A 72,089-nucleotide genomic window follows, 5' to 3' on the forward strand; every position below is an offset into this window, starting at 1 on the left:
TGTGACTCAAGTATTGGGAGAAGGTGCAGAGGTGGAGAGACCAGGGGAGATGGTGATAACGGCAGACGGGAGGACTTTTTCCTTTCTGTTGACCTGATACGCTCTTATTCATCCTTCCAATGTCAGCCTAAGCTTTATCTCTGGGAAGCAATCCCTGAGCTCCCCACCTGGGTCCTGGGAACTCCTCTGCCCCATACCCCATACTGTGCGTCCCTTGTTGGTCTCCCCCACTGATCTGTGTACCCCTACCCTGCTCCTTCTTTCTTCCCTTAGTGCCCAGCAGAGTGCTTGGAGAGTGGACTGAGAGCAGGACGCCAGGGTAAGATGATCAGATTTCCAGGGCCAGGGTGGAATGAGAAGTAAGGCTCCTCAGGACATCCAGTGCTGACCTGTCACAGTCATGCTTAGGATTCTCAACTTAGGTTTGGCTGTAAAAACAGGCCATCTTGAGGGGAAACACAAAGAGTTAATAAGCCTTGGACCCATGGCTATGTGCACAAGCCATCAGGCAAAGAATTAGCAAATTAAAAATAAATAAATAACATCCAAGCCTGGCAGTTCTGTAAGTATATGTTCTAAGGGCAATAAATTAGTACAGGCCTTCTGGAGGGAAATTTGGTAATACGTATCAAGAATGGGCAATCTAAAAAATAAAACAAACTAGTGAATATAACAAAAGAAGAAACAGACTAGGACTTCCCTGGCAGTCCAGTGGTTAAGACTTCGCCTTCCCATGCAGGGGGTACGGGTTCGATCCCTGGTCAGGGAGCTAACATCCCACATGCCTGGTGGCCGAAAAACCAAAACATAAAACAGAAGCAATACTGTAACAAACTCAATAAAGACTTTAAAAAATGGTCCACATCAAAAAAAAATCTTAAAAAAAAGAAAAGAAACAGACTCACAGATCTAGAGAACAAACTAGTGGTTACCAGTGGAGAGAGGGAAGCGGGGAGGAGCAAGATGGGGCAGGGAATTAAGAGATATAAACTTCTATGCATAAAATAAATAAGCTGCAAGGATATATTGTACACACAGGGAATATAGCCAACATGTTATAATAACTGTAAATGGAATATAACCTTTAAAAATTGTGAATCACTACGTTGTGCATGTGAAACTTATATAATATTGCACACCAACTATACCTCAATTAAAAAATTAATAAAGAAAAAAAGACCTATGAATCACTCCAAACTAGGTAGGAATTTATCTCCCAAAAATCATTTAAAAGACTAAAATGCATGGATAGAGGATACTACTCTTTGCAGCACTGACCTGAATGAGAAAAAAAAGTGAAACAACCTAACAGTCAAACAAGAGGGGACAGGAATACTATGGAGCAGTCTATGGTGATAGCCATGAAGGCTATGAGAAGATACAAAAGACATGATAAAATTGTAGGTGAAAGAAGCAAACATTTTAAAAGTCCATAATGATCATGCATGACTCATTTTCTTTTTCCAAATCTTATTTAGTATCATTATATTTTTCCTTTTTTTAAAATGTAAGTAACAGGTAATTTGGTACTAGGTCCCCCTGCAGGAGCAAAACGGAATTATTATGAAAAAACAGAAAAGCAGACCTCAATAACATTGGCCTAGAACATGATGTGACCTTCCCCTGTCTGCAACCTGCTGAGACAGATCAGTGTTTTCAAGTGGATGGGTATCATTTGATAGCTGCTCTTTGAGCCTTACTTCAAGAAAAGAATGAGGTCATAAGGCTCAAGGGGCATCGTGGTTTATGAAAAGAAGCTCTTGTTCCCAGTCTCTTAGGGCTAAAGCAAACCATCCTGTCATACACCATCTCCTGAAAGCAAGACCCAGTCCATTTCCTTTGTGGTAGAAGCCTTCTCAAGAGGATCCCCTTAGGAATCCCTTCATGCCATGCCTCCTGGGCTCCTGACTCCCCCTTGTTTCATGGTACCAGGCCTATATGGTCGTATGTTTCTTGAGCTTTCCCTTGGCTTTGACGCCCCCGGTAACAATACGCAACATCACCATAGCTCCCAGTTACTGGATGTTTCTCTATGCCAGACACCATGCTAAGCTTCTTATCCACATTTTCTCATTCCATCCTTATAACAACCCTAAGACTAGGTATTATTATTCCCACTTGAAAGATGAGGAAGCCAAGGCTCAGAGAAGTTTAAAAATCAGCTCAAGTTCAGAAGACGAGGAAAGTGTAAGACCAAGATTCAAACCAGGTTAGAAACTATACAAACTATGTTCTTACCACCACTCCACCAGGCTGTGCCGATTCAGGGAAAAGTTGACATTCTTCACTTCCCAGTGAAGAGCATTTTGGGAAATTCCCTTCTCTTGTTTGCCTGAAAAACTCCATAATTCTTGAGAGACATAGCTACTGCTTTGCAAGGCCTTCATATTAAATATGCATTACACCGCTTAGCTGGTCCTGGAGATGAGCAATTCACCTTTCTTTCCCTTCTCCACTTTGCATCTTTTTATACAAGGAAATCGGTGACCCTGGCATGTGTATGACAGAGGGCAGGGGAGAAGACAAGCTGAGAAAGGAAAGAAATATGAGGGGATGAACTTAGCTCATGTCCAGGGACCCAAAGGGGAAAGCCCTGTGGAAATGAACTGTGAAGGCCGAGCCAACAGGGCTGTCTGTCTAGTCCCTTCTGCCCACCGAATAGCTTCAGAAGATAATTAGTATAGGTTAATCAGGTCAACAAATTTGCTGGGCACTCTGACAAGCTGGGCAGCCTCAGGTGTTCACCTCAGGGTGAAACCAAAAGGGCTCTCTGGCTGCTCAGGAAAGATAATCAACTGGGAAAACTGGTCTGCTGAGAAATCTAACAGCCGCCCCACATAGGAATCCAAGTCACTAGGATCTCTGGGTGAAGGCTGTTGGCCGTTCCAATGGTCTAACCCACTGTGATCAGTCTGCTCTAGTCCCTACATCTCAAGACTGTTATCACAACTCTGGAACTTGTTTCTATTCTAAAGCCCTGGCAATTAAAACATGCTCGATGGGCTTTGTTGTAACAGAAGACACAGTACAGGATGGTTAACAGAGTAAGTGTTATAATTACAAAAATTCCAGTGCTCTTCGGAATGGTTGCATAGGGGTCTTTTCCCAAGGTAAGTTGTGTGTGTGTGTGTCATTTCCATCTACTGCATGTAATGTAGAGGAAAGAGCCCAGGAGTTGAAGTGAGGACAGGAATTTAACCCCCTGGTGGCCACTGAGCAGCTGTGTGACCATGGGCAAGGAACTTAACCCCCGTGAGGCACTTCTGTGCAATGGGAATAATTATCTCCAACTCTGGCGGGGGGTGGGGGGTGGGGGGCGGCAGGTCGTGAGAATAAATTAAAATAAAGCATGTAAAAGCACCCAGCGTTGGTGCACCTGGTCAGTATTCATTCCTCTTTCATTATTATCATGACCATCATTGTCACCCCTCACCTTTTTTCATCATTGTCAGTAACAACAGCATCCGCAGTGCCCCTGACTTTCAAGGCAACCAAGAAAACACCCCAAGTGCTGCTAAATTACTGGCAACAAGGAACTGGTGAGTAAGTTATTTTGGGAAGTCAGGTCTTGTCAGCGTGCGCCGAGCTTCTTGCAGACCTCTCTGTCAGTCATTCTCAAGCTCCTCAGATACCCAGAACCTCTCTGTCTACTGAAAAGAACTGAACTATTAATGTCCCTCATAAGAGAAGAAGAAAGGGGAACCAGCTCCTGTGAATGTGGGTCAGGAATCACCAGGGTGGTAATGACTTGGTCTGTTCTGTGTTCTCTGGCCCTCCTTGGTCCTTCCATAAAAGCTCTCTGTCAGGAGCCCTGCTTGGCCATGGCGTGATCGCCCTTTTGTTCTACAAATTCCTGGATATGACTCACAGAAGCGTTTAAGCACGTCTCTCTTCATGTTCCTAGGAATTTTCCTGACAAGAGCAGCCCCTATCCTGAGGCAATCATATTTCTCCTCAACTTCTTTCCAGTATCAGCTTGTTGCCTGACACCCTTGCGTAGCCAATTTCACAACATCGGCGAGCCCGGCTGCGTTTTCCTCAGATGCAAGCCTGGCTGCCCAGGACTGAGGCAGCATTATGCCCACAGTGAATCGTTTATCCTCCATGCCTTCATCTTCAGCCCTCACTGAGGCAGAGCCCTTGGAAATATCACCTCCATCCAGTGGAAATCAGTGCAAAAATGTGGGGGCTGTTATACGTAGAATGAGAATAAGAGGTACTCTTTCCTGTGTCTCTGTAATTCTATTTCTGAGAATCTGTTCTAAGGAAATAATCTGGAAGAATTTGGTTATAGAGGCTGGTAGTTATCGAGCACTTACTATGTGCCAACACTGTTCTAATTGTTGCATGTATATTGACTTATTAACCACCATCACAACTCCACAAGGATGTATTAATATGACCTTCATTTTGCAGATGAGGAAACCAAGGAACGGAGAGGTAATCGTGTTTACGTTCATGCTCCTTGAGTGTATAAAAGCTGAACTGAGCCCAGGCAGTCTGATTCCACAGGCCCTACTCTTGACTTCTATATTAATGCTACCTCAGTGTGCAAAACTTGCTAATAAAAGGAAGAAGAAGAAGAAAGAAGAGGAGGAAGAGAAACACATGGAAAAGGAAGAAACGGAGATGGAGGAAGCTTTAGAAAAAAACGTTAAATGTATCGTCATCTGTGATAGTGAACATCAGGCCCAGGGTCATTCTGGCAGGGACTCTGGCATCCCAGGTGCCCAGATTTGATCCAGGAGAGGGTTATGGGCTCCATGCCCAGCAGATTCCTCACCCTGTAGGGAAGGGCACAGCACTATAGTAGGACAAAAGTTTACAAAGTTCGTATGGAAATTATTGGCCCCTACATTCCTAGAAGTCAATAAACAGAGAGAGTGAGGGTTATTTGTTTGATTATTAGAATAGGGAAGGAAAAAAATTCCAGTCTTAATAACTTGAATTTTAAATGACTCTAATCCTCTCTTCCTCCTAGACCCTCTTATTTATCTATATTACTATGTGGACTTTCTGGGGCTCTCAAATGAGTTACTTGCCATGTGGATTTTTTAAAACTTGTGTTGTATATTAAAAATTTTTTTTAATAAAAAGATGTCATTTAACACTCTTGTCACCTAGAGTCAACCTTCTAGAAAGCAATCAGGGACTTTTATCCTGTACCAAAAATTCTTCAGAATAGTTGACCAAGGAAGTCTCTTCCTGAAAATTTCCTATACTGAATTTATTGAAGAGAAGCAAACAATTTTACTCAGGAAGATTAATCCAGTGTTACTTATAACAACAAATATTAGAAACAACTCTAATGTCCAACAGAGAAATAGTTAAGTATCTTAAGGTATATCCCCTCCTTGGAATAATAAGTACCAATAAAAGTGATAATTTCAAAGATAAGGTAGCAAGCTGGGAAAATACTTATCTTTTTAATTTTTTTTCGGTACACGGGCCTCTCACTGTTGTGGCCTCTCCCGTTGTGGTGCACAGGCTCCGGACGTGCAGGCTCAGCAGCCATGGCTCACGGGCCCAGCCGCTCCGCAGCATGTGGGATCTTCCCGGACCAGGGCACGAACCCACGTCCCCTGCATTGGCAGGCGGACTCTCAACCATTGCGCCACCAGGGAGGCCCAATATTTATCATTTAATGAAGTGCGGAAAATAAAACACAAAAATTATATATATATATAATCATTACATATATATATATATATAATCATTATATATATATAATCATTACCCTCAAGTGAAATGCACTTTTGCACATGGACAGAGGCTAGAAGGGCATACAAAAATTGTCAGGTTTTATGATGATAGGATAAGGGATAGTTTTATTTTCACTTGCTCCTTTCCACACTAAATATTAAACATTCAGTGATAAAAGGGCAAGGCTTTGTAACAGTTGCAGCACAGAAGGAAGTCTGGAGACAAGCAAGAAGACACAGGCTTTCCCCACTATCCGAAAATATGGCATTCCTATGAAACGATTCGTAAGCTGAAATGGTGTAAAGCAAAGAAACAATTACCATGGAACACATCTTGGTCACGGATGCACAAAATGAATCCAGATAAAGCACAGATGCTCGCGCAGTTCAAAGCTCTGGAGGCTGGATGCTGGGATGCTGAGCGTAGTTCCCGGGGAAGGCGCTTGGCGGCGCCACCCCCCCTGAGCGGGCGTGCACTGCATCTATAAAGGCTCACTGCAAGACAAACGCTGAAGGCAATTTCCAATTTTCACCTTTTTGGTTAGCGAAAACAGGTGCTAGTGTAGGTCTTCAGTAAAAGTGAAGTGGTGTAAAGTGAACTTTTGGAAAGCAATGAATACCTGTAGGTAGAAGGCTTTTGCCAATCAGATGTGAGATCCTAGTAGTGAACTTGGACAGTGGCAGTTGGAGGAATCCTAGAGATAAGATACAGTGAGTGAGGGGCTTCCCTGGTGGCGCAGTGGTTAAGAATCCACCTGCCAATGCAGGGGACACGGGTTTGAGCCCTGGTCCGGACAGATCCCACATGCTGCGGAGCAACTAAACCCGTGCAGCACAACTACTGAGCCTGCGCTCTAGAGCCCACGAGTCACAACTACTGACGCTTTCGTGCCTATAGCCCGTGTTCCACAACAAGAGAAGCCACCGCAATGAGAAGCCCGTGCACCACAACGAAGAGTGCTAGCCCCAACTAGAGGGAGCCCAGCAACGGAGAACCAACACTGCCAAAAAAAAAAAAAAAAAAAAGATACAGTGAGTGAGGGCAAAGGGGGAATCACTGATGATCCTAAAATTTAGGGCTTGAACAGAAAATAGGGAACAGTAGAGGAGAATTTCAGAGATGTTATATAGGAGGTGCCAGTGGTACATCCTTTTGACAATATCCAGTAGGAAGTTGGAATACGAGTTTGGAGCTAGGATAAAGTGTGACCCTGGTCCCCAGGTGCCTATATGTGCAGAGGATGTTTTTGTGGCCATATCGAGATCTGAGCCCATGGTTCTTACTGTATAGAATGTGAAACTTGGACCTGCATGCTACTCATGAAGGCTGACCTTTGTGATTGCCAGACTTAGAATTCTGTATTAGTTATCTATTGCAACATAATATATTGCCCGAAAACTTTGCAGCTTAAAGCAACAGTTATTATCTCACAGTTTCTGTGGGTCAAGAATCCAGGTTCAGCTTATCTAGGTGTCTTTGCCTTAGGATCTCCCAAAATGCTACAATCAAGGTGTCTGCTGAAGCTGCAGTCATCCCAAGACTCATCTCAGAAAAACAAAAAAGACTCATCTCAGGAAGGATCCATTTCCAAGCTCACTGATGGCCCTTGGCAGATTCAGGTCCACCTTGGTTGTTTGCTGGAGACATGAGTTCCCTGCCACAGGGACCTCTTCTTTGAGTGGCTCACAACATGACAGCTGGTTTCTGAGATAGAGAGAGGGGTGGTGGGGGGCAGGGAGAGAACGAGAGAATGAATGACTCAAGGGAGAAGCACAGTCTTTTTATAACTTAATCTCAGAAATGGCATCACACCACTTCTACTCTATTTGTTAGAAGCAACTCAAGTCTAACCCACACTCAAGGGGAGGTAATGACCTACCAGGGGGTGGGGATCACTGGGTGCCATCTTGGAGGCTGAATACCAAAAGTTCCACAGAGATAAACTGAAGCGGTTCCACACCATCACCAGCATCACCAGCATCTTTGCCACTCACTACTTACTGTTAAGAAAAATATGGAGTTGGCTTTTGCCGAACCATAGAAGGCCAGACCTTGAAGTTCTCTTCAAAGTAATCCAGCTCAAAACCTCTCAGTGCAGTGTGGCCAGCTGTTTCCATTCTCCCCTCTCACACCCATGTCCATATAAATAGTCATCTGATTCCCTTCCCATACCTGTGCTAGACAGCACTCATCACTCAGGCACATTCTCACTTGCATTCCCACTCAAGCAGGATCTGCCCTCAGAAGCCTTCTCACCAAAGCCCTCCAGTAACGTATGCTCAATCAGGGAAATGTATTTTCTGTCACTGATCCAGTCCAATCCTCTCATTTTACAGAGGAAAACTGAATCTCAGAGGGGTGAAGTTTTACTTCTGACCTGATGCTATTGTCTATCCTCTTCCCATCACTCACTGTCTACTTTACAGCTCCACTCCCGGCAAGTTATTTTCCCATGAAGTATGGCTCTCCACTTCTCACATTTGAGGGGTTGTGTGTGGGAGAGTGTGCATAGACCCCAGACATATTCCATTGATTAGAAACAGAACAGTAAGTCCAGCCCACACTCACATGTACACACACATATGTCTATTTACAGGTGTATGTGTTTATATTTTTCTTTTTCTTCTTCCACCCAATCTGGTCACCCCACATCAATGTGGATATTAACAAATTGTTCTCAGCATCCAGAAGGGGAATATGCAGTGTCCAGGAAGAGTCTAAAATTTAAAGGACACGGGGACCAAGACCAAAACCACTCACCATCTATATACCCCTTACACAGGACAGGGCCTGGCAAATGATGTGCCATAAACATCTGATGTCTGAATACACAGATGAATGCTTAAATGAATAAAACACATTAGTCATTCAGGCACCACTTCACTATTTTTGCCATATGTCAGTTTATATACGTTTTAATATTTCTCTTTAAATCGATTCACTTTTTAAACCTAAATAATTTTTTAAACAGAAACAGTGTAGTTTGTTTTCATAAATGTAAAAGGAGTTCCTCCTAAATCATATATAAATAAATTCACAGCATCCACAGACAACCTAGAAATCATCTTGCAGACCACTAGCAGTGAGTGCCCTGCAATCAACAAATGAATGTGAAATCCCATAGCATGTGTTCACATTTGGGACCTCATAGATGGCTCAAGAGGCCCTTTAGAGAGCCAGGGGCAGTGCCTGCCAGAAGGAGCCTTGCAAGAGTAATTGGTCTCTCTAACTCTGGGGAGAGATTATCGTAAAGTCTGTGAAACATAAGTGGGATTGAAAGAGGCGTGGTCAAGGAGGCGGCAGATAAGAATCCATTAAAATATTCTTTGGGGAGTCTGTTCTCACTCCTTGCCAGCATGCTAGACACTTTCACTCGTTCACTCGTTCATCCAGCATGCTCTCAGTTACTATCCTATCACCACACACTGATAAATGCTAGGGTCAAGCATACGATACTCAAGATCCTGGAGAAGCAAATGACACTGCCTAAGAAAGGCCTCACAGGATGCTCAGAAGTGGAAACACCTGCTTCCTTTACCAAACAACAGGTATATAAGGTTGTGCAGAGCAGAAACGGCATGGGCAAAGGCTTGGAGAGGTGAAAGATGGTGAGCATGACACATGTGGCTGAAGCATGCAGAGCCGCTGGGCGATAGCAGTGGGTCTATGAAAGGGAGTGAAAGGGGATGCAGTTAATGATGAAAGCATGGGCTGTGAAGGGCTGGGGAGCCTGGTTACAGAGACTGGAATTTACCCTAAGGGCAAAGGGGGCCATGCAAAGATTTTAAGCAGATGAATGAAACAGCCAGTTTTATATTTTAGAAAAGTAACTCTGATGTGAGTAATACGCACAGGAGATAACATACGCACTTTTCTCATCTGTGCACTGGTTTCTGTAAGTTGCTTCAGAAGGCTAGCAGGAGCACTGAATTAACACCTGGGTGAGGCACTTTGATCTCACAGAGAAATGCCAAATATTGGGTTGGCCCAAAAGTTCATTTGGGTTTTTCCATAATATGTTATGGAAAAACCCGAACGAACTTTTGGGCCAACCCAATACTTCTAAGTAATTAAAATATCATCACCCCTGCATTCCCATCCTCTTTTCTCTACCCCAGCTCACCCAGTGGAGCCAACTGCCCCAGGAAAGAATACGTCAAAAGAAGTCAGAAGCATGTTATTCTGGTGGACAAATTGCATTGTGGTTTAAAACTAATCACAGTTGATTTGAAGCCAAAAAAATGAGAATGCCATACACTGAGTAATTAGCTCATCCAACAAAATTTAAAGGAAAGCATTGGTCAAGAGAGGTGGTCTCAGCTTGGTCACTTACTGTGTGGATTTGAGCAGCTCTCAATCTTCCTAGGCTTCACTTTTCTCAGCTGGAAAATTCAGGGATGGGTTTTGAAAATCCCTTAGACTCTCCTAACTCTGATATTCTGTGCTTTTAAGATGCTCTATACTTCACAATGGCAGGAGTTCTGCAAATATCTGGACCGAGAGCATTCTCAGTTCAGGGATTAAGAAGTGCAAAGGCCCTGGGGCAGTAATGAGTTTAGTGTGTTAAAGGAAAGCCAGCATAAATATAGCACAATTGATCAACGGAAACAGTGGTAGAAAATAAGGTCAGAAACATAAGCAGTGGCTAGATCAAGTAATGCCTGATAAGCCATTAAGTAGCCTGAATTTTATTCTCAGTAAAATGAAAAGTAATTGAAGTACTTTTAGGAGTACAAAACACAACTGATTTTAAAAAAAAGAACACTCACTGCTGGGGAGAGAACAGGCAATGAGATTGATTTGTAGGCTTCTGTAGTCTAAGCAAGAGATAATAGTGAGTTAGACTAGGTGGCATTGGAAGGAAGTGATAATATTAAGGTAAAGCCAGCAAAATTTGCTGATGTTTTGGATATAGGAAGCGAGGGGAAAGGAGAAATCAAGAATGATTTCTAAATTTTGATAAAGACTTAGAAGGATCAGATTATTTCGAGGGGGGAAGAGAGAATCAAGAGTTTTGATTTGGTCATGTTAATTATAACATCCATCTTAGACACTCTAAATATTCAATGCGTAGTTTGCTACCTCAGATCTCATGGAAGAGGTTAGGACAAGAGATCGAAATTTGGGAGTTATCAGATTATAAGGGATCATTCAGAAGTAAATGCAGGTGGAGAAGAGAAAACAACAGAGCACCACCCCAAATCTTTGGATTAGAGGTTAGAGCAGGGATGGAGAAGTCAGAAAAATACTAAGAAGGGGTGACCAGTGAAGGAAAAGAAAATCCAGAACACACTACCCTAGAAGCCGAGAGAACAGAGTGTTTGAAGAAGGAAGAAGTAAACCACTTTGTCAGAGCTCCTAAGAGTTTAAAAGTAGTGCTGAGAATTCATCATTGAATTTGACAACATGTTGTTTTTTGGTGACATTGACAAGTGTGGTTTTTCGAAATTGCTTTTGAAGGACTGGGAGCCAAAGCCTGATTAGCACAGGTTAAAAAGGGAATTAGAGGTGAGGAAGTGGAGAGAGCAAGGATGGATGGACAGTCCTTTACAGGAGTTTTGCTTTAAAAGAGACAGGAAAACACATGGCGAGAGTTGGCAGGGAATGTGGGTGGAGGGCGAGTTTTGTTTTTATAAGATAGGCAATGGTGGAGCATGTTTGCCTGCTCATGGCAATGATCAGTAGTGAGGGGAAAAAGTGGTCATGAGAACAGAGGAAAGACCACTGCAGGAACAAGGTAGGAGGGGAGGAAAGGGATGAGGTCCTGTACACAAGTGGAGGTGTTGGTCTTAGTAGGAGCATGAACAATTCTTATGAGTAAATATATAAATAGGAGGAAAGCAGAGTCTCTAAGTTAAGACGCAGATACATTGGTTAAATTTGGTCACAAGAATAGGTATATTCATCTTCAGATTGTGACTACTTCTTCAGTCGAACAAGAAGCAAAGTCTTCATCAGAAGGTAAGGAGAAGGGGACAAGGGTAGGAAATCTGAGAAATGGGAAGACTCGAGACCATGGTTGTCTTGAATAAATGAAAGAGCAATTGACTAAACAACTGTGGCAAGGTTGCCAGACAAGGTCACAGATTGAAGGTAAGAGCAGTCAGCATGGTTGAGTGTTTTTCTCCAGCCCATCATCACTGACTCTGGTATAAGAACAAACTGGGCAGACTGGGATTTCTGGGCTGCGTTTTGCTGGTTGAGGATGATGGGAAGTGTGGCGGGCTAGGAATGTGAGAGTATGCAAGAACCTGATTAGAGCTGCAAATTCTGGAATCGAAGCTGAGTGCAGAGTGAAAGGAAGAGGCATACAGGGGATATGGGGACACTGGGAAAGAATGGGATCACTGGGTCCAGATGTGGTCCAATAACGTTTGGAGTGGGGATTGGGAGGCTTCTGCCACTTCCTACTTTGACAAACTTGGGGAAGTTTCTTAGTTTCTCACTCTCATTTTCCTCATTTCTGAAACAAGGATAAGAATATCTACCTATAGGGTTGATACCATAAGAATATGTTGTTAAATTGTTAATATTTACAATGAGATAAAGTCCTGGCACATGATCTTCTTCTAAGATTTCACCCTTTGTATGGTCAAGGCATTTATATGACTTTCACTGTATCTACCCAATGCCAAATACCTTTATAAAAAGGGGAAATTCAGGCAATAACTAGAGTTTTCCTATACCCAGTTTGGAAGAGATCTGGATTATGCCAATACTTACAAATTTATGGAAGCATCTAGCATTGTATAAACATACCCTAGGTCATTGTGAATTCCTATCTTTGTCTCTGAGACTATGGAGGGGTGGGAGGGCTGGAAATAGGAGATGAGGTCATGCCCCTCAATTTTAGGTATATGTCCAAGCTTTATTAAAAACAATCCTTTATGTGTTTGAAGTACAAATCTCAAATCAGCATGTTCTCCCTTACTTGCCTGGTATGTCAATGAGTTAAATTACACTTCCTGATGCAAGTTCTAAGCTTCATAGAGAAAATAGCAATATGATAATTGCAAAACAAAGAGCAATCAATACCAATACCAATACTAAATGTATTACTCCCCAACCCCCTCCCCACCAAGCTTATACCCTCACTTATATTTCCTCTCTTGGTGAATTAATCTTTCCTCTCTATCACCATCCATCCGATTGATTGTCAATTCCAGTTACCATTCCTAGCTGCTAACCAGCCATTATATCGGCTGGATTCATCCCCATGGCCACTACCTCAGCTCATCCTCATCTCTTGACTATCTTCTTCACCAACTTTCACATATTTTCCTCTAATTTTTCTTCCTCTGAGTCAACTCAAATGGTATTTGATCTTACTGTGTCACTTACTCTTTGAGAATAAAGCTATGGACACTCTCCTCAGGAAAAATCTCATATGCACATAAAACACAACTTTCAGCTGCAAGTTTAGGGTATTCATCTCATCACATCTATGAACATCTTGGCATCACCAAGTGACAAACTTTAGCAACATCACTGGTCCAAACTGAGTTTTAGAAATTGCAGCACTTACAGCATTCCCCTCCTAAATAACTCCATGTGTAAGGGTGTTGCCCAAGTCAAGATTTCTCAGTGTAGATTCAAAGCTCATCCAAATCTTGCCTCAGATCATCTTGCCACATCCAATGTATTGCACCTATAATTCAAACATATCAAATATAAAAATTTTCCCTGAATGTTGAGTGGGGCCAGGTCTCGGTGCCACGTACCCAAAATATCTGTCTCTGCCTCCAGCCAGAGTTGATGTAGGTCCCTGCTTCCGCCACCAGCTTTTATGACCCCAAAAGAGCCACAGTCGCCCCCACCCCCTGGCCTCTCCAGGAGACCCTCCAAGACCAGCAGGCAATGTGAGAAAATTGAAAAAAATTCAATAACTTGGGGTAAACAAGATTTGGTAACTAATCCCCAACTCAGAGGCAGGCCTGCACAGCTTGCAGTTTGCTCGTGAGCCACGTGGCTGACAGGGCCTTGGTGCTCCAGCCTGGTGTCAGGCCTGAGCCTCTGAGGTGGGAGAGCTGAGTTCAGGATGTGGAACCACCAGAGACCTCCCAGCCCAACATAAGATCAATGGGCGAGAGCTCTCCCAGAGATCTCCATCTCAATGCTAACACCCAGCTCCAGTCGACGAACAGCAAGCTACAGTGCTGGACACCCCATGCCAAACAACTAGCAAGACAGGAACACAACCCCACCCATTAGCAGAAGGGATGCCTAAAATCATACTAAGTTCACAGACACCCCAAAATGCACCAATGGATGCAGCCCTGTCCACCAGAAAGTCAAGATCCAGCCCCAACCACCAGAACACAGGTACCAGTTCCCTCCACCAGGAAACTTACACAACACACTGAATCAACCTTAGCCACTGGGGGCAGACACCAAAAACAATGGGAACTACGAACCTGCAGCCTGAGAAAAGGAGACCCCAAACACAGTAAGTTAAACAAAATGAGAAGACAGAGAAATACACAGCAGATGAAGGAGCAAGGTAAAAACCCACCAGACCAAACAAATGAAGAGGAAACAGGAAGTCGACCCAAAAAACAATTCACAGTAATGAGAGTAAAGATGATTCAAAATCTTGGAAATAGAATGGAGGAAATACAAGAAACATTTAACAAGGACCTAGAAGAACTAAAGAGCAAACAAACAATGATGAACAGCACAATAAATGAAATTTAAAATTCCCTAGAAGGAATCAATAGCAGAATAACGGAGGTAGAAGAACAGATAAGTGACATGGAAGATAAAACAGTGGAAATAACTACCGCAGAGCAGAATAAAGAAAAAAGAATGAAAAGATTTGAGGACATTCTCAGAGACTTCTTGGACATTAAATGCACCAACATTTGAATTTTAGAGGTCCCAGAAAAAGAGGTGAAAAACGAAGGGTCTGAGAAAATATTTGAGGAGATTAGAGTTGAAAACTTCCCTAACATGGGAAAGGAACTAGTCAATCAACTCCAGGAAGCACAGAGAATCCCATACAGGATAAATCCAAGGGGAAACATGCCAAGACACATATTAATCAAACTATCAAAAATTAAGTACAAAGAAAAAATATTAAAAGCAGCAAAGGAAAAGTAACAAATAACATACAAGGGAATCCCCATAAGGCTAAGAGCTGATCTCTCAGCAGAAACTCTGCAAGCCAGAAGGGACTGGCAGGACATATTTAAAGTGATGAAAGGGAAAAACCTACAACCAAGATTATTCTAACTGGCAAGGATCTCATTCAGATTCGATGGAGAAATTAAAACCTTTACAGACAAACAAAAGTTAAGAGAATTCAGCACCACCAAACCAGCTTTACGAGAAATGCTAAAGGAACTTCTCTATGCGGGAAACACAAGAGAAGGAAAAGACCTATAAAAACAAACCCAAAACAATTAAGAAAATGGTAATAGGAACATACATATCGATAATTACCTTAAACGTAAATGGATTAAATGATCCAACCAAAAGACATAGACTGGCTGAAAGGTTACAGAAACAAGACCCGTATGTATGCTGTCTACAAGAGACCCACTTCAGACCTAGGGACACATACAGACTGAAAGTGAGGTGATGGAAAAAGATATTCCAAGCAAACGGAAATCAAAAGAAAGCTGGAGTAGCAATTTTTATATCAGACAAAATAGACTTTAAAATAAAGTCTATTACAAGAGACAAAGAAGGACACTACATAATGATCAAGGGATCAATCCAAGAAGAAGATATAAAAACTGTAAATATTTATGCACCCAACATAGGAGCACCTCAATGCATAAGGCAAATGCTAACAGCCATAAAAGGGGAAATCGACAGTAACACAATCATAATAGGGGACTTTAACACCCCACTTTCACCAATGGACAGATCATCCAAAATGAAAATAAATAAGGAAACACAAGCTTTAAATCACACATTAAACAAGAAGGACTTAATTGATATTTATAGGACATTCCATCCAAAACAACAGAATACAATTTCTTTTAAAGTGCTCATGGAACAGTCTCCAGGATAGATCATGTCTTGGGTCACAAATCAAGCCTTGGTAAATTTAAGAAAACTGAAATCATATCAAGTATCTTTTCCAACACACTGCTATGAGGCTAGATATCAATTACAGGAAAAAAACTATAAAAAATACAAACACATGGAGCCTAAACAATATACTACTAAATAACGAAGAGATCACTGAGGAAATCAAAAAATACCTAGAAGCAAATGACAATGAAAACACAATGACCCAAAACCTATGGGATGCAGCAAAAGCAGTTCTAAGAAGGAAGTTTGTAGCAAAACAATCCTACCTCAAGAAACAAGAAAAATCTCAAATACACAACCTACTCTTATACCTAAAGCAATTAGAGAAAGAAGAACAAAAAAAAAACCCCCAAAGTTAGCAGAAGGAATGAAATCATAAAGATCAGATCAGAGGGCTTCCCTGGTGGCGCAGTGGTTGAGAGTCTGCCTGTCGATGGAGGGGACACAGGTTCGTGCCCCAGTCCGGGAAGATCCCACATGCTGCAGAGCGGCTGGGCCCGTGAGCCATGGCCGCTGAGCCTGCGTGTCCGGAGCCTGTACTCCACAACGGGAGAGGCCACTACAGTGAGAGGCCCGCATACTGCAAAAAAAAAAAAAAAAAAGATAAGATCAGAAATAAATGAAAAAGAAATGAAGGAAACAGTAGCAAAGATCAATAAAACTATAAGTTGGTTCTTTGAGAAGATAAACAAAATTGAAAAACCATTAGACTCATCAAGAAAGAAAGGGGGAAGACTCAAATCAACAGAATTAGAAATGAAAAAAGAGAAGTAACAACTGACACTGCAGAAATACAAAGAATCATGAGGGATTACTACAAGCAACGATAGGCCAATGAAATGGACAACCTGGAAGAAATGGGCAAATTCCTAGAAAAGCACAACCTTCTGATACTGAACCAGGAAGAAATAGAAAATATGAACAGACCAATCACAAGCACTGAACTTGAAACTGGGATTAAAAATCTTCCAACAAACAAAAGCCCAGGACCAGAAGGCTGCACAGGCGAATTCTATCAAACATTTAGAAAAGAGCTAACGCCTATCCTTCTCAAACTCTTCCAAAATGTAGCAGAGGGAGGAACACTCCCAAACTCATTCTAGGAGGCCACCATCACCCTGATACCAAACCAGACAAAGATGTCACAAAGAAAGAAAATTACAGGCCAATATCACTGATGAACATAGATGCAAAAATCATCAACAATATACTAGCAAACAGAATCCAACAGCACATTAAAAGGATCACACACCACAATCAAGTGGGGTTTATCCCAGGAATGCAAGGTTTCTTCAGTATACACAAATCAATCAATGTGATAAACCATAGTAACAAACTGAAGTATAAAAACCATATGATAATCTCAATTGATGCAGAGAAAGCTTTTGACAAATTTCAATACCGATTTATGATTAAAACTCTCCAGAAAGTAGGGATAGAGGGAACTTACCTCAACATAATAAAGGCCATATATGACAAACCCACAGCCAACATCGTTCTCAATGGTGAAACACTGAAAACATTTCCTCTAAAATCAGGAACAAGACAAGGATGCCCACTCTCACCATTGTTATTCAACATAGTTTTGGAAGTTTTAGCCACAGCAATCAGAGAAGAAAAAGAAATAAAAGGCATACAAATCAGAGAAGAAATAAAGCTGTCACTGTTTGTAGATGACATGATACTATACATAGAGAATCCTAAAGGTGCTACCAGAAAACTACTAGAGCTAATCAGTGAATCTGGTAAAGTAGCAGGATACAAAATTAATGCACAGAAATCTCTTGCATTCCTATACACTAATGATGAAAAATCTGAAAGAGAAATTAAGGAAACACTTCCAGTTATCATTGCAAAAAAAAGAATAAAATACCTAGGATTAAACCTACCTAAGGAGACAAAAGACCTGTATGCAGAAAATTAAAAGACACTGATGAAAGAAATTAAAGATGATACAAACAGATGGAGAGATATACCATGTTCTTGGATTGGAAAAATCAATATTGTGAAAATGACTCTACTACCGAAAGCAATCTACAGATTCAATGCAATCCCTATCAAACTACCAATGGCATTTTTCACAGAACTAGAACAAAAATTTCCACAATTTGTATGTAAAAACAAAAGACCCTGAATAGCCAAAGCAAACTTGAGAAAGAAAAACGGAGCTGGAGGAATCAGGCTCCCTGACTTCAGACTATAGTACAAAGCTGCAGTAATCAAGACAGTATGGTACTGGCACAAAAACAGAAATATAGATCAATGGAACAGGACAGAAAGCCCAGAGATAAACCCATGCACATATGGTCACCTTACCTTTGATAAAGGAGGCACGAATATACAATGGAGAACACACAGCCTCTTCAATAAGTGGTGCTGGGAAAACAGGTCAGCTACATGTAAAAGAATGAAATTAGAACACTGCTAACATCATACAAACTCAAAATGGATTAAAGACCTAAATGTAAGGCCAGACACTATAAAACTCTTAGAGGTAAACATAGGCAGAACACTCTTTGACATAAATCACAGCTAGATCCTTTATGACACACCTCCTAGAGAAATGGAAATAAAAACAAAAATAAATAATTGGGACCTAATGAAACTTAAAAGCTTTTGCACAGCAAAGGAAACTATACACAAGATAAAAAGACAACCCTCAAAATGGGAGAAAATATTTGCAAACGAAGCTGCTGACAAAGGATTAATCTCCAAAATATACAAGCAGCAGCACATGCAGCTCAATATCAAAAAAGCAAACAATCCAATACAAAAATGGGCAGAAGACCTAAATAGACATTTCTGCAAAGAAGATATACAGATTGCCAACAAACACATGAAAGGATGCTCAACATCACTAATTATTAGAGAAATGCAAACCAAAACTACAGTGAGGTATCACCTCACACCAGTCAGAATGGCCATCATCAAAAAAATCTACAAACAAACAAACAAACAAAAATCTACAAACAATAAATGCTGGAGAGGGTGTGGAGAAAAGGGAACACTCTTACACTGTTGGTGGGAATGTAAATTGATACAGCCACTATGGAGAACAGTATGGAGGTTCCTCCAAAACTAAAAATAGGGCTTCCCTGGTGGCACAGTGGTTCAGAGTCTGAGTGCCAATGCAGGGGACACGGGTTCGAGCCCTGGTCTGGGAAGATCCCACATGCAGCGGAGCAACTAGGCCCGTGAGCCACAACTACTGAGCCTGCATGTCTGGAGCTTGTGCTCCACAACAAGAGAGGCCGTGACAGTGAGTGGCCCACACTCCACGATGAAGAGTGGCCCCCACTTGCCGCAACTACAGAAAGCCCTCGCACAGAAACAAAGACCCAACACAGCCAAAAATAAATAAATAAATTTAAAAAAAACAACAACTAAAAATAGAACTAACATATGACCCAGCAATCCCATTACTGGGCATATACCCTGAGAAAACCATAATTCAAAAAGAGTCATGTACCACAGTGTTCATTGCAGCACTATTTACAATAGCCAGGACATCGAAGCAACCTAAGTGTCCGTCAACAGATGAATGGATAAAGAAGATGTGGCACATATATACAATGGAATATTACTCAGTCATAAAAAGAAACGAAACTGAGTTATTTGTAGTGAGGTGGATGGACCTAGAGTCTGTCATACAGAATGGATAAGTCAGAAAGAGAAAAACAAATACCATATTATAACACATATATATGAAAAAAAAGGTTCTGATCAACCTAGTGGCAGGACAGGAATAAAGAGTCATAAGTAGAGAATGGACTTGAGGACATGGGGAGGGGAAAGGGTAAGCTGGGACGAAGTGAGAGAGTAGCATTGACATATATACACTACCAAATGTAAAACAGATAGCTAGTGTGAGACAGCCACTTAGCACAGGGAGATCAGCTTAGTGCTCTGTGACCACCTAGAGGGGTGGGATAGGGAGGGTGGGAGGGAGATGCAAGAGGGAGGAGATATGGGGATATATGTATATATATAGCTGATTCACTTTATTATACAGCGGAAACTAACACACCACTGTAAAGCAATTTTACTCCAATAAAGATGTTAAAAGAAAAAAATCTTGCCCCATTTTCCATATCTCTGTACTCTCAGTACCTAATATGGCACCCAATGCTGAAAAGATTGAATAAGAAGGAAAGAAGAATGGGTTTTTTTTGCGTGATCTTGTTTTCCAGAAATATATTCAAAAGGCAACATTTCCAAGAAGAACATGGGAGATGGCAAACATCTTTGGCAAATACTAATAACAACTTTACAAATCCTACTAATTTCCTTCTCCTTAGCCCAGCTCACTAGATCGATACTGGAATCTATTATTTTAGTGCTTTTCCACCTCTACTCTCCAGCCTCTATTTCCCCAGGGACTCTACAGTTCACTGGATTTTTTTTTTCTTTTTTAGCTTATTAAAGTCATACCTTTGATTTCTCATTCTAAAATGTCCTTACGGGGCTTCCCTGGTGGCGCAGTGGTTAAGAGTCCGCCTGCTGATGCAGGGGACATGGGTTCGTGTCCCGGTCCGGGAAGATCCCACATGCCGTGGAGCGGCTGGGCCCGTGAGCTATGGCCGCTGAGCCTGCGCGTCCGGAGCCTGTGCTCCGCAACGGGAGAGGCCACAACAGTGAGAGGCCCATGTACCACAAAATAAATAAATAAATAAATAAAATGTCCTTACAACAAAGTGATTGAGAGAATGGGTTCTGGACTGAGAAAGTCTAAGATGTGAATCTTGGTTTTATTAGTGATTAGCTGTATAATGTAAGGAAAGTTATTTAATCCCTCTGAGCCTGACTTTCCTTATTTGAAAAATAAGTATAAAACTTGTATCTAGGTAAATAAAATATTACTTTCAAATTGCTTGTCACATTACCTGGCATATAGTTAGTGGTTGATAAATGTTAGCTATTTTATCCTAAGAGTGAAACTGCATTCCAATGACTAGATTTCTTATGGACCCTTAGGGAAAAAACACATGTTTATTGAGTATTTACTATGTGCTAAGCTATTTACAATCCACTGTCTCATTTAATCTTCAAAGCAACTCCAAATTAATTTTTTAGTAATCCCTTTGAAACATGAGTCTACTGTGGCCCACAAAATTTATGTCTTGTACCTAAGTTACAGAGAGAGTGACTGGCAGAGTTGGGACAAGCAATATCCCTTTGCTAGAATCTGACCTCCACAGAAGCCTTGGGCTGTCCTTACTCAGTCTCCACACTGATTATGAGTAAACTCTAGCATAATGTTTTTTGTTAGAGATACCACTTCTCTGTTGCTTCTCCGGATGCCAAGATGGTATTTCATACGGCTGCTCAAACCAGGATTAGAGACTAAATGTCAATACAGAGCCCACAAAAGCCAAAACAAAAGTACATTCTGAAGGCCCATCTCTCCTTGGTACTCTGTCACTTTTCCATTTCTAGTAATCAATATGGAAATGTTTCTAGAAAAATGTAAATATTCCACCGAGTCTTGGACCAATGATTTGGCTTTAGTTATCTAAACTCATGGGATTAGAAGGGACCTTAGCATCCTATCCAGAATCTCCTGAAATGATTAAAGACCAAACATCTGGAAAGGCTTGATTTTGTAGAAGGTTTCATTTCTTAGAAGATAAAGGACTAACATGGGGAGTTAGACATTTTGGAATAATTTCTCACCAGCAAACAAGAATTGGTTGATAAAATTGAAATAATCAGAACCCTCAAAGGAAGATTTCAACTCTTTTAATCATCAGGGAAGACAAGGCTGGCCCAGACATATGGGAGACAGACCCCAAACATTCAGAACACAGGTCTGGAAAGAAAGAGGGTGCAGAAAGTCTAGGGTGATTTCAATCATGCTGTGAGTTTTTAACGATTAATGATTCCAAGGTGGATCATGGAGGGGAGGAAGCTAGGGAGAAGAGCGAGGATGCATGGGAAGCTGTCTGAAGTGCTCAGCTTTAAAGATCATGAAGGTGGGATGGAAGGACATGTAACCACAGGATCAAGTAGGAGAACACTAGAGAGCTGCTTAGGGACTTAATAGGGCAAAGACCTAAGGGGATCACTCTTGCCTGGTTTATTTCTTCATCCCACTGTTAAGCAACATTGATTGAGTATCTGGCCTTGCCAGTCAATTAACAAAGACTTTCCCTCAAGTTGGAGCTTGAGCATTACATGCTTCAGTTCTTTCTGATTCCTTTGGATCCAGCCCATGCTTATCGTCTTCATTTTTGAGTCATGCATCTATGGTCTCCTTTCCTCTCTGATAGCAAGGCCACTTGAGTTGTTCTTTCCTGAATGAAGTCAATGTCTGTGCCAGTCAATGCACAATTGTCGTTTGTGACCTTCCTGAGGTTTCCTGTTTCCTCCTAATGCATTAGAAGAACAAATCAATAAAGTCTGTGTCCCAGTACCTTGGGTAACTGCCATGCTCGTGGTTACATCACTACCCAGGGAGACTGTGGAACACGGTGGGGTGATTAACCCCAGGAGGAGTGGGAGGACTGGATGGGGCTCATCACAGCCTTACACAGAGACAGTGAAGTTGCTCCAGGCTCCCATGGAGGCACAAAGCCTCCCCACCACGTGGTGATTTGTATTCAGTGGCAGCGCCCTCCCTTGGCACTGGGTGGATGGGGCCCCAGGAGAGAACTAAGGAAGAAGGAAGGGGCTGTTGTCCTTGACAAGGAAACGATTGATGTCTCTGCTTTCTCACCCTCTTTAAATTGAGATGGGGACAAGATTAAAAGTTCAGGCAGGAAGCCAGCTGGTGACTTACAACACTGAACAACCAGCCTAGTGCCTGAAGAAACCTGTGGACCATCTCTCAGTAAATGAGCTGCCGGAATATTTAAAAATTTCTCCATTCTTGCCAGAATTTAGGCATTAGGACCTTATCATGGCTATAATAAAAATAATAATAATAAACCCTACTTATTAAATACCATAGGCAACATTCTGTATTTTATGTACACTACCTCTTTTATTTCTCACAATGACAGTATAAAGTAGGTATTCCCATTTTATAGATGAAAACACTGAGGCTTGGAGAAGTTAAGATGCTGAATTGAGATGACACAGTGAGCAAAGAGTAGAATTGGGATTCAAACCCAAGTCTGCCTGACTCCAAAACACTTGATATTCTATTATATCACTTTGGGTGATGCACAATGACATAGTTGGTTTTTCTCAAGACACAGACACATTGAGGTACAGTCTGAAATGGGTGCAACTACCTCTTTAGTTAAGAGTTCTCTGGATATATGAAACTGCACTACCCCTTTTGTGGCTTGGGTGTCAAGGATGATGGAGTATGTTCCCTCAGGCTTACAACACTTCAGACTTCATCTGTGGGAGCCTTTTCGGTCCCCTGTCCTGCCTTTGGCTTTGCACCATGGAGTGAGATGTCTGGGAGTTACCGGTGTTTTCACAAAAAGAGCAAAGCCAAAAATAGGGCAGGGGACGGAATCAAGAAGAGATACTGGCAAATGTGGCTGATGCCAACACCCACCTCTAGTACAAGTAGGGAAAGTGGAGTCAGGGTAAGTCAAGGTCAGGTATCAAATCGACAAGACTGGGTGTCATTTCCAGGATGAGAGGGTGAATATAATAAAAATAAATGGAAGGCAGATCTGAGATCAGAGTTGTCAAGATGAGACAGGTGGTGATGAGACAAGGGAAGGGAACTAGAAAGTAGCTAGTACCAGAAACATGATAACTTACATGAATAGTTTATGATCATGCAGGGCTTCTCTTTAGAAGGTCCCACACCCAGCTTTGAAAGCAAACCTCCACTCATCCTAAAGGTACAGTGCCTGAAACCTGATATCTGAGAATGCCATCTTCCCCTTTATGGACTGGCTGAGACTTATTTGTAAGGGGAGACACACCCAGTTAACTGAAATGCTTAGAACACTGTAGCAAAAAATCAGGCATGAGATTGATCCCCATAAGAGCCAGTTAGGTTAGCTCTGTCTCAATGTCATATCTCTGCCTTCAGCCTCAGGCAGCTCTCTGGGGAATAAATGCCATTAATCAGCAGGGGCACCAGGCAAGTCCATGTGGACTGTGCAACAAAAACCCATTCTTTCTCTTGGAAAAGATCTCAAAGCTCATGGTGAATCAGCAGCATGCTCCTTTTATGAGGACAGCACAGATTTTGGGGGTTTATCAAAGAGCATAACTATCTCATTCCTCTCCAAAGAGCTAGCAGACTTAAGATATAACATGATTATTTAATTGATATTTATTCAATTCATAATATATTTAATGATGGGTTGGTCTTTGTAATCCCCTAATTAAATAACTTTGAGTTGCTCTTCTTACACTCAAGTACAAATAACTAGACATAAACACAGGCAGCTTATTCTACATTGCCCAATCAATCTCATTCTATTAAAAAAGAAAGAAAGAAAGAAAGAAAGAAAGAAAGAAAAAGAAAGAAAGAAAGGAAGGAAGGAAGGAAGAAAGAATAAAGCTCTAACTCTTTTCTGTGCTAACACAAAGCATGCTTTGGCAAAAGTATAACCTCTGGGATCCCAAATGAACTTGCCTTCATTTAACCTGGAGAGACTACATCTTGGGCATTTTCACTGTCACCATGTCTTTCTTCTTTCCATTTGCTCACCCATGTTTACTGAAGTGAGCTTCATCTGGTATTTTATGATTCCAGTGGGTAACTCTTCTGATTCTGAACAAAGGACCATACTTCATTCTGACAATTTGTCCCCTCCAGGCTTTCCTCATGAGTGGTTCCTTCCCAACCTCTTTGGAGAATGATGGCGAAAGTCTATTTATTCAGTACTCCTCATGGGTGAAGTCTCTTCCAACCTATAAATAAAACAAATTTAACTTTTACAGGGTTACTAACGCCATGGAGAGATAAACAAGTGGGCTGGCTGACTGCTGGCTGCAGGGATCGGCCCAAGGATTTTCACAAAATAGCCCATTGTGATAAGAACTTAACCAAATAAAAATAATAATAATTCTCTCTTTGTTTTAGACGGCCTTACTAAAAATAAAGAAAGCTGAAATTGGCCATACCCTGAGAATATGATGGTTGAAGGATTTTTGGTCATTTACCACATTTGAAATTGGGGAAAAACCCCCCAAGAGTAAGAACTCTAGTGAAAGTTCTATATGCTCATTGAAGGTTATTTAACTGAACACTTACCACATCCTTAATGGTATGTTTAAATGGTTAAACCAGAACATTTAAGGTGATATAAGAAAAAATAAAATACTATCCCTATCCTTTAATATAATTCATTAATGGAACCAATCATTTTAAAAAATATTTCATAAATGTCAAAATGTAATTATCACTATTATTGTGTAGAAAATGGAAGGTAAGGCAGAGTGAAATGAAAAGGACATCTGGAATCAGATGGATGTGGGTTCGAATTTTTGCTCTGGTCCTCACTAGCTGAATGACCTCGGGAAAGTTCTGCTGAAAAATGAAGATAATAACTACTTTATAAGGTTGTAAAAAATATATGATGCAAGTATCAACACTCACTAGAGTGCTCAAAAATGCAGTTCCCTTTCCCCTTCCCATCAAATAAAGTCTTATAGTAATGCAGGGGAAGTAAAAGTTTAAATTTGGGGGATTCTGGAAGGGTTATGGGAAGAGGTAGCATTTTATCTGGGGAATGGGGAGATCCAAGAAATCAGATACATTTCTTACAAAGAAAAACATACGACAATGGATCATTTGATGAGAAGAGTTTCCATGATCAAAGACCCAGAGACAAATAGTGGTGAATCTCAATAGTAAGTTAGGAATTAAGGATACAGTTTTAGAAAGCAGTATGGCTTCAGCAAAGGCCGGGATGTTAGGTAACAATTGGTTGCATTTATGAAGAAGATATCTGAAAAAAGGTAGAAGGTAGTGGCAGAAATAGGGAGAAGGGGGTAAAGTAACACTTACTGTGTACCTCTTATGTGCCTGGTATTCTATCACCTACTACATACACCTTATCTCAATGAACGCTTACAACAACTCTGAGATATGAATAGTAACAGACTTAGTTTCAATTATGTGCTTAAGGTTGTACAGTTAGCAAAGGACAGACACCACTTCAAATCTAAGCCTATGTTGCTCTACATCCTATTCATTGACTCAGCCTTTCAGGAAAATAAATATACTGGATCTTATAATCATGTAAGCAAAAGGTGATAGAGGACTGAAATGGGATTGTAGCCAAAAAAGAAAAGGAGATGAATGGATGGACAAATAAATGCAAAGTCAGATGGAAGGATGGACGTATGGGTAGAGAATGGATGAGTGGATGGTGGCCAGAAGTACTGTGGAGGTAATGTCAATATAGTGAAAGAACTGGAAAGAATAAGGCATTAAATATAACTCTTGGTTCCAGAACACCTAGTAAAATCTGACAGTATTAATGCAGAAAAAACCCAGGAAGAAAGAACAAGTTACTAAAAAAGGGGGAAACATTCAGTGCTGTGACTCAAAATAGAGTTTTATGGGAATTGTCTGCTAAAACGATGCTAAATGTGAATACTCTCATTAGATGCCCAGAGCTACATGGACAGATCAGCCACCTTGTCCCAGGAGTGGATTTGCCTGCTGGGGATGGACAGGCAGACTGATCCTCATTCTGCAAGGGATGCGGGAGTTGGGGGTGTGGACTTGAGTCAAGTCTGTGAGCATTTACTGCTCACATCTGGATTCTGATGGAAATGGTTAATTAGTGAAAAATTAGGAAAATAAAATTTTCAAATGTTTAGCAGGCAAAAAACGGTTGTTTCTTTTTCCTTTTGAGCTCCGTATTGGGGTCACTTGAAAACAGATCACTCACAAAATGCACTGTCTGAGGATTCTACAGATGCCCTCCACCTGGAAAATCCTCACCCACGCTTAACATCCGGTTTCAGTGTTAACTCTTCTGAAATGTTCTCATCTGTGTGGACTTGATTGAATCACTTAGCTAGATAAGAATGAATTTCGTGGAATTTCCTTCCCTACATTGTTCCAAGTTAGAGTGGGTCCTAAGTGTCATTTTGCATGAGTTTTGGATGGTTGAATTGAAGCAGAAGCCATATGCATTTTACACTCAGAAGGTCAACCAACTTAAAAGCACCAGGCACTATTGTTATTTATCTGCTGACTTACCTTGTTGTCATGGGGCAGCAGCCAAACCAGCAGCAACTCCAGTTCCCAATGAACTTTCTATCAGTTTTTCCAATTCCTGGGTCACATGTAGGTTTAGCTCCAGAATGAAAGGCACCACTTCTCCTGCAAGACACATACATCACTGATGAGAGACTGACACAAGTCCCAGGTCAATGGGCTCCAGTTTGCCCTGCTCTCCTCCCCTTCACATCCATCTTCCTTCCCCAGTGTCCATCCTACTGACTCTGGCCTCCACATCTAGTCTCAAAGACCAGGGGTTGGCAAACTATGGCCCACAGGACAAATCCGGCCCCTGTCTTGTTTTTGCATGTAAAGTTTTATTGGAACATAGCTATGCCTATTTGTTTATGAATTGTTAAGGGCTACTTCTGTGTTACACTGGCAGAGCTGAGTAGTTGCTACAGAGACCATGTATCTTGCAAAGCCTAAAATATTTACTATCTGGCAGAAAAAGTTTCCCAAACCCTGGTACAGACAACAGCCATGTATAGACTGTTAAACCAACTACCACAATCATATAAGGCCAAATCTCTTAGAATATAGGCATATGTATAATGCATATGTGTGTATGTCTGTAGAGATGTGTGTATAGACATTTATTTATCAGCTGTTTTATTTCTATGATCCAACCCTGATTATTACACAACCTCTACTTCCACTAGTGTTTGTAAAGCAGGAAAACTGAACACCTCCCTCTCCTGTGAGGCCACAGTATTTCGCTATTACAACACTCGCCATATTGTATTGTAATTGGTTTGTATCTCTATCCATGTAATCTCTTTCACTAAATAATGAAATCGTAGAAGCCCTGTTTCAATAAAGAATAACTAAATGAATGAATAAGAAAATGAGTAAGCAAGTGAGCAAATGAATAGGTACAGAACAGAACAAATGGATGTTTCTCTTCCCCTGATTTGGCCGCTCTAGCTTTTGGAAATGCCCATGGTCACATAACAGCACACAGAGCCAGAGTCTGGCAGACCAATATTTGACTCTCCGTCTTGGTACTGGCCCAGGCTGCTCAGCGTGCGGGGCCATGGATATCCTTCCCAAGGCTGTGCTGTCTTCCATGGCCCATAACTTGACAGGGACAAAATCCAGTTCTGGGCAGGCAGTGCTCTGTTGGACAGTGGTGCCATTGGTGGCAGACAGCTCTGCAGTCACTGCAGTGATGATGGCCTTCAGCCAGGGCTGCGGTAGGAAAGCTGGCAGGTGCTGGGGAAGGGGGCACTGGCAGGTGGAAAGCACCTGGTTGCTGCCAAGCATTTTCATGCTTGGGGCCTCTGTTAAACTTTATGATGGTGAAGGACATAGGGGAGGACTCCATGAGAACTGTTTCCTCTATGACCTTGGTGAAGTCATGTAATCTCTTTGTGTTTCAGTTTCTCACCTGCCAAACTCTGAAGTGCTATGATTTTGTGATCAAGAACTCAGCATCATACTGATGGCTCTTGACCCCTACTTATACAGATTTTCTCTGCACCAAGTTGCCTCTTAAGAAGAGGCGTTTTCAGAGAAGAGAATGGGCAAGGGGTACATGATAACTTGGGAACTCACACCAAAAGATATTGTTGTAAATAAAAATAAATGTAATTAGCACTTACTGAGCACTTATTTGCCAGAATCTCGAATAAGCATTTGAAATAAGTATTGGTTGCTACTGCCTTTATAAACTGAATTTCATATGTGTGTATTCATGTGTGCACACATGTGGTATGTTGTGTGTGTCTATATATGTGTCTAGATTCTCTCCACACGGAGCAAGAAAAATCAATTCAAAAAAAGTGTTAATTTTTGACTACATTAAGTCATACGCGCCATTTCTGCATATATGCATGAATGTCTCCATTATTAATTTTAATAGCAATAATAAAAATAACACTAATATTTGCTGAGTACCTACCATGCATCAGGCACATATATTTCATATATTTCAGTTAATCTTGTAACAACCTTTCATAGTGAGTATCATCCCAGTATTACTGTGGAAGCAACTCAGGATCAGAGAACCTAAGTGACTCGCCTGAGGTCACACAGCCAGGAAGTGACAGAGCCGAAATTCAAACTCAAGTCTAGCTGATTCCAAAGGCAATGTTATTTCTGCTGTGTTGAGCTGCCCCATTGCAGTGCGTCTGGAAGGAATCACGCCGTCTCACTGCTGCATGACCAAGCCCATATTCCTTGCTGCTAGTCTATGAGCATCATAGGTCTTTGTTAGCATCTCAGTAGGTAGATCTGGGGCTACAACCACAGCCAAACATTTCCAGATGACGTCTATTGCTTATAACACATGAGAAAGATCATTTACTGAGTCAGCATCAAAGCTGCGAGGGATGGAGGCATCCGTACCCACATTTTCCAGATATGGACCCTGAGCCCAGAGGAGAGAGCTACTGGTCCAAGTTCACACATAGGTGGAGCTTAAACTAGTTCTCCTTTTCTATCAGGTCATCTTTTTATTTCACTGTAACTGCCTCCGCTGCACTTCCGTCCTCCTCAGAAATTTTAACTGAGTGTGAGTGTAAGCATGTATCCATGTGAGCACTCGCGCGTGTGTGTGTGTGTGTGTGTGTGTGCATCTCTGTGAAATCGAAAGAAAGAGATCACAGGACAGCGCTGGCAGGGAGGAGACCAAGTTGGGGAAGCATGGCAGAAAGACTAGTGCCTTTTTAAGGCAGAGAAAGCATTGTAAATGACAGGACCAGAGAGGCAACATCTTCATGGTGCCTTTCCATCCTTGACGGAGCAGAAGCAGACCTTTGAGGGCTTTTCCGAGGCTTTCTGCCACCGCTGTGCAAACCCTAGAATTGAGAAAAACCCTGAATGAATGCCCTGGTGCTTTGGAGGTTGCAAAGACAAAGCAATTGTGTCATGGGGAGCTGGAGCTGGGGCCGCCACTTCCTTTCCTTTCCCATGGGAAATGGGAGCGTCACCAGCTTTGAGCAGCCTCTGTGATCCTCCGTGTCTGTCTCTCTGCCCCTCTCTTCTAAATGCATTCAGAACCTAATGATTCTTCTCCTGCCACGAATTGAAGTCATCCCTCCACACACCCCCAGTCCAATCAGCAAGGATCTGTCAGTGTGAACCCTGCAAAGGGTAGGCAGAAAAAGCATCTGAAACAGGAAGATCCCAGGGTGCTCCAGAATCTCACCCTCCAATATAATAAATAACGTGTGCGATGGGGCTGGGGGTGGGCAGGGAAAAGATGCATCATTCACTTTCATGGAGGTCACACTGCCCTTCTCTGCTCTTTTCAGAGAAAAGCTTTTTTTTTTTTTTTTTTATACATGCATGCCGCACTCACTCACGCATGCACGCTCCCTGCAAGAAGCCGACAAAGCATTTTGGTCATCTATAGGCCACTCAGCTTCTTCAAAGTTGAGTAAGATTTTAAAAAGCCTGACATCTCCAATATTCCTCAGCAAAGGTTTATGTACCTGCACAGACAGATGAAAAAGAGGCTTGGGATGTATTAAAAAACATGTATGTATATGATGCATAGGAGAGAGACAGAGAGAGAGAATATGATACAGATGATTGTCTCTCTGTCTTTTCCAAGTCTTTTTGTTTCAGGCCAGAGTGGTGGTGCATTGGAAGGGTTCTGGAATTTCAGAACACAAAGTAGCAGTTTTAAATAATGAGAGAAGATTCCACATGGAACGCTCATCTGGCTGTGGCAGCCTGTGACTGAGTGAGAGAAAAGTGCCCTAGAAGCTATTCATTACGAATTCACTGGAAGCTCTCAAACGAGGCTGGCAGAAGCTGAAATTGAAGTGGTCTCTGACCTAATTTTCTTCTGCATGAAACATCTGCATCAAGGGTCTCTTTGATGTATTCCACTTGGCTCTGTCTACGGGATTGTATCACATGGCCTCCGTGTTGCCTCCTTATTGAAAGACATTTCCAGCCTGTGCAAGGTAATGCGATGTTACTGTTACCCAAGCTAATCACTCAATGTGCTCCTAAAATAGAAACAATAGCAGTTCAGAGACAATGTTGTCTGCTGGCTGTTCTGCAGCCGGGGCTCCTGGTTTTCCAACTCAGATCTGTGGCATTCACCTCCTGTGATTCCAAAACAAAGGAAAGGGAGATGACAGGTGAAGCCAAGCAAGATAATGTTGAAGGACCAGCAGCTTTCTGTGTGAGAAGCTCCATCTTATTTGGTCCTTAGAACCATTGGCTAGGATTCTGGCACCATTTAAAACCAGGCAGAGCAGTACTGAGAGGTGTCTGTCTGAAGAAAGGAAGGGTCTCTTGATGGGGGTGTTGGATTTTTTTCTAAAAGCAGATTGACATCCTCAACTCTGAGAGGAGAATGGGGTGGGGGGGGGGGAGATGTGCACTGAATGTTGAGTGTTTTGTGACTCTTTAGTGATCTATCACTACTTTTAAAAATTGGCTTTTCCCCTCTTAAGCTCTCCCAACCTAGGTAGGATGCAGGAGCGCATTTTAAAAAGCAATAGTGATAATAATCTTTTCTTAAAGCAACTGTAATGAGGCATCTTCTTTATCCTGGCAGAATAGCTCTTGCCTTTCTCCATAAAGGTTTGCCGCACAGACTTCGTTAATGGTGTGTGGCTCTTCCCCAACATCCCAGCATTATGTGAATAATGGTGGTGTCTTTTGTGGCCCACCCCCTGAAGAATAAACCTTTGAAATTCTAAATGACTGTGCTGCAGGTTTTAACGTCTGCTTCAGAGAAAGAATTGAGAAATGCGCACTCACCGAGCAAGATGCAGCATGCCTCGGAAAAGCCTTTCCGCCTGACTCCTCTATCCCACGTATTTAGATGAATATACATTCTTGAAGATGCCCTCAAGTTCTCTTGATGCCAACAAAGAATGACAGATGTGATCAACAGCCTTTTTTGCCCAAATATTGATACCCCCGTGGACAAAAATGTAGTCACTCCTTCCCCTTCTAGGACTTCCTAATCAAACAAAGCAATAGGAATGGAGCATCTGGGAGCTGGTGGCATCTCTGAGGTCAGGTGGCGATCTGGTCGTCTGATGGGGAAGGTACAGTGGAAAACAGTCGGCCACGTGGGTGCACATCATTCTACCTGTTAATGAAATCTCTGCAGAGAGCCCAGAAAGACATTGGAGTTGAGGCAGCAAGGTAGACATCTTTAGTCAGCTTCAAGAATTAAAGCCAAATATATCTAGACAAAACTATAATTCAAAAAGATACATGCACCCCTATGTTCATAGCAGCACTATTCACAATAGCCGAGACATGGAAACAACATAAATGTCCAACAGCAGATGAATGGATAAAGAAGATGTGGTACATATATACAATGGAATACTACTCAGCCATAAAAAAGAATGAGATAATGCCATTGGTAGTAACATGGATGCAACTAGAGATTATCATACTAAGTGAAGTAAGTCAGAAAGAGAAAGACAAATAACATATGATATCACTTATATGTGGAATCTAAAATATGGAACAAATGGACCTATCTACAAAACAGAAACAGACTCATGGACATAGAGAACAGACTGGTGGTTGCCAAAGGGGAGGGGGTTGGGGGAGGGATGCACTGGGAGGTTGGGGTGAGCAGATGTAAGCTATTACATATAGAATGGATAAACAACAAGGTCCTACTGTATAGCACAGGTAACTATATTCAGTATCCTATGATAAACCATGATGGAAAAGAATTTTTTAAAAAGAATGTATATATATGTATAACTGAATCATTTTGCTGTACAGCAAAAATTAACACAACATTGTAAATCAGTTACACTTCAATTTAAAAAAAGAGAGGGGAAAAAAAAAAGAATTAAAGCCAAGGTCCTCCCTCACTGCACTGAGGCCTTGCAAGTGTACGACTTGCCAAAGCACCTGTGTTCTTTTCCATCAAAGCACTCAGAGCTCTGTATTGTCTGTTTTCTCTCCCAGGCTGTGACATCTTGAAGGCAGGCACTGCGTTTTTGTTTTTGAATTTTTGAATTTTATTTTATTTATTTTTTTATACAGCAGGTTCTTATTAGTTATCCATTTTATACATATTAGTGTATATAGGGCACTGTGTTTTTATAGTCACAATGTCCACCCCAAGTAGACCACGATTGACCTGGGACTTTGCTGGTTTTAGCATGAAAAGTGCGGTGTCCTGGGAAACCCCTCATTCCTGGGCAAGCCACTGGTTACACAGTACATGCTCAATAAAGGAGTTAGATGCATTAAGAAGAAAAATGGTGTAGCACCTTGATTTGGTGAATAGTAAAGTCTAGGACTCGCGTGGATTACCCTGATGACTACGGTTTATTACCCACAGTATCTCTCTGCCAGAAGGTGAAAATGTCAACCAAGCATGACTCTCCCAGTTGTTATTCTTACAAAGACATTAGTTGTTATAAGTCACAGAGGTGTGCAGGGAGAAAGAGAATGAGGGCAAGTTTGAGAGGAAAAGAGGAAAGGGAAGGTAAAGACAAATCTCCAAATCACTGGCACTCAGCCCTCAAGGAGATCCGAGGTCTATCATGACTTGCAAGGCCCTGTGTGATCTGGTCCAGCGTTCCATTCTAATTTCATCCCCAATCATTCCTCATGCACCCACTCCCACCAGACAGGCCTCACAAGCATCCTACCTGTTGGGCAGTGTACTAAAGCACTTCCCTACTTGGAATGTTCTACCCCCCAGCTGCCCATGGGGTCTGATTCATCTCCATTCAGGCCCTTGTTCAGAGATCTTCCCTTCCTACACCGTATAAATGAGCACTTCCTTGCCCATCTCTGTTTGTCTTCTAACGCTGCTTTAATCAGCTCCACAGCCCTCACCACCACCAGACACATTACTGTATGTATTGATATCTGTTTATTGTCTGTCTGTTGTCCCTTAGATAGTGGCACTATCTAATAGAACTTTCTGCAGCATTCTATAACTGTGTCTTCCCATACCTGAGCCCCTAGTCGTATGTAGCAACTAATACTTGACTTAAAACTCAAGTATTTGAGAACTTGAAATTTGCTAGTGAAAATGATGAACTGAATTTTTAATTTTTTAAACATGTATTAATTTAATTCAAATAGCCACATATGGCTAGTGACTATCATTTTGGACAGTGAGTTACCAGAGAAGTCTTTGAGAGCACGAATTTTTTTCTATTTTGCTTCCTTTCAGATTTCCCAGTTCCCAGAGCAATGCCAGCCACATAAAAGGACTTCAATAAGTATTTTTTAAAATAAATTATTAAATCTGGGTGTGAAACAGGCATCTCTGATCAGGAAACAACCTAACCAGTGAGGCTAATTCTAAGTTTGAATTATCCCGGGTCAAGATTCAAAATGACAACATGCCTGAGACGACCCTTCAGAGGCAGAAGTTGTCAAAGGGACTTTCTCTGGACTAATTACGTCACTGCCCTAAACCTCAGTTTCCTTATCTGTTCAATGGACTCTTGTACTTGCTTCTTAGTATTTAAAGGAACTGTCACTGAATAGATGCCTGAGTTCTCTGGTGATGCTAAAAGCCTATGTGTAAATATATGTGTATGTAGGTAGCAAAGCACTTTGAAGAATGCTAATCTGTGATGTTCTTGCTAGTGATTACTATTTTGGAGGAGGGGGAAGATTTATTTTCATTACAAAACGTGTCTTTGCTTAACAAAAGACTCCACAACTGAATTCTCTTAAAATAACTAACTCCTTGATGCTTTTTAAATAAGATTATATCCTGAAAAATCCAGGGGCCATGAAATTTATCACACAAAACAAGGTTTACCTGTACTTTCGAGGATGCATTAGGATATTCCTTTGACTTGGTCACATCCTTATAACATCTTTCTTTTTTTCTAGGACTTTGCTTTGATTGTTAGTTGTTGCAATCTTGGAAGAGTCTAGCATTCCTTCCTTCTACTGGTTCGAGAAGTATTGATTAAATTCCAAATGTGCCAACCACTCTTCTCGACACTGGGAATACAGTTTCATAAAACGAAAAGTTGAATAAGATAATACACGGGAAGCTTTTAAAATAGTACCTGACACACACTAAACATTCCATAAATATTCATCATTGTTGTTGCTGTCTTTACATTGGAATTTAGAGTCCAGTGGGAGAAAGAGACAAGAAACAAACATATGTATGATCAGAATTATTTTCAATGCAAAGTGCAATGGGAAATATAAAACAGGGTATATATAACCTGTTACTTTAGGGACAGCACCTGAGGCTCGACCCAAAGTGTTCCAGTGTCCAGCCATTAGGTAGTAGGATTTCTGATCTCAATTATAGAGGTAATAAGATCCTGCTTCTGGAATATTGTTGAGTCTGCCTCAAGTGGATTATGAAAAGTGTGGTCAGACCACTTAAAAGGACAGAGAGCTATGATTTCATTTTGTTAGGTGAACTTCTTTTTGCCTGCTGGCCAATAAATGTTGTTTAGTAAATGTCTACAGACATGCCCCGCCCCCAATGAAAAACTCCAGCAGAACGAAGTGATAAAGAATTTCTGGGACAGGAGCCTCTTCACATTAGTTAGTCAATGGAGCTGCTGCTGGGAGGAGATATTCTGTGAAAGACAAGGAAGAACCTGATCCAAAGATCTGGGGGCACAGAGTTAATGCCATTTAGTAGACATTCACTGGGAACCTGCTTGGAGCCAATATAAGAGGGAAGGCAATGGAAAGGCAAGAAGGAGGATAAGGCAAGGGTCTCCCTTCAAGGACTTTACAGTTTGTAGGGAGGCTGCCGTGTTTCCAGTCAAGCTGAGGATGGTGAAGGCTGATGGAGCAAACCTAAAAGACCTGACCTGGAATGGACACGGGATCGCACTTCACCTCCCTCAGCTGCCTCCTCTTTTTCATCCTGCTGCTCCTCCCCCCTCCCCTCTCCTCCCTCCCACACCACCCGCCTTCACCCGAGCCTCCCCAAGGACAATAGGGAAGCAGCCCTTGATGAGGCTGGGGGGGATTCTCCTGTCTGCCTCCCAGCCACATTTGCCTGGCTATGACTTTACTCGATGGAAAATAAATCACAGCCACTCCGTTCCCAGTCACTGTCCCCAGGGAGCTGAGACCTCCTCACCTCCTCCCTTGGAGCCTGCCTGCAACATGGGATTGTCAGGTACAAAGAGAAAAACCTTCAGAGACCCACACCCCCTTTGGAGAGCGAAGAGGGTCAGTGGGAAGAATTGCTAGCAGTTGAATGTGAGTGGAAGGAAAAGGTTTCAGGAGGGGAAGAAAGCCCTTACTCCCCAGCCCCGCCTCCAACCTCCATAGTCTGTGGACAGAGAACCGCATGGTGGTCTGGGTCCTTGTAGAACATTTGTGTGCCGGACAATAGCACAGCCTGGCTTCAGATCATCAGCTGCTGTTTTCTGGTTAGCTCTGCCTTTATGTGAGTGCACAATGCAAGCCTTCCGTCACAGTGACTCTTGAGGAATACATCTGGTTTTTTCTTTCAGACGCTCTGAAAAGGTCAGCCTGTTCGTTTCTTAGACGCGAGACACCACATCTTTTTTTCTCCCTCTGAACTGGAAAGACGGACCTACACCTTTTCTTGCCTCCTGGTACATAATTAGCAGCCAGACAGCGCATCCTCTGCACTCTCTCAGAAACGCACAGCCCAAACTTCCTCGCTCCCAAACTCCCGGGCTACTCACAAAGCTCTGGAGGGTCCTCCTTCCCCAGCCCCACACCCTGGGGTCCTCTGCTTGCTGTTTTGTACATTATGACAAGGATCCCCCCCTCAGTCTGCTCCCTAGACAGGCTACGACCGATGCTGTCTCTGGCAGAGGGAAGGTATGAAAATTTCTGCAAAAAAAAAAATTTTTAATAATTTTCACTCGAGAGACGGTAAAGATTCTTCATGCGCGTTGTAACATCATAATAAATGTGCCCATGAGGCAAGCATGACCAGCAGCTGGTGTCTGACAAATTATCTCATTCCAGACAGGCAAACAGTCCACTGTGGGGAGAGACCAGAGCCTGAAGAGGCAACTTGGCAGACGATTGGGGTTTCACCTCTCAGATGATGGAGGTCCAAATGGCCCACCGCGTCTGCGCCTGGGTCTGGGAGGTTTTCTCCGGCTCTTCTGTCCTCTCATCACCTTCCGGAGCTCCTGACAGCCATGGAAAAGGGGATTACGCTCTGGGCTCAGCCAGCCCATCTCTCACCCCTCCTCCAGGGCACTCGTATTCCAACCATAAGAAGCAATTACAGTCTACCCTCCACCACAAGCCATGCTCTTTCATGTGTGGGGCGTGCTACTTCCTCATGTCATCACACCCATGTCCCATATGACACTCCTATTTCATGTTCGAAACTCATCTAGGCTCCTGTGCACTCTGCTACAGTCAATCTCTCTTCTGGAAGCGACTAGCACCTTTGCCTAGGAATTTTAGGATACCATTATATGATTATTCGTCTTCTAGGTACTTTTTGACAGCAGCCACCAGGTGGTTTTTTGTTTTTTGGTTTTTTTAATAAGGCTGTTCAAGTTCTACATTTCTTTTTTTTTTTGACATCTTTATTGGAGTATAATTGCTTTACAATGGTGTGTCAGTTTCTGCTTTACAACAAAGTGAATCATCTATAAATATACATACATCCCCATATCCCCTCCCTCTTGCATCTCCTATCCCACCCCTCTAGGTGGTAACAAAGCATGGAGCTAATCTCCCTGTGCTATGCAGCTGCTTCCCACTAGCTATCTATTTTACGTTAGGTAGTGTATATATGTCCATGGCACTCTCTCACTTTGTCACAGCTTACCCTTCTCCCTCCCCATATCCTCAAGTCCATTCTCTAGTAGGTCTGTGTCTTTATTCCCGTCTTGCCCCTAGGTTCTTCATGACCTTTTTTTTTTTTTTTTTAGATTCCATATATATGTGTTACCATATGGTATTTGTTTGACTCTTTCTGACTTACTACACTGTGTGACAGATTCTAGGTCCATCCACCTCACTACAAATAACTCAATTTCGTTTCTTTTTATGCCTGAGTAATATCCCATTGTATACAAGTGCCACATCTTCTTTATCCATTCATCTGTCGATGGACACTTATGTTGCTTCCGTGTCCTGGTTATTGTAAATAGAGCTGCAATGAACATTTTGGTACATGACTCTTTTTCTATTATGATTTTCCCAGGGTATATGCCCAGTAGTGAGATTGCTGGGTTATATGATAGTTCTACTTTTAGTTTTTTGAGGAACGTCTATACTGTTCTCCATAGTGGCTGTATCAATTTACATTCCCACCAACAGTGAAAGAGGGTTCCCTTTTCTCCACACCCTCTCCAGCATTTATTGTTTGTAGATTTTTTAATGATGGCCATTCTGACTGGTGTGAGGTGATATCTCATTGCAGTTTTCATTTCCATTTCTTTAATAATTAGTGATGTTGAGCATCCTTTCATGTGTTTGTTGGCAATCTGTATATCTTCTTTAGAGAAATGTCTATTTAGGTCTTCTGCCCATTTTGGATTGGGTTGTTTGTTTTCTTGATATTGAGCTGCTTGTAAAGTTTGGAGATTAATCTTTGGTCAGTTGCTTCATTTGCAAATATTTTCTCCCATTCTGAGGGTTGTCTTTTGGTCTTGTTTATGTTTGCCTTTGCTGTGCAAAAAGCTTTTAAGTTTCATTAGGTCCTAATTGTTTATTTTTGTTTTTATTTCCATTTCTCTAGGAGGTGGGTCAAAAAGGATCTTGCTGTGATTTATGTCATAGATCATTCTGCCTATGTTTTCCTCTAAGAGTTTTAGAGTGTCTGGCCTTACATTTAGGTCTCTAATCCATTTTGAGTTTATTTTTGTGTATGGTGTTAGGGAGTGTTCTAATTTCATTCTTTTACATGTAGCTGTGACATTTTCCCAGCACCACTTATTGAAGAGGCTGTCTTTTCTCCATTGTATATTCTTGCCTCCTTTATCAAAGATAAGGTGACCATATGTGCGTGGGTTTATCTCTGGGCTTTCTATCCTGTTCCATTGATCTATATTTCTGATTTTGTGCCAGTACCATACTGTCTTTTTTTTTTTTTTTTTTTTTTTTTGCGGTACGCAGGTCTCTCACTGTTGTGGCCTCTCCCGTTGCGGAGCACAGGCTCCGGACGCGCAGGCCCAGAGGCCATGGCTCACGGGCCCAGCAGCTCCGCAGCATGTGGGATCCTCCCAGACCGGGGCACGAACCCGCGTCCCCTGCATCGGCAGGCGGACTCTCAACCACTGCGCCACCAGGGAAGCCCACCATACTGTCTTGATTATTGTAGCTTTGTAGTATAGTCTGAAGTCCAGGAGCTTGATTCTTCCAGCTCCATTTTTCTTTCTCAAGATTGTTTGGCTATTCGGGGTCTTTTGTGTTTCCATACAAATTGTGAAATGTTTTGTTCTAGTTCTGTGAAAAATGCCATTGGTAGTTTGATAGGGATTGCCTTGAATCTGTAGATTGCTTTGGGTAGTATAGTCATTTTCACAATATTGATTCTTCCAATGAAAGAAATGGTATATCCCTCCATCTGTCTGTATGACTTTTAATTTCTTTCAGCAGTGTCTTATAGTTTTCTGCATACAGGTCTTTTGCCTCCTTAGTAGGTTTATTCCTAGGTATGTTATTCTTTTTGTTTCAATGATAAATAGGAGTGTTTCCTTAATTTCTCTTTCAGTTTTTTCATCATTAGTGTATAGGAATGCAAGAGATTTATGTGCATTAATTTTGTGTCTTGCTACTTTACCAAATTCATTGATTACCTCTAGTAGTTTTCTGGTGGCATCTTTAGGATTCTCTATGTATAGTGCAATGTCATCTGCAAAGAGTGACAGCTTTACTTCTTCTTTTCTGGTTTGGATTCTTTTTATATCCTTTTCTTCTCTGATTGCTGTGGCTAAAACTTCCAAAACTATGTTGAATAATAGTGGAGAGAGTGGACACCCTTGTCTTGTTCCTGATCTTAGTGGAAATGGCTTCAGTTTTTCACCATTGAGAATGATGTTGGCTGTGAGTTTGTCATATATGGCCTTTATTATGTTGAGGTAAGTCCCCTCTATGCCTACTTTTTGGAGGGTTTTTATCATAGATGTTGAATTTTGTCAAAAGCTTTTTCTGCATCTATTGAGATGATCATATGGTTTTTCTACTTCAGTTTGTTAATATGGTATATCACACTGATTGATTTGCATATACTGAGGAATCCTTGCATTCATGGGATAAACCCCACTTGATCATGGTGTATGATCCTTTTAATGTGCTGTTGGATTCTGTTTGCTACTATTTCGCTGAGGATTTTTGCATCTACATTCATCAGTGATATTGGCTAGTAGTTTTCATTTTTTGCGACATCTTTGTCTGGTTTTGGTATCAGGGTGATGGTGACCTCGTAGAATGAGTTTGGGGATGTTCCTCCCTCTGCTATATTTTGGAAGAGTTTGAGAAGGATATGTGTTACCTGTTCTCTAAATGTTTGATAGAATTCACCTGTGAAGGCATCTGGTCCTGGGCTTTTGTTTGTTGGAAGATTTTTAATCACAGTCTCAATTTCAGTGCCTGTGATTGGTCTGTTTATATTTTCTATTTTTTCCTGGTTCAGTCTCAGAAGGTTGGGCTTTTCTAAGAATTTGTCCATTTCTTCCAGGTTGTCCATTTTATTGGCACAGAGTTGTTTGTATTAGTCTCTTATGATGCTTTGTATTTCTGCAGTGTCAGTTGTTACTTCTCCTTTTTCATTTCTAATTCTGTTAAGTCTTCTCCCTTTTTTTCTTGATGAGTCTGGCTAATGGTTTATCAATTTTGTTTATCTTCTCAAAGAACCAGCTTTTAGTTTTATTGATCTTTGTTACTGTTTCTTTCATTTCTTTTTCATTTATTTCTGATCTGAACTTATGATATTTTCCTTCTGCTAACTTTGGGGGTTTTATTGTTCTTCTTTCTCTAATTGTTTTATGTGTAAGTTTAGGTTGTTTATTTGAGATTTTTCTTGTTTCTTGAGGTAGGATTGTTTTGTTATAAACTTCCCTCTTAGAACTACTTTTGCTGCATCCCATAGGTTTTGGGTCATAGTATCTTAATTGTCATTTGTTTCTAGGTATTTTTTGATTTCCTCAGTGACCTCTTGGTTATTTAGTAGTGCCTTGTTTAGGCTCCATGTGTTTGTATCTTTACAGTTTTTTCCCTGTAACTGACATCTAGTCTCATAACGTTGTGGTCGGAAAAGATACTTGATGTGATTTCAATTTTCTTAAATTTACCAAGGCTTGATTTGTGACCCAAGATATAATCTATCCTGGAGAATGTTCCATGAGCACTTGAGAATAAAGGGTATTCTCTTGTTTTTGGATGGAATGTCCTATAAATATCAATTAAGTCCATCTTGTTTAATGTGTCATTTAAAGCTTGTGTTTCCTTATTTATTTTCATTTTGGATGATCTGTCCATTGGTGAAAGTGGGGTGTTAAAGTCCCTATGATTGTGTTACTGTCAATTTCCCCTTTTATGGCTGTTAGCATTTGCCTTATATATTGAGGTGCTCCTATGTTGGGTGCATAAATATTTACAATTGTTATATCTTCTTCTTGGATTGATCCCTTGATCATTATGTAGTATCCTTCTTTGTCTCTTGTAATAGACTTTATTTTAAAGTCTATTTTGTATGATATGAGAATTGCTACTCCAGCTTTCTTTTGATTTCCATTTGCTTGGAATATCTTTTTCCATCCCCTCACTTTCAGTCTGTATGTGTCCCTAGGTCTGAAGTGGGTCTCTTGTAGACAGCATATATATGGGTCTTGTTTTTGTATCCATTCAGCCAGTCTATGTCTTTTGGTTGGAGCATTTAATCCATTTACATTTAAGGTAATTATCAATATGTATGTTCCTATTACCATTTTCTTAATTGTTTTGGGTTTGTTTTTATAGGTCTTTTCCTTCTCTTGTGTTTCCTGCCTAGAGAAGTTCCTTTAGCATTTCTCATAAAGCTGGTTTGGTGGTGCTGAATTCTCTTAACTTTTGTTTGTCTGTAATGATTGCAATTTCTCCATCAAATTTGAATGAGATCCTTGCCGGGTAGAGTAATCTTGATTGTTGCTTTTTCTCTTTCATCACTTTAAATATGTCCTGTCACTCCCTTCTGGCTTGCAGTTTCTGCTGAAAGATCAGCTGTCAACCTTATGGGGATTCCCTTGTATGTTATTTGTTGCTTTTCCCTTGCTGCTTTAATATTTTTTCTTTGTATTTAATTTTTGATAGTTTGATTAATATGTCTTGGCATGTATCTCCTTGGATTTATCCTGTATGGGACTCTCTGTGCTTGCTGGACTTGATTGACTATTTCCTTTCCCATATTAGGGAAGTTTTCAACTCTAATCTCTTCAAATATTTTCTCAGTCCCTTTCTTTTTCTCTTCCTCTTCTGGGACCCCTATAATTCGAATGTTGGTGTGTTTAATGTTGTCCCAGAGGTCTCTGAGACTGTCCTCAATATAGTTATTTCCACTATATTATCTTCCAGGTCACTTATCCGTCTTCTGCCTCAGTTATTCTGCTGTTGATTCCTTCTAGAGAATTTTTAATATCATTTATTGTGCTGTTGATCATTTTTTGTTTGTTCTCTAGTTCTTTTAGGTCTTTGTTAAACGTTTCTTTTATTTTCTCCATTCTATATCCAAGATTTTGGATCATCTTTACTATCATTACTCTGAATTCTTTTTCAGGTAGACTGCCTATTTCCTCTTCATTTGTTTGGTCTGATGGGCTTTTACCTTGCTCCTTCATCTGCTGTATGTTTCTCTGTCTTCTCATTTTGCTTAACTTACTGTGTTTGGGGTCTCCTTTTCGCAGGCTGCAGGTTCGTAGTTCCCATTGTTTTTGGTTGCTGTCCCCAGTGTCTAAGCTTGGGTCAGTGGGTTGTGTAGGCTTCCTGGTGGAGGGGACTGGTGCCTGTGTTCTGGTGGATGAGGCTGGATCTTGTCTTTTTGGTGGGCAGGGCCACGTTCAGTGGCGTGTTTTGGGGTGTCTGTGACCTTATTAAGATTTTCTGGCAGGCTCTCTGCTTATGGGTGGGGTTGTGTTCTGGTCTTGCTAGTTGTTTGGCATAGGGTGTCCAGCACTGTAGCCTGCTGGTCGTTGAGTGGAGCTGGGTCTTAGTGTTGAGATGGAGATCTCTGGGAGAGCTTTTGCCATTTGATATTATGTGGAGTCAGGAGGTCTCTGGTGGACCAATGTCTTGAACTCAGCTCTCCTACCTCAGAGGCACAGGCCTGACATCTGGCCGGAGCAACAAGACCCTGTCAACCATACAGCTCAGAAGAAAAGGGAGAAAAAAAGAAAGAAAGAAAGAAAGAAAGAAAGAAAGAAAGAAAGAAAGATAGATAAATGAAATAAATTTATTAAAATAAAATATAAAAATTATTTAAAAATTAAAAATAAAAAAAGAAAGAAAGAAGAGAGCAACCAAACCAAAAAACCAGTCCATCAATGATAACAAGCGCTAAAATCTATACTAAGAAAACCAACCAAACAAACAAACAAAATGGACAGACAGAACCCTAGGAGAAATTGTAAAAGCAAAGCTATACAGACAAAATCACACAAAGAAGCATACACATACACACTCACAAAAAGAGAAAAAGGAAAACAATATATATATCTATATATGAAAAAAAAGGAAGAGAGCAATCAAATCAATAAACAAATATACCAATGACAATAAACTCTAAATACTAAACTAAGATAAACATAAAACCAGAAACAAATTAGATGCAGAAAGCAAACCCCAAGTCCACAGTTGCTCCCGAAGTCCACCACCTCAATTTTGGGATGATTCATTGTCTATTTAGGTATTCCAGAGATGCAGCGTACATCAAGTTGATTGTGGAGCTTTAATCCGCTGCTCCTGAGGCTGCTGGGAGAGATTTCTCTTTCTCTTCTTTGTTCTCACAGCTCCTGGGGTTCAGCTTTGGATTTGGAACCGCCTCTGCGTGTAGGTTGCCTGAGGGCGTCTGTTCTTCACTCAGACAGGACAGGGTTCGGGAGCTGATTCGGGAGCTCTGGCTCACTCAGGCCGGGGGGAGGGAGGGGTATGGAATGAGGCACGAACCTGTGGTGGCAGAGGCCGACATGACGTTGCAACAGCCTGAGGTGCGTCGTGTGTTCTCCCGGGGAAGTTGTCCCTGGATCACGGGACCCTGGCAGTGGTGGGCTGCACAGGCTCTTGTGACGGGAGGTGTGGAGAGTGACCTGTGCTCACACACAGGCTTCTTGGTGGCTGCAGCAGCAGCCGTAGCATCTCATGCGCGTCTCTGGTGTCTGCGCTGATAGCCGCAGCTCACGCCCGTCTCTGGAGCTCGTTTAGGCAGTGCTCTTAATCCCTTCTCCTCACGCACCCTGAAACAATGGTCTCTTGCCTTTTAGGCAGTTCCAGACTTTTTCCCGGACCCCCTCCTGGCTAGCCACGGCACACTAGCCCCCTCAGGCTGTGTTCACGCAGCCAACCCCAGGCCTCTCCCTGGGATCTGACCTCCAAAGCTGGAGCCTCAGCTCCCAGCCCCCGCCCGTCTCAGCGGGTGAGCACACAAGCCTCTCAGGCTTGTGAGTGCTGGTCGGCACTGATCCTCTGTGCAGGAATCTCTCCACTTTGCCCTCTGCACCCCTGTTGCTGCGCTCTCCTCCGGGGCTCCAAATCTTCCCCCCAGCCCACCCCCCGTCTCCGCCCGCGAAGGGGCTTCCTAGTGTGTGGAAACCTTTCCTCCTTCACAGCTCCCTCCCAGAGGTGCAGGTCCCGCCCCTATTCTTTTGTCTCTGTTTTTTCTTTTTTCTTTTGCCCTACCCAGGTACGTGGGGAGTTTCTTGCCTTTTGGGAGGTCTGGGGTCTTCTGCCAGCGTTCAGTAGGTGTTCTGTAGGAGTTGTTCCACATGTAGATGTATTTGTGGGGAGGAAGCTGATCTCCACGTCTTACTCCTCTGCCATCTTGAAGGTCGCTACCGTGTCTTTTTAAATGAACCCTGAGTGTCAGGTATTGTTCTAAGCACTTTTCTTCTATAGCTGCTTTAATTCTCAGCATCCCAAGAGTGAGGAATCGTCCCGTTTTTACAATGAGGAAACTGAAGATTTATTTATTTTGCATCCTCGGCCCCAGCATGCTCCCTGTAGTGGGTGGTGGAGCCAGAAAAGCCCAGTCTCACCTCTGCTCCTGGCTCCCCGGGGCCTTATGGGCTCATTTCCATATAACATGATGTGATCTGTGCTGCCATGGTGGGTTACTGTTATGAAGTTCCAAGGCAATATGCTTTCTGTGCTGTTCTTAACATAGATCCTCTCTGTGAATTTATTTTTGGTGATTTTTTAAAATGCCAGTTTCCTTCCAGAGTGGACGCTCTGTGGGGGCCAGGACACTGCCTACTTGGCTTACACCTGTATTTCCAATAACTAGAACAGTACTTGTCACCTGTTAGGAGCACAATACATTTTTTGATGAGTGGATGAGGAATGAATTGAGCAATATCAAGATATGGTAACATGATCTGCGTTTAACCTGGATCACAATAGTAGCCAACATCTTGTGAAATGAGGTTCTGGGGTAAGACCACACCCATTGAGAACTGGGACCTTTTCAACAATTATTCTTTGATTATTAACTTAAATGGAAGAGCCCCAAACCTTCTTCAGCTTGTTTCCCTGCCCCAAGCATTTCCATCTCTTCCTGCTGTAATGATTGGCAGTAACAGAATTGCATTGTTGATCACCACGCATCATTGTGGGAGAAAATTGAGGTTGCTTGCAGCTGTCTCTTAAAATAGCCTTTTAGAACCACGTTTAAGAAGCAGCTATTCAGCAACCATGATTTGCCTCCTTACTATGTGACACAGAGAGCATAGCTGTTGTAGATCACATCTCACTCAATCTCCAGATGAGGGAAAAATCATTATCCTTATTTTATAGATGAGGAAAACTAAGTCTCAGACTGATTATATAACCTGCCCAAGATCTTATAACTTTTAAGGAACAGAATGGGAGCTTGATTGTCCATGATACAATTAGAATCTTGAATACTAAGGTCAGAACATGATATTGATTCTGTGAAAAACTACTAAATGGAAAAATTTATAAAGCTTGGCAACCTATGCTGATGAGAGTTATCAAGAACTACATATATTGGTACCTGTACTGTTGAAAAACAGAACAAAGAAGAGAAACAGTAAGTTGCAGATGTCCTTAATGGTCAACCCAGGAGGCAAGGCTGTTGATAAGCCTGAAGCAGGCAGCTGTAAGACACATGCTTACCGTGAGTGTTTAAAGATGGGACTAGCTTCTCCCTGGAGTATTTCTAAACCTAGAAGGAATAGAGAAGACTTCTTGACTTGGGTGTCTCTAAAGAGAATGCAAAAAACTTCAGTCTTTTTTGTTGTATCTCCCGCTAGAGGGTTAAAATCTGGCTTTTGGGTTTCATCCTGCAGCGGCTTCCCTTTCGTTTGTGTTTATGTTAGACAAGCAAAGACTCTCAGTTACCTATTATCTCTCAGGTTTAAAAACAGCCACCTCTTCTATTCTTATGTTGCAATTTAGAGCCAAAGAAGACTAAAGACAAAGGGAAAAAAATAGTTTCTGGTATTAGATTTCTTGATTGTTTCAGAAACCAATATTATATTTTTAACAGAAAACCCAAAGGGACCCAGCTTGGTCCACAGCCACAGTCGCTGGGAAGAGTGGCCTTAGGATACAGAAGGAACAGCTGAAATTGTCATTAAATTCCCCCTGTGGAAGTGACCCACACATACATGGTTACACTGATGGCTTGATGGGTGCATTTCCTCTTGGATCACTCGGTTTACAAAGATCTTAAGTTAGGACTCCTTTTTACAGTGGGTTTTGAAACACTGGATTTCAGTGAACAGGAATGTTAATAATAGGACTTGAAGCATCTCCTGCTAAGATGTGCCTGGTTGAAGTCACATTCATTATGAAGGATCACTTGCTTTTTTTTTTTTGGATCCTCTGGTCGCTGGAATTTTGTCTGAGGTAGTTCCAAATTGAGATGGAAGGACCTCCCTGGCAGTCCAGTGGTTAAGAATCCACACTTCCACTGCAGGGGCCACAGGTTTGATCCCTGGTTGGGGAACTAAGATCCTGCATGCCAAAAAAAAAAAAAAAAAAAAAAGACTAAAAACAAATTGAGATGGAGAGCCACAAGAATACCTAAAGCAGTTCCTAAAATGGACCTTAACGAAGCCCACAAAAGGATTTATTGGGCATTACAAAATTCACGCTCTGTGCAAAACTAACTGCAATTTGCCATTAAGTGTAACCAGTTGTATGCAAATATGCACAATGTCTTATATAATAATATGTAGGTAACAATATGTTCCTCCTAAGAATTTTCCATTCTTCCTCACTAAAACCAAAAACAACTTCAGGGAAATATAGTGAAAATAAAAAGTCTCTGGCTGATCTGGCCTGGCTTCCCCTCCTGGAGGGATTCTAATTCCACTCGCTCCATGCACTGCCTTCTCCAAGAAGTTGTGTTTCTGTTACCACACGCTACCAACATCGGCCTGTTTTCTCTAGTTCTACCCACAGTTGTTCAAAGTTCACTTGGGGTACCTAGATTTTATCAACAACACTCTTAAGACAATTTTCTGTCTCACATACTCTCCAGTGTTGCCTAGACTGGGCATACTGATCATTATTCTGGAAAGGATTTCCCTTTCTGTTTGCTCCTAATTGCAACTCTGGAACTCTAATCCAGGGCTGTCTTATAGAAATAGAATGAGACCGACAAATATGAATCATATATGTATTCTCAAATTTTCTAGTAGCCACATTAAAAAGAGTAAAAAATTAATTTTACATATATATTAAAAATCATCAAACATTATTTCAGCATGTAATCAAGCTTCAAAAATCATTAATGAGATCTTTCACATTCTTTTTTATTTTTTTCTGTTATATACTATGTTTTGAAAATCTGGTGTGTGTTTCAGCCTTGCAGAACAATTGGATCTGGCCTCGTCAAATTGCATGTGTTCAAAGGGCACATGAGGCTAGTGGCTACCATATTGGACAGCCCAGCACAAATCTACTCTAGAGGCTTTGAGTTCTGGCCAGCTGGCTATGGTAAGAGAGATTTGCACCCTGCTCACATTTTGTTGGGATATATAACTTTCTGATTCAGATCAACCTGAAAATAACTTCCAACTCCCATTGAGGAGTTGTACCATGATAATCCCTCTGTATTAAACTCCACTGCCTCATCCACCCCAATCCCTTGTATTATTATTGTTGAATTCTTGCATTCATAGTTACCACGTTGAACACAATAACACAAAGAGTACTTCCATTCCATAGCCTTCACTTCATAATGTTTTCCTGGTGGTGTTTTTTTCCTAGGTAGGATGAGAATGTCAAGATAAAAAGATTCTTTTACTTTACTCTTTCACTTGCTTGTTTTCTTTTCCTCCTCCTTTGTTTCCTGTGCCTTGAAGAGGTTGTCAAGTTCCTGCTTCTGTGGTTTATGGGGTTTCATGCCCCTCCTCTTCCTGGAGATCCTTGTGTGCAGAACATCTAATAGGTCACCTCTGAGTGACCTCTGTTCCAACTCCACTTGCACCAGCTTCATGTCTCCAAGTAGAGGAGAAGAAGAGAGAACAAACGGACTCAGGACTGAAGGTGGTGGGCGTGAGGGGTGCCAGGAGGTAGGAAGCAGGGGAAGGAAACATCTTAAGGATGAAATAGGAGGAGAAGAGAAAGAACTGAGAGCAGAGAAGCAGTTGAGTATGTCGGGAGCATAGACAATGGCTGGCAATTACAGGGGGAATGGTATTCTAAAGCTGGTGGGACCATCAAAATATACAAATTGTAAAGGTTAAGTGAAATGTTTATTTTATTCTTTTCTCCTTAGTCAGCCTGACTGAATACGATTAACAGGAACACGGCACTAGCTGCATACTAAAATTAGATGTTAGTTCGACTTCTCACTCACCGCATTAATGCACAGATGCCTCTTCCACATAAATTCCTTTCTCACCAGCCTCAGTCACCTTACACATCCTTCTCCAGAGCTGCATGTTAGAAAGGAAACACAGAACTTTTGTTCAGCTGGCTCGCCTCTGCAAGTCAGCACCTCATGGTGGAGGAGAAAACATCCCAGATTAGAACCGTCAGACCTGAGGTCAAGTCCAGGCTCCCCACCATCCTAGCACTACAACTTTGGGCAAGTCCATTTACCTCACCTGGGTAATAGTTTCCTTGTCTACCAAGGGGATGTGCACTTCTATTTCTTACCTATGTCTCAGGAATTGGGGAGAAAATAAATAAGATGATGAATAAGGAAGAACTTAAGCTGTCTAAAGTCTTACACACAAGGATTAATGTAACTATGTCTATGTTGGCCATTACATCTGAACATTTGACAAGTTGCTCCCAGTTTACAGTTAGGGAATGGAAGGCCCAGGCAGGTAACACTGGCTCATCCAGAATCTCCCAGAGACCAATGACTTGAGATGAGAACCTAGTCCACCTCTGCTCAACCCCAGCCTGTATCCCCCAACCATGCTGTCTTTCTGGAGAAAACATTCCCCACCCAAACCACACCAACATAAAGCCCATTCAGCTATCAAGAGAGAAAAAAACAAGGTACTTTTCAGAATTTTTTTGAAATCTGCCTTCAAACAGTAACTCTTTGAAAGAATGATACCAAAATAATTTTTTCCCAAAATTTCTTTTTCTTCCCCACTACTTAGATGTATTACTTGGTTACCACCTGTAAAAGCTGAGATACTTGGAATGTTTAGCCTGAAAAAAATGAATGAAACAGGTGTCCTTGGGTTTTTTCCTTTATTAAGTACACTCATAGCAAGAATATATGAATTTTTCACTTGCTAAATACTTCCACAAATATTTCCTTAATGAACTGATCTTCAGTGAAACAATTCACTGAATGAAATAATTCGTTTTCAGTTCTCAGTTATGATTACATATACAAAGCCAGTGACCAAGTTTACGTGCACGTTCACTGTGTACAAATACTACTTAAATTTTGTTCCTTGACCCTACTTGATAATATACAATAATGACAACATTGCTGAGCTTCAGAGCTGGTTCAAGCCTCAGAAATGCTTCCAGCACTGAGACACTGGGCATATTACATTCCTCCTTGAACCTTAATTTCATCATTCGTAAAGTGGAAATAATAACATCCGTGTCACATCATTCTTGAGAGAAATTAGATAAACAATTTATTTATGTAAGAGCTTTAGGAAATTCAAAGTCTTATAGGAATAATTTTTTTCATTACAATTCTTTCAAGCTATAGCTGTATTAGGCAAGGATCATTTTTTCCTTGTGTCGATCACTGATAAGGCAGGAAAAAGGCCTATGACATTAAAAAGGGTTGGACTCTGAAAGGGTGGAACAGTCATCCTAAGAAATATAGCCTATAATTCTCAGAATTAAAGGACCTTGGGGATCATCTAGTCTATCTCTTCGTTTCTCAGCTAAGGAAACAGGGTGGGTGGTGTGGGGAAGGAGGGGCCTGGCTTTCAGCAGTGCAGGAATAAAAAGCAAATCCAAACCAGAGAAAACGCACCATGTTCTGCCTCTAGATGTTTCACCACATTGTGCTGCCCTATTTTATGAGGATCAAATACACATCCTCTGGGTGACGGAAGGTCACCTGTGGACGTACAACATCAGAGAGTTCACTCGGGGATGCTCAGAGACAGAAGGTTTACAATGGGCTCTGTAATCAGACCTGCAATGTGGCTTCTCCTCTCCCAAATTCCCACCAGGTGTCAACTATCCTCTTCACAACCTCTGGTGATGGTACACGCAATGCCTGTCCATGCCATCCTGACCTACTTTTCAAACATATGTTCTTCTCCTGAGTAGGATGTGCATCTACTATAAGCCTCTGTCTACCCTCTCTCCTTTGTGGCTGAGACCCAAGCTGCTGGGGTAGAGCCACATCCAGTCAATGTATTCATGACCATCAAACAAGTCATTACCCAATTAATTACATCATTGAAGTTGTAATAAGAGTTCTGGAAGAAAAGTACCAGACGCCATGAATGAGTGTAATGGGGTAATTGAACACAGCCTGGTGGTTACGATAGATTTCCTCAAGGCCATGGTGATAATCTGAGACCTGGAGGATCGGCAGATTTTGGACCAGTGAAGTTAGACAAATGTGAGGAGGAGGGTACCAGGCCAAGGCAATAGCTCTTGTGAAGGCCCTGAAGACAAAGGGCCCAGAGAAATCTGGAAAAGGAAGGAAGCCCATTGTGGGGGGAACAAAGTGTAGAAGAGTGAGGGGGGAGAGAGAGATCAGGAAGGCCACCCCACACCAATGCAAATACTTTACAAGGTCTTCATCCTGTGTCTTTCAAGTTTATCTACAACTGCCTTGAAGTGGGTTGCCCAAAGAGAACTCAGGGGTTATAAACTTTAATTCTATGTCAGACTGCGCAGGTACAAATTCTGGATCTTCAAGTTACTAGTTGTGAGATCTTAGAGTAGTTTATGTATTTTTCTGAGAATCCCCATCTATAAGTGATAATAATAGTAGTCCTCACTCACAGTGTCTTGAGGATTAAATGTATTATTTGTGTAAATAGACATAAAGGTTCTAGGACAGTGCCTGGCACATAATAAGTGCTATATAAAACTTTGTTATTAATATCATGGTCCAAGCCAGCAGCCTGACTCCTAGTCTCCCTCTACTTTTTTTTTTTTTTTCTTTTTGCGGTACGTGGGCCTCTCACTGCTGTGGCCTCTCCCGTTGTGGAGCACAGGCTCCGGACGCGCAGGCTCAGCGGCCATGGCTCACGGGCCCAGCCGCTCTGCGGCATGTGGGATCTTCCTGGACCGGGGCACGAACCCGTGTTCCCTGCATCGGTAGGCGGACTCTCAACCACTGAGCCACCAGGGAAGCCCCCCTCTACTTTTTGCTTCTGTGTCAGTTCAGGTCTTCCGGGAAGCAGATGGATTGGGCAGGGACAGCTTTAGACTTCAATGCCCATCTGACAAAGTTTTAGAGAATCCACTGAGAGGCTCCAGAGCAAAGAATGCCTGCTCGAGGAATCTCGCCCTGGGCAGAAGTGGTCAGGCCCTAGTATGGCTACTGTGTTTGGTAACCAGCCAGAGAAGAATGACCAGGAAGAGTGTGGCTCCAAGGCTGTATACCTCATGGCTCACTGCCCAGCTTGTTCTTTAGGGGTGGTCCGAGGAGTGCACATATGGCTGCCACAGCTTTGGACTCACCGAATAGGTTCCCCCCACTCTCAGACTCTCTATTGCATCTTCCAGATACTCGGTTGCATTCCTCTGCTAACCCCTGGCTTTCCAGGTCTATTTGCCTCACCTAACTTCCTCACTGATGGGGCTCCTAACTCCACTGTTTCCATTGATGCTGCTTCAACTGAACCCTTTCTACCCTCAGCTGCACGTGCTGCCTTAGTCTGTTATGGGAACCTAGGAACCTTATCTTTCTGACTCTTTTGACAGCCCTTTGGAGATCTGAAAATAATTATCTTGTGAAAATGTTGTTGTAGAAGAGCACCAACATCAAGTAAAATTAAGTTTGAAAGCTGGTTCTACCATTTATTAACTGTGCAAACAATTAAATCTTACCCAACCTCAATTTCTCCATCTGTAAAATGGAACTAATGTCTACCTTTCAGGGTTGTGGTAAGGATCGGATGAGATAATATATGTGACAGTTCCTAACACAGTGACTACCATATAACAAATGCTCAATAAATACTATTTTTCTTTCCTTTCTTCTTCTTGTCATCTTGTCTTCTCCAAATTAATCACCGCTACCTTCCTCCTGGCTTTCAGGGGCTCTTCTCATCTGCAACACTGTTTTTTAAAAGTTATAATCTATCTATAATAACATTAACTTTGCAAAATAGAATAAAGAGTCTACTCCACACTGTGGTGGTATAACCACCGTGAAAGAGATGATGTCTATCCACTAAAACCCAGCTTCAATGACTGCCCATTAAACCTATGATAATATTCAGCTCCTTAACCTGGCCTTTGTCATCTGGTTCCTTCTGCTTGGAATTCTCTTCCTCTCACACATGTCCTGGCTCTGCCTTCAATTCTCATTCACTTCCCCAGAGAGGCTACTCTCACCTCCTAATCTAAATTAGCTTTCCATCATACCTGCACTCTGTTCTTCTCCCTTACAGAATTTATCACAATTTATAATTTTATACTCATTTCTATGGATACAATTGTTTAATGTAGATTTTCCCTATAGACATTAAACTTCAAAAAGGCAGGAACTGTATCACATCTGGAACATCCAGCATAGACAATCAATAATATTGTTAGATGAATGTATGCTTTACCTCCCTCCATTCAAACCAAGATAGCATGCACATTTTTTTGACAAATTCATCTCACTATCGATTCATATTAAGCTTCTTGTTCACCATAACTTCAAAGGCTTTTACACACCTGTTAGAGCTAACTCATCATGATCCATGTCGCTGTATATGTGCATGCACGAGCACATGCATGCATGTTTAACATGAACAAAAGCACGCATTTGAGTAAATAATGGGTGTTCAGGTCAACTGAATGGTGCAATATGTGTGTTTATGTGTGTGTAAAGATAAATCGTCAGATATTGACAAAGTCACCTGTGTCAAATGACAGCAGTACGACTTGAGAACATTGGACAATATTTCCTATGCAAAGATGGAGTGAAGGGGCAATGGTTTTATTCATAATCCAAGAAGTAGGGTCAAGCAACCAGGACCAGAGTAGGGAGATCATAAAGAAATTCCCAAAGCCAACCTCCACGATGGGGCCTGGAACCCTGGGAACCAAAAAACTTGGTCTAAAGACGCAGAAACAGAAATGAAGCCTTATAGTCAGGCTTGAACTTGTGAATGATGGGGAGTCATTAAAGGTATTAGAGAGTGATGGAGAAAGATGTCACAGAGAATGTACCTAGTGAATGCAGAAGGGAGAAGCTGAGTGTGAGAGATTAGTTTGGCATTTATAGCAGCTATCTATGCTGGAGGAGGATGATAATTTTTTGAGAAAAATAATTAGTTCATTATTGGACAAATTATACAAAACACTTAGAGTGTGAGTGAACTGCAGGGCATGCTGATGACACAAACAGATGGAGAGATATACCATGCCCCTGGATTGGAAAAATCAATATTGTGAAAATAACTATACTACCCAAAGCAATCTACAGGTTCAATGCAATCCTATCAAATTACCAATGGCATTTTTCACAGAATTAGAACAAAAAATTACACAATTTGTACGGAAACATAAAAGACCCTGAATAGCCAAAGCAATCTTGAGAAAGAAAAACAGAGCTGGAGGAATCAGACTCCCTGACTTCAGACTATACTACAAAGTTACAGTAATCAAGACAGTATGGTACTGGCACAAAAACAGAAATATAGATCAATGGAACAGGACAGAAAGCCCAGAGATAAACCCACATACCTATGGTCACCTAATCTATGACAAAGGAGGCAAGAATATACAATGGAGACAAGACAGTCTCTTCAATAAATGGTGCTGGGGAAACTGGACAACTACATGTAAAAGAATGAAATTAGAACACTACTTAACACCATACACAAAAATAAACTCAAAATGGATTAAAGACCTAAATGTAAGACCGGACACTATAAAACTCTTAGAGGAAAACACAGGAAAGACACTCACTGACATAAATTACAGCAAGATCTTTTTGACTCACCTCCTAGAGTAATGAAAATAAAAACAAAAATAAGCAAATGGGACCTAATTAAACTTAAAAGCTTTTGCACAGCAAAGGAAACCATAAACAAGACAAAAAGACAACCCACAGAATGGGAGAAAATATTTGCAAACAAAGTAACGGACAAAGGATTAATCTCCAAAATATACAAATAGCTCATGCAGGTCAATATCAAAAAAACAAACAACCCAATCAAAAAATGGGTGGGGACTTTCCTGGTGGCACAGTGGTTAAGAATCCGCCTGCCAATGCAGGCACCCCGGGTTCAATCTCTGGTCCAGGAAGATCACACATGCCGCAGAGCAACTAAGCCCATGAACCACAACTACTGAGCCTGCGCTCTAGAGCCTGCGAGCTACAACTACTGAGCCCATGTGCCACAACTACTGAAGCCCGCGCACCTAGAGCCTGTGCTCCACAACAAGAGAAGCCACCGCAGTGAGAAGCCCACGCACCGCAATGAAGAGTAACCCCTGCTCGCCACAATTAGAGAAAGCTCACGCACAGCAACGAAGACCCAACGTAGTCAAAAATTAATTAATTAATTATTTTAAAATGGGTGGAAGACGTAAATAGACATTTCAGCAAAGAAGACAAACAGATGGCTAAGAGGCACATGAAAAGATGCTCAACAGCATTAATTATTAGAGAAATGCAAATCAAAACTACGATGAGGTATCACGTCACACCCGTCAGAATGGCCATCATCAAAAATCTACAAACAATAAATGCTGGAGAGGGTGTGTAGAAAAGGGAACCCTCTTGCACTGTTGGTGGGAATGTAAATTGATACAGCCACTGTGGAGAACAGTATGGAGGTTCCTTAAAAAACTAAAAATAGAACTACCATATGACCCAGCAATCCCACTGCTAGGCATATACCCAGAGAAAACCATAATTCAAAAAGACACATTTACCCAGTGCTCCTGGCAGCACTATCTACAATAGCCAGGACATGGAAACAACCTAAATGTCCATTGACAGATGAATGGATAAAGGAGATGTGGTACATATATATAATAGAATATTACTCAGCCATAAAAAGAAATGAAATTGGATCATTTGCAGAGATATGAATGGACCAAGAGTATGTCATACAAAGTGAAGTAAGTGAGAAAGAGAAAAAGAAATATCATTTACTAACGCATATATGTGGAATCTAGAAAACTGGTACAGATGAACCTATTTGCAGGGCAGGAATAGAAAGGCAGATGTAGACAGCAAACATGTGGACATGGCAGGGAAGGGGAGGGTGGGACGAATTGGGAGATTAAGTTTAACATAAATACAGTACCATGTGTAAAATAGATAGTTAGTGGGAACCTAGTGTATATCACAGGGAGCTCAGCTCAGTGCTCTGTGATGACCTAGATGGGTGGGATGGGGGTGGAGACAAGTCCAAGAGGGAGGGGATATATGTATACATATAGCTGATTCACTTCACTGTACAGCAGAAACTAACACATCATAAAACAATTATACTCCAATAAAAAAAAGATTGGTAGATGGAAATAAACTAGAAATTAGGAAAGGAAGAGGAGAGCGAAGGGCCAAGAGAGGAGAGAATATCAAAAAGGAAGAACTGGTTGAGCTCTTCAGTACTCTAGAGAAGATGATCAGAAGATGGTAAACACTAAAAGATGCCTATAAGGTTTAGAATTTAAGTGGTCCCTGGTGATATTGGATAGAAAATTTTTAGAGAAGGTGGAGGGGCCAGAACCATATGGTTGATGAATGATGCATAAGTGGGAGGTAAAGATGTAAAAGAAAATACATGATATGAAACATAATGGAAACCATGGCTGGGTTTTGATTCCCTCTAACCATGTTTTTTTTTTTTTTTTTTGTGCTATACGTGGGCCTCTCACTGCTGTGGCCTCTCCCGTTGCGGAGCCCAGGCTCCGGACATGCAGGCTCAGTGGCCATGGCTCACGGGCCTAGCCGCTCTGCGGCATGTGGGATCTTCCCGGACCGGGGCACGAACCCATGTCCCCTGCATCAGCAGGCGGACTCTCAACCACTGCGCCACCAGGGGACCCCCCCCAACCATGTTTGATTCACCTTTTCTAGAGCCCTCATACTTTACAACAGTTTTGATACATCCTAACTTTTCTCTACCATGCCTTCTCCTACTGTCTTCTGTTACATGCTGTTTTTTCTTTCTTTCTTTGTTACAGCCATCTTTGCTCTTAAAATCTCTCCCACATGGGCTGCCCCATAGATTTACAGTCAGAACTGCCTGTTTAAGATTTGCTTCACTTTCTCTTCCCACCTTCCCCACTCTGAGAGGCAGGTTGTGGAATTATGGCAAGTCTTCATTTGAAATCAGCTTTTCCAAAGTTCAAGAGCAACATATGCATGTCTTAAACTACTGTCAGCCACACACACACAAACTTTGCACTTCCAGAAGGCTGCTTCCAGCAGTCCCAGGGATGTCTGTTAGGCAGAACAAGAGGAGTCTTGCCCATACCCCCTTGATAGTTAATCTTTGGACAAGAATATAGAAAGATAGATAATTAATTTAAAAAGGATATGTTAGGGCAGACAGCAGAAGCAAGAAGAACTACAGTCCTGCAGCCTGTGGAATGACAACCACCTTCATAGACAGACAAAATGAAAAGGCAGAGGACTATGAACCAGATGAAGGAACCAGATAAAACTCCAGAAAAACAACTAAATGAAGCGGAGATAAGGAACCTCCCAGAAAAAGAATTCAGAATAATGATAGTGAAGATGATCCAGGACCTCAGAAAAAGCATGGAGGCAAAGATCAAGAAGATGCAAGAAATGTTTAGCAAAGACCTAGAAGAATTAAAGAACAAACAAACAGAGATGAACAATACAATAAATGATATGAAAAATACACTAGAAGGAATCAATAGCAGAATAACTGAGGTGGAAGAATGGAAGACAGAATGGTGGAAATCACTGCTGTGGAACAAAATAAAGAAAAAACAATGAAAAGAAATGAAGACAGGCAAAGAGACCTCTGTGACAACATTAAACGCACCAACATTTGCATTATAGGGGTCCCAGAAGGAGAAGAGAGAGAGAAAGGACCCGAAAAAATATTTAAAGAGATTATCATTGAAAAGTTCCCTAACATGGGAAAGGAAATAGCCACCCAAGTCCAGGAAGTGCAGAGAGTCCAAGGCAGGATAAACCCAAGGAGAAACACATCAAGACACATAGTAATCAAACTAACAGAAATTAAAGACAAAGAAACATTATTAAAAACAACAAGGGGAAAACGCCAAATAACATACAAGGGAACTTCCATAAGGTTAAAAGCTGATTTCTCAGCAGAAAATCTACAAGCCATAAGGGAGTGGCAGGATATATTTAAAGTGATGAAAAGGAAGAACCTACAACCAAGATTACTCTACCCAGCAAGGACCTCATTCAGATTCAATGGAGAAATCAAAAGCTTTACAGACAAGCAAAAGCTAAGAGAATTCAGCACCACAAAACCAGCTCTACAACAAATGCTAAAGGCACTTCCCTAAGTGGGAAACATAAGAGAAGAAAAGGACCTACAAAAACACACCCAAAACAATTAAGAAAATGGTAATAGGAACATACATATCAAAAATTACCTTAACTGTGAAGGGATTAAATGCTCCAACCAGAAGACACAGGCTCACTGAATGGATACAAAAACAAGACCCATCTATATGCTGTCTACAAGAGACCCACTTCAGACCTAGGGACACATACAGACTGAAAGTGAGGGGATGGAAAAAGATATTCCATGCAAATGGAAATCAAAAGAAAGCTGGAGTAGCAATACTCATATCAGATAAAATAGACTTTAAAATAAAGAATGTTATAAGAGACAAGGAAGGACACTATATAATGATCAAAGGATCAATCCAAGAAGAAGATATAACAATTATAAACATATATGTACCCAACATAGGAGCACCTCAATATATAAGGCAAATGCTAACAGCTATAAAAGAGAAAATTGACAGTAACACAATAATAGTAGGGGACTTTAACACCTCACTTATATAAAGGGACAAATCATCCAGACAGAAAATTAATAAGGAAACACTAGCTTTAAATGACACAATAGACCAGATAGATTTAACTGATATTTATAGGACATTCCATCCAAAAACAGCATATTACACTTTCTTCTCAAGTGCACATGGAACATTCTCCAGGACAGATCACATCTTGGGTAACAAATCAAGCCTCGGTAAAGTTAAGAAAATTGAAATCACCAAACATCTTTTCCAAGCACAACCTTATGACATTAGAAATCAATTACAGGGGAAAAAATGTAAAAAACACAAACACGTGGAGGCTAAACAATACATTACTAAATAACCAAGAGATCACTGAAGAAATCAAAGAGGAAATCAAAAAATACCTAGAGACAAATGATAACAAAAACACAATGATCCAAAGCATATGGGATGCTGCAAAAGCAGTTCTAAGAGGGAATTTTATGGCAATACAATCCTACCTAAAGAAACAAGAAAAATCTCAAATAAACAGGCTAACCTTATACCTAAAGGAACTAGAGAAAGAAAAACAAACAAAACCCAAAGTTAGTAGAAGGAAAGAAACCATAAAGATCAGAGTAGAAATAAATGAAAGAGAAACAAAGAAAGCAATAGCAAAGATCAATAAAACTAAAAGCTGGTTCTTTGAGAAGATAAACAAAATTGATAAACCTTTAGCCAGACTCATCAAGAAAAAGAGAGAGAGGACTCAAATCAATAAAATTGGAAATGAAAAAGGAGAAGTAACAACTGACACTGCAGAAATACAAAGCATCGTAAGAGATTACTACAAGCAACTCTATGCCAATAAAATGGAGAACCTGGTAGAAATGGACAAATTCTTAGAAAAGCACAACCTTCTGAGACTGAACCAGGAAGAAATAGAAAATATAAACAGACCAATCACAAGCACTGAAATTGAGACTGTGATTAAAAATCTTCCAACAAACAAAATTCCAGGACCAGATGGATTCATGGGTGAATTCTATCAAACATTTAGAGAAGAGCTAACATCTATCCTTCTCAAACTCTTCCAAAGAACTGCAGAGGAAGGAACACTCCCAAACTCATTCTATGAGGCCACCATCACCCTTATACCAAAATCAGACAAAGATACTACAAAAAAAGAAAATTACAGACCAATATCACTGATGAATATACATGCAAAAATCCTCCACAAAATACTAGTAAACAGAATCCAACAACATATGAAAAGAACCATACAACATGATCAAGTGGGATTTATCCCAGGGATGCAAGGATTCTTCACTATACGCAAATCAATCAATGTGATATACCATATTAACAAATTGAAGGATAAAAACCATATGATCATCTCAATAGATGCAGAAAAAGCTTTTGACAAAATTCAACACCCATTTATAATAAAAAAAAAAACTCTCCAGAAAGTGGGCATAGAGGGAACTGACCTCAATATAATAAAGGCAATATACGACAAAACCACAGCAAACATCATTCTCAATGTTGAAAAACTGAAAGCATTTCCTCTAAGATCAGGAAGAAGACAAGGATGTCCACTCTTGCCACTATTATTCAACATAGTTTTGGAAGTCCTAGACACGGCAAACAGAGATGAAAAAGAAATAAAAGGAATACAAATTGGAAAAGAAGAAGTAAAGCTGTCACTGTTTTCAGATGACATGATATTATACACACAGAATCCTAAAGATGCCACCAGAAAACTACTAGAGCTAGTCAATTAATTTGGTAAAGTTTCAGGATATAAAATGAATGCACAGAAATCTCTTGCATTCCTATACACTAACAATGAAAGATCCAAAAGAGAAGTTAAGGAAACAATTCCATTCACCATTGCAACAAAAAGAATAAAATACCTAGGAATAAACCTACCTGTAAAAGACCTGTACTCAGAAAACTATAAGACACTGATGAAACAAATTAAAGATGATACAAACAGATGCAGAGATATACCATGTTCTTGAATTGGAAGAATCAATATTATGAAAATGTCTATACTACCCGAAGCAAGCTACAGATTCAGTGCAATCCCTATTAAACTACCAATGGCAATTTATTTTTACAAAAGTATAACAAAATATCTTAAAATTTGTATGGAGACACAAAAGACCTGGAATACCAAAAGGAAACCTGAGGGGAAAAAATGGGGCTGGAGGAATCAGACTCCCTGACTTCAGACTATACTACAAAGCTACAGTAATCAAGACAGTATGGTACTGACACAAAAACAGAAATATAGATCAATGGAACAGGATAGAAAGTCAGAAATAAACACACACACCTATGGTCAATTAATCTACAACAAAGGAGACAAGGAACATATGATGGAGAAAAGACAGTCTCTTCAATAAATGGTGCTGGGAAAACAGGTCAGCTACATGTAAAAGAATGAAATTAGAACACTCCCTAACATCGTACACAAAAATAAACTCAAAATGGATTAAGGACCTAAATGTAAGGCCAGACACTATAAAACTCTTAGAGGAAAACATAGGAAGAACACTCTTTGACATAAGTCACAGCAAGATTTTTTTTGACCCACCTCCTAGAGTAATGAAAATAAAAACAAAAATAAACAAATGAGACCTAATGAAATGTAAAAAACTTTTGCAAAGCAAAGGAAACTATACACAAGACGAAAAGACAACTCTCAGAATGGGAGAAAATATTTGCAAGTGAATCAATGGACAAAGGATTAATCTCCAAAATATATAAACAGCTCATCTAGCTCAATATCAAACAAACAAACAATCCAATCCAAAAATGGACAGAAGACCTAAATAGACATTTCTCCACAGAAGACATCCAGATGGCCAAGAGGCACATGAAAAGATGCTCAACATTACTAATTATTAGAGAAATGCAACTCAAAACTACAATGAGGTGTCAGCTCACACCGGTTAGAATGGGCATCATCAAAAAATCTACAAGCAACAAATGTTGGAGAGGATGTGGAGAAAAGGGAATCCTCCTGCACTGTTGGTGGGAATGTAAATTGATTCAGCCACTATGGAAAACAGTATGGAGGTTCCTTAAAAAAACTAAAATAGAATTAGCATATGACCCAGCAATCCCACTACTGGGCATATACCCAGAGAAAACCATAATTCAAAAAGACACATGCACCTCAATGTTCATTGCAGCACTCTTTACAATAGCCACGTCATGGAAGCAACCTAAATGCCTATCAACAGATGAATGGATAAAGAAGATGTGGTACATATATACAATGGAATGTTACTCAGCCATAAAAGGGAATGAAACTGGGTCATTTGTAGAGATGTGGATGGACCTAGAGACTGTCATACACAGTGAAGTAAGTCAGAAAGAGAAAAACAAGTATCGTATATTAATGCACATATGTGGAATCTCGAAAAATTGTGCAGATGAACTGGTTTGCAAGGCAGAAATAGAGACCCAGATGTAGAGAAAAAACGTATGGACACCAAGGGGGGAAAGCTGGGTGTGGGGGGTGGGTGTGGTGGTGTAATGAATTGGGAGATTGGGATTGACATGTATACACTATTGTGTATAAAATAGATAACAACCTGCTGTATAAAAATAAATAAAATAAAATTGAAATCAAAAAAAATTTTTTTCACAGTAAAAAATAATGACAAAAAATTAAACAGAGATAAATATATCAATGAAATGAAAAGAATTGAAGTACTTATAAAAGGTACCAAATGAGAAATGCCAAGACTCATATTTTCTTTGACTAAAGGAGTTAGTATTTTTCGGTTTCCCCCTATATTTAAAAATTACACATTTCTTTCAACAAAACTAATTTTTATAGGTTATTTGTATTGTACTGCATGTTTTTCAAAGCACTACTTAAATTAATTATGTTTAAGAACTAGGTCTTTTACATAAGATGCAAAATATATTTCTTTTAGCACGTAAAGGTGCCCGATCATTAACCATAACCCTAACTCAAATGTAAATGTAAACGTAGGTATCAAAGTCATGTTTTTGAGATGATCACTCTTGAGCAATATTCTTTACCATTGCTCTACTCTATTGAGGGAGAACTAGTTTTTCATATTATAGTACCTCTCCAGTAGTGTGCGACCAGAAAAGTAAAATTACGCAAAGAATATGAAATAATTCTCATTCCTTTTATAATGTAGAATTATCTAAAAATGGTAATGTAGCAGTTTTATTTTTGGCAAAGGTATTTCTTTTTGTTAAGATAAGAAATTATCATCTTACCTTCCTTAATCATCTTTTCAAGAATAAACTATGGCTGAAAAAAACCCCAAAAAACAAAGGATATGTTTGTTGCAATCATCATGCCAAATAAACATGTCAAATAAATATATAAAAACACGTAAAAAAAAAAAAAGCATTAGGTCTGTGAATTACATACGGATACCTATGCCATCTGAGTCTGTGAATGCCCATATTGTCCACCCATGGATGCTGACGGAGAGAGAGAGGTTTCCTTCCTTCCTGTGTCCTTATTCAATGTCTCTGAAATGTGTACTGCTCCCAGATTTGCACGTACACCCCCCAAAAAAACTCCAATCTCATCAGAAACATTAACTCTGTACAAGATCTGTACAAGATCTCTCTAAGATCTTTGCCAACCTCTAGCCTGTAGCACACAGTTAGTATTAGTAGAGAAGGATAGGAAAAACAATTGGACTCACATAATATTGCCATATTTTCTTTTGCTTATTACTCCTGCATTAATCATTTTTCCTCCAATCTTACAGCAACACACAATTATCAGGGTTATCTAGGTGCCTAGACTTCTTTTATTCCCTTGTCTAGAATAATGTGGTAGTTTTCTCTCAAGTCTCCACTGTGGGTGTCTTGTATTGATCAAGAAGTGAAGTGGGGCTTCCCTGGTGGCGCAGTGGTTGAGAGTCCGCCTGCTGATGTAGGGGACACGGGTTCGTGCCCCGGTCTGGGAAGATCCCACATGCCGCGGAGCGGCTAGGCCCGTGAGCCATGGCTGCTGGGCCTGCATGTCCAGAGCCTGTGCTCCGCAACGGGAGAGGCCACAGCAGTGAGAAGCCCACATAATGCAAAAAAAAAAAAAAAAAAAAAAAAAGAAGTGAAGTGAATCTTTGACAAAGGTTCAAAGACCATTCAATGGGGAGACAGTAGTCTTTTCAACAAATGATGTTGGGACATTTGGATATCCACAGGCAGAAGATGAAGTTGGCCTCTACCTCAGACCATATACAAAAATCAACTCAAAATGGATCAGAGACCTAAATGTAGAAGCTTAAAACTATAAAACTCTTAGGAGAGAACATTAAAGTAAATCTTGGTGTCCTTGGGTTAAGCAAAGCCTTTTTTTTAGGTATGCCACCAAAAGCACACTGACTAAAGCAAAAAATAGAAAAACCGGACTTCACTGAAAGTAAAAACATTAGTGCTTCAAAGGACATCAAGAAAGTGAAAAGACAACACAAAGAATGGAAGAAAATATTTACAAATGATATATTTGATAAGAAACTTTTATCTGGAATATATTGAGAATTCTTACCACTCAATAATCAAAAGAGGGCAAAGAACTTTTCTCCAAATAAGATATACAAATGGCCTATAAGCTCATGAAAGATTACTCAGTATCATTAGCCATTAGGGAAATGCAAATAAAACCCACAATGAGATACCACATCATACCCACTAGGGCGGCTATAATGTAAATGACAAACAAGAGCACACGTTGACCAAGATGAACAGAAATTATAACTTACACATATGGCTGGTGGGAATGGAAAATGGTGTAGCTGTTTTGGGAAACAATCTGACAGTTCCTCAAAATGTTAAACATAGACTTGCCGTATGACCTAGTAATTCCACTCTTATGTATATAACAAAGAGAAATAAAAACGTTATGTCCACAGGAAAACCTGTCTACAAATATTTATAGTAGCATTATTCATAATAACCTGAAGTGGAAACGACCCAAATGTCAATCAATTGATGAATGGATAACCAAAATGGTGGTATATTCATACAAAGGAATATTACTCAACCATCAAAGGATACGTGTTACGACATGGATGAACACTGAAAACATTATGCTAAATGAAAGGAGGCAGCATAAAAGACCACATATTGTACGATTCCATTTACATGAAATATCTGGAAAAGGCAAACCCATAGAGACAAATGTTTCTAGTGGTTGCTTAGGACTGGGGGTAGGGAAGCACAAAGAGGAGTTTGTGGGAGGCAAGGAAGTCATGGCTGAGAGTTATGGGGTTTCTTTTCAGAGGGTGAAGGATTTAGATAGTGGTGATGGTTGTACAACTTTAAGAATATACTAAAAACCAGTGAGTTGTACACTTTAAATGGTGAATGGTGATATTTGAATTATATCTCAATTTAAAGATGTAAAGAAGGAGGAGGGGGAGAAAAAGGAAGAAGAGGAGAAGAAGAAAGAGAATAAAGAGGAGTGAACGGAGGAGGAGAGAGAGAAGTAAGGTAGCAAATGTTAAACATTGAGTAACCATATGGTAGTAAAGAAGGACAATGATGTCCAAGAATGCAGAAAAAATGACCTGAAGGTAAGCTGGCCACCTCTTCAATAAAGATTAGATTCATTGAAATGCCAGATTCACATGGTCCTTTCAACCCATCACTTAATGTTAGGGGTCATCTTAAACTGTACTCACCGATTACAACTTCATCCCTAACATACTAAACATTGAGCTTTTGTACATCATGCTATGGGTGCCATACATTTGGTAGATAACTTGATGTGCCCTACAGCAGGTGATGTGTGTTGCCCAGATTTTTAAAACATTATGCTTTAAATCTGGAAAGGATTTTTAAAGATTATATAATAATAATATTAATAATAATAATAGAGTAATAATAACTAATTTTGATATAGTACAAAATAAATACCTTTTCAGCTGGGATGACCAATCTCTCCTCTGAACTTCTCTAACCTTGAATTTCATCTCTCTCTCTGTGGTCTTCATTGCACCCTTTCTTCTATTATTCTACTTTCAGGTCTGGATTCTTTCTTTGATAGATGATAAATCCTTCAGTGAAGAATCCTCTCTGTATCCTGGGGGCCTAGCACAGGACCAGCTAACAGTATCCTGGGTTCTGCTGATGTTTATTGGTGAACAAATCAATGAACCTCCAATTCCATTTGGAATTAAAAAAACAAACAAAACAATATAAGAATGTTGGTGATCTCAGAAGCAAAGGGAATTTGTAGCCTATGCTGCCTCTGCCCTTCCCCAAACCAGCCTCAGTTTCCCCAGTGGCACAGCCCCAATCCTCTGCTATGTTGGAGCGGCTTCGCTTGTTGTTTTTGAACAGCCATAGCATGATGCACAACTGAACACTGTTCCCTTTACAACACTAGGTAGATTTTGGAAATTGTAGAAAACTCTGACTGGCCTTCATGTTTAACTATCCGGAAGCAGTTGCCTTCTTCTGTAGATGTTCTTTGAAATACAGATGAATCCAGAATTCAGAATGCAGATGAGTCTTGTTCTTTCTGGATCTCCCATGGCCTCCTTGAGAGTACTTCTTACGAGGCCTCTACAAACCCCAGTGCCAGAGCTCTCCACGGCTCCTGCAGAGAGGCATGTTCAAGGGAGTCCTGTGGTGAGTGAGCTGTTCAAGGGGAAAGCTAAGCTTTGTACAAGATTTAAAGAGCCCCGGAAATCTCTGAAGCTCTTCTGCTGCTGTTGCCTATGTTCATAGACTTTGTTTTGGTACTATCTGCTTTCTCACCTCATAGCAGATGGAAAATATTTTCAGAAATTTTGTTTCCACACAAAAATTTTATGTAGATTTTGTTTTTGGAGCGGTGAATTCATAATTCTGTGGAAGAATTAAAAGGCATCCAATACACTTTTAGGTATCTTTAGAAATCTAATGTCTATTAGGTTACAGGAAGATGCGTGGCTTTTCCAGGATTTTGTTTGCTCATAACTTATCACATTTGATATTTTTTCTTTCATTCCAATAACATGTGCAAACCACTTTTAAGCTTACAAGGAGGGGCTTCCCTGGTGGCGCAGTGGTTGAGAGTCCGCCTGCCGATGCAGGGGACACGGGTTCGTGCCCCGGTCCGGGGGGATCCCACATGCCGCGGAGCGGCTGGGCCCGTGAGCCATGGCCTCTGAGCCTGCGCGTCCGGAGCCTGTGCTCCGCAACGGGAGAGGCCACAACAGTGAGAGGCCCGCGTACCGCAAAAAAAAAAAAAAAAAAAAAAAAAGCTTACAAGGTACTTTTGCAGACTGCCCTCAACTACTGCTCGCAAGATGACTATGGACTTCATTTTAGAGATGAAGAAAGGCTGAGAGAGGTGTCATGATCTCCTGAGTGCACACACAGGTAACAACAGAACTGGGACCCCAAAATCAGTAATCAGGCTTTGGATTTTATAATGTCTCCTTAGCATCTCACCTCATCCCATTATACTTAGACATATGAAGACCAGACCCCAGAGCAAGACAAACATAACAATTTGAGGACATATTTTCCAAAATTAACATTGACAGGAAAAAAATTTGCCTCAAGATGTGAAGAGGAGGCATATTGTGGGTTTTATTCTCTCTCTCTCTCTCTCTTTTTTTTTGGTTCATAATCACATTTCCCTTCTTATCACAGAGCAGAGGCTACCTTTGTCCCAGACTGAATGTACAGATAATAGGAACCCTAGGTCTTGGGTCTAGGATTCAACAAACATTCTACCATGACAAAGGTTCACTGCTTTCCATGCTGGCATAAAATGGAAATGCTCTAACATTCCCATATGCAAACAACTTGCCAAAATAGTGTAGTGTTTCAAAAGCCATGTTCTGAACGGAGACAAGATCTCAGTACAAGCAGTGGGAGCAGGGTGAATTTATGGAGCAGAAAGTATGGGCTGAGGAAGAGATCAGCTCAGTAGCAGTTTACTGGCCTTGCTGTTCTCTTAAGGGGCACTAATGGTAGTGGACTGGTGCAATGGAAGTAAACCCAGCTTCCCTTAAAGCAGTAGCATGAAATTGGCTGCAATAAAATTATGCATTAAGTGTGCATTATGTTTAATAAGACTGGATTGCACTTCCCATGTTTACTCTGTGACTGTTGAGGCTGAACCAATTTTCTAAAGTTCTCCAATTGGTTCACGATCGAGTTTCTGGCCAGAAGGTCAAATTTCCCTTGATGTTATTATATGTCTCTATTACTTTACTATGGCATTTACACTTTATATTCATTATTTTTTTTTCTGTCTCTTGAACCTTCCCTATTCCAAAATGTTCCCTGTAGATGGCCCGTTTGACACAAATTAGAACAACCTTGATAACTGTCAACTGGAGACTATCTGAGAACAAAAGGACATTATTGCAAACCAGCACTGGCGGTAATTTCTCGTGCTCTCTCTGAAGGCTTCTTAATGGTCTTTGAGAAATGATACAATTCAGATCTGCAACACGGAGACAAAAGAGTGAATGTTGGACAGCTTGGGAAGCATGTGAGTTGGTCTTTAGATCCTACTGTCCAGGGGTTAGGAGTATTATCATTAGAAAGTAGCAACATCTATTTTCATTTCACCATATGTATATTTATTAATTCACCTAATTAGCAAACATTCATGGAGAATCTACTATGTTCCAGGTACTGCGAATGTGATGGGAATGTACACCAATTAATAAGACATGATCCGACTCTAATTTTATGGTCTAATGGGGATGGGATGTAGGGAGATGGATACATAAATATATAATTTCAAGACACTGAGATAAATGACATATTAGAGGAAAGAATTTAAAGCTATGGCAGCAATAAGGAAGGATAATTAGTTTGTCTGGTGGAAAATAAACAGCCTTTGAAGAAAAGGTGAAACAGTTACCTTTAAAAAAATTTTAAAAAAGGAGAAATGAAGGACATACCAAGCAGAGACAATGGCATATGCAAGGCATGGAGGTGTGAAAGAGTATGATATATTTAGGAAATCACAGGTAGATTTCTAGGGGCATTAAATGGTACAGGGGTTGGGATGGGATATGAAGTAACAGGAAATGAGGCAGAGGGTGAGGAAGGCTTAACTACAATGCCACTGGGGGTTTAGATGTTATCCATAGTCCTGGAGGCCTCACTGACAAATTCTCCCAAATTGGTAAGTCGGTCTTTTATGTCTACAAACTGGTTTAAATTGAGTGAAGAATAAATAGGGCCCTTTTAAAACATCTTTCTGAAAGAATGCATTGAGGGAAATGTAAAATAACTCATGGTATATACATATATTTTTTGTATATATCACTCTATATAGATATTTATTGATATGCAGTGATACAGTGACATGCATGTAATATGTATGTATATATATATTAGATATATACACATCTTCTCTGTACCTTATAACATGGGCTTGACAATACTCTCCTGTGACCTTTTAAATAGTCATGGAGTTCAACCATGATGAATTAATGGGTCTCATTCTCGCTGTCCCACTGTAAGCAACTCTAAAATAGGACAAATACATGAAGCAACTGTTTTCAGGCATTGCACAGCAGAGTACAGAACTCTAATTCTGAGAGCAGGGAAACACATAAGGTGAGCTCCACATTCATCCTAGGTTTCTGCATGGGAGTATTTTTTAAACTTCTGCTCACAGAAGTGGAGCCAAACAGAAAGCATCAGTCTCCCTGGGCAACAGGAAATGTAGATCAGAATTCAGGGCTGCTATGGCAGCTAGAATTTGCAAGGCAAGGTACTAGAAAGAAGAGGGATATATAGAGAAGGAGCTCTAGAAATTTTCACTAAGTCTTATGTTTTCTGTGAAATGGTACAAGAACCAAAACTTTTTAATAGATATAAATTAAAAGTCTGTAGATAAATTCAAATGGAGTTCTAAAATAGAAGTGCATTTGATTTGTCCCTTGCTTTCTCCTATTAACTAACTTTTCAAATTCAACTTTCTCAAACTTTCCTTGCCAGAGTTGGATATTCCCTTCCTTAATATCCTAAAGCACTTTTTATAGCCTTTCCTAATCCCCCTATAATGTTGCATTGTGATTATCCATGCAAATGCTTGTTTTTCACACTATGCTGTGGGCTTCTCCATCTCCATATCCCTAGAACTCAGTGACTAGAATAAATGAATGATGGATAAATGGATGGAGGGATGGATAAAAATTTTCTGCCCACCCTTGCTACAATGGTCAGAACCCAAAAGAGAAAAAAATAAAAGTGAGACAGATCTATATTCCTCTCCAAAAGAGGGAGCAATAGTTATTATCACCTGGTTAGTTCTCAGTATGAGCAAATTCAAGAAGTTCAAGTCAGTGCCAGATAAACCCTTAGCTTCCTGAATGTATTTTTATTTAAATAATTTATGAAATTGCTTAGAGTATATAATAAACTGTTTATATTTTATCTATATTTTATTTTTAGCATTCCATGTTCATATAAAAATATACAAAACCTTTTCTTCCATGCTATGGATAGTGTGCTGAGATTCTGTTGCTAAATTTGCTGCTTTTGATTAAGTCAGTTTGGCTGTCATCGTCTTACTAAGTAATTTCTTTTCCATTTCTCTTCTGAATATTTATTATCAAATTTTCGAGCACACAGAAAAGTTGAAAGAATTGTATGAGCACTAATATATGCACCATCTAGACTCAATAATTAACATCTTGCTGTATTTATTTTATACCTCTATCTATACATATATGTGTTATTTTTTGCTGAAAATAATTCATAAACATTATGACTCTTTACCCCTAAATATTCCAACCTGCATCCCCTAAAAATAAAAGCATTAGTCTACATAACCTCAATATCACCATTTCATCCAGAAAATAATCTTCATCTAATGACTAGTCTATATTAAAAATTTTCCAAACTGATCCCAAATTATACGTTATGGATTTTTTAAAAATTAGGATCCATGAGGGCTCCTACATTTTGTTTGATTGTTAGGTCACTTTTGTCTCTTCTACTCTACAAAAGTCCCCACACAAACTTTGTATCATGACACACTTTTTGGAGCTACCATATCAGTTGTCATTAAAATATCCACATTCTGAATTTGTCTCATGGTTTATTTGTGGTGTCATTTAACTGCTTCCTCAATTACCTGTGTTTCCTCTAACCTAGAAGCTAAGACAAGAAACCTGATTTGATTCAAGTTAAATATGGTATTTTGCAAGAATATTTCAACGGTGATGCTGAGTATTCCATATTCCTTCAGAAAGCACATAATGTCAGGCTGTTCTGTGATTAGTGATGCTAAATTTGATCACTCCATTATAAAGCTAAGATTTTCACTTTATTGTGAGCAATTAATCTCAACATGAGCATTTAGTAGAGCTGCCATCTATGAAACACCTATGTGTCGGGCACTGTGTTAATTTTCTAATTCTCATAACAATCTCATAAGGTAAAGATAATTCTCTCCATTTAAAGATGAAGAAACCAAGACTCTGGTAGGTTGACACTTTGCCCAAGAGGAGAATCTCTCCCTAAGCTACATTCCCTACAACACTGATGGATGTATAAGGATAGGGAGGGGGACGGGCAATTGTTTCTGGTTCTTAATCTATTTCTTTAGATTAGCCAAGGATAATCATGGTCAGAGAAAAAGAATAATAATCTTTTTCCAAAATCAATAGTTGAAGCTTCATAACTAAATAATCTTTAAAAGTAGCTCTAAATTTTTTATTTATTAAAGAACTTTCTTACAAATAGTTTTTCACTTCTTAAACATAAATATGATTGTTTTTGATAGAAGTAGAAGTCAACTTTTTATTTTACCTAGTTACTAACATTAAATTATAACTTTGGAAACCTATTTTCCCACTTGAATTTGGTAGATGAGGAAGGAGGAACATGCATGATAATATCTTTCCCTCATAGCTATGAGAATTGTTGGAATGACAGGTAAATCTACCTCAGGTTTTAATGACAACAAACGTATTTCATTGCTACTATTATAGAAACAAGCTCCATTTTCTTCCATCTTGGGGGAGGGGGACAGAAAACATTCAACCTTTTAGAGACAACCTTTCTTACACTTTCCCCTCACATGGACTCTTCCTTCAAAGAGCTCCCAGGAATTGAAGCCTCTGAGCTGGGAATATCTGGGGTCCTGGTGGAACAGACAGAGAACTTGCAAGGGGCAAATGTTGGCTGAAAAAGGAATAGTTACTATCATGTGGGAATTTACATACTTATTTTATATTTAATAAATGTCCTCAGACTCAAGTTGGAGAATAGTCTACACTCCCTGTCCACACCTCATATTTAATTCCCTATCATCTGGCTTCTATCGTCATCAACTTCACTTAAAATTATTTAGTCCTTATACGACTTGCCTTCTCCGTAGCATCTAATTATGTTGCACATGCCTTCCTTGGCTCTCTCACTTCCCTTGCATTACATTACACTCCACTTCCGTGGCCTTTCTGCTCTTTCTCTGATCGTTATTCTATATCTAACTCGCCAGAATTCTCCTTCTCTGCCCATACTGTACACACTGATATTCCCCAGGGTCATGTCCTTGGCT

The 72,089-nt window shown here is 40.6% G+C and overlaps 1 long non-coding RNA gene across 1 annotated transcript; it reads right to left on the reverse strand.

Annotated features, from left to right (window-relative positions):
• Positions 1-31,598: 31,598 nt before the first annotated feature.
• Positions 31,599-48,900, reverse strand: LOC308619143. The gene is made up of 3 exons (XR_014016129.1): positions 48,816-48,900; positions 34,632-34,819; positions 31,599-31,976 (listed from the first exon to the last, which is right to left on the reverse strand). It is a non-coding gene; the product is annotated as an uncharacterized lncRNA (long non-coding RNA).
• Between the last annotated feature and the right edge of the window lie 23,189 nt (positions 48,901-72,089).

Source organism: Mesoplodon bidens (assembly GCF_964165515.1).
Source record: "Mesoplodon bidens genome assembly, chromosome: 6".
In the NCBI taxonomy this organism is placed as follows: domain Eukaryota; kingdom Metazoa; phylum Chordata; class Mammalia; order Artiodactyla; family Ziphiidae; genus Mesoplodon; species Mesoplodon bidens.